Source organism: Silene latifolia, chromosome 10 (assembly GCF_048544455.1).
Source record: "Silene latifolia isolate original U9 population chromosome 10, ASM4854445v1, whole genome shotgun sequence".
Classification (NCBI taxonomy): Eukaryota; Viridiplantae; Streptophyta; class Magnoliopsida; order Caryophyllales; family Caryophyllaceae; genus Silene; species Silene latifolia.
This window is the reverse complement of record NC_133535.1, coordinates 51,740,650-51,812,738: the sequence shown is the minus strand read 5'-3', so window position 1 is coordinate 51,812,738 and position 72,089 is coordinate 51,740,650. Positions and strand designations below refer to the sequence as shown.

Sequence of the window (72,089 nt, the reverse complement as noted above, 5' to 3'; positions counted from 1 at the left end):
CGATCGAGTAAATCCATTTTCTTTAATCACTTGGTCGAAGCGATGATTCCAACTCCGAGATGCTTGCTTAAGTCCATAAATGGAACGCTTAAGCTTGCACACTTTCTTAGGATGTCCTGGATCGATGAAACCTTCGGGTTGTACCATGTACAACTCTTCCTCCAAAAAGCCGTTTAAGAAGGCGGTTTTCACATCCATCTGCCAAATTTCATAGTCATGAAAAGCGGCAATCGCTAAGATAATCCGAATGGAACGCAGCATGACTACGGGTGCAAAAATTTCATCGTAGTGCAAACCTGGCACTTGGGTGAAACCTTTAGCAACTAGTCGTGCTTCATAGATATCTTGTTGACCTTCCAAAGAATGCTTTATCTTGTAAAGCCATTTGCACTGAAGGGGACGAACCTTAGCAGGTAAGTCAACAAGATCCCATACGTTGTTCTCATACATAGAGTCCATCTCGGATTGCATGGCCTCAAGCCATAGCTTTGAGTTAGAAATAGTCATGGCACCTTTATAGGTTGCGGGTTCACTACTCGTTAAGAGTAGAATGTCATCTATGTCATGTTCCTCGACCATACCAATGTATCTGTCTGGAGGAATAGAGACTCTTCCCGACCTCCTAGGTTCCTCAGGAATATTTACCGCAGCCGGGATTGAAGGAATTGGTTCCTCCAATGGTTGCTCGGTATTTGGTTCTGGAATCTCCGACAGGTCGAAGGTTCTTTCACTCTTTGCATTCTCGAGAAATTCCTTCTCTAAGAATGTCGCACTAGCCGCAACAAAAACACGTTGTTCGGTTGGCGAATAGAAGTAATGACCAAGTGTTCCTTTAGGATAACCTATAAAGTATGTCTTGACAGATCGCGGGCCGAGCTTATCCTCGTGTCTCCACTTGACATAAGCCTCGCAACCCCAAACCCGTATAAAGGACAAGTTAGGGACCGTTCCTTTCCATAGTTCATATGGAGTCTTGTCACATGACTTTAGACGGACTTTGTTAAGTATTAGAGCGGTGACGGAGAAGAGCATAACCCCACAATGAGTCGAGGCAACACGGTGTGACTCATCATGGATCGAACCATATCAAGTAGTGTTCGATTTCTCCGTTCGGACACACCATTCAACCGAGGTGTTCCGGTGGAGTTAAGCGTAGGGCAATCCCACAGTCCTTAAGGTGTTGATCAAACTCGTGAGAAAGATATTCGCCACCACGATCTGAACGTAATGTTTTAATCTTTCTACCCGGTGAGGTTTGTACCCTATTTCGGTATTCTTTGAATTTCTCAAAGGATTCACTTTTATGCTTCATTAAGTAGACATAGCCATATCTACTTAAATCGTCCGTGAAAGTGATGAAATACCTATAGCCTTCTCGTGAGGTGATTGACATAGGTCCACATACATCCGTGTGTATGAGTCCTAATAGGTCGACAGCGCGCATTCCAACACCTTTGAAGGAAATCCGAGTCATCTTACCGATGAGACATGATTCACACGTGCCAAATGATTGAAAATCAAAGGCCGAGATAGCTCCATTCTTTATGAGTGTTTTCGCGTTTCTCATTAATGTGTCCCATACGGCAGTGCCATAGATACGTTTGATCTTTGTCACCAACCTTTAACCTTTTATTCATTACGTGCAATATTTCAGTGGTCTGATCTAAAACATAAATTCCGTTCATGGAGACTGCCTTGCCATAAATCATATCGTGTAATGAGAAAATGCAAGAATTATTCTCTATTACAAATGAAAAACCAAGTTTGTCAAGTGCAGAAACTGAAATAATGTTTTTCGAAAGACTGGGTACATAATAGCAGTTATATAAAAATAACTCAAATCCGCTAGGAAGCTGGATCACGTATGTTCCCCTCGAGACGGCAGCCACTCGTGCTCCATTCCCGACACGCAGGTCCACCTCACCCTTTACGAGGGGTTCGATGTTTCGGAGCCCCTGCACATGATTACACAGATGAGAACCACAACCAGTATCTAGTACCCAAGTTCGGTAACTTGCGTGGTTAATCGCAATCATATGAATAAAAGTAGAAGAGGAAGAAAACATACCAACAGGTTTAACAAGACCTGCTTTTATGTCCTCATGGTAGACAGGACATGTACGCCTCCAATGCCCAGTCTTGTGCCAATGATGGCATTCCATGTTTTCGGTCTTGCTCTTTGTCGCGCCTGATGAGTTACTTGCCTCACCAGGCCCACTCTTACCTGACCCTGACTTCTTGAACTTCGGTTTGCCTACTGCTAGGTCTGCTTGAGCTTTGCCCTTGCCCTTGCCCTTGTTTGTCACAACGAGAACATCTTGTTTCATGCTCCCACTGAACTTCATGTCCTTCTCGGTCTGTACGAGAAGGGAGTGCAGTTCATGGGGACTTTTCTTCAAATCATTCATATAGTAATTGGCTCTAAAGAGCGCAAAACCATCGTGGAGTGAATGAAGCATGCGGTCAATCACAATGTTCTCGCTGATTTTACAATCAAGCGCCTCCAGTCTCTCGACATTCTCAATCATGCTGAGAATGTGTGGGCTAACCGGTCGGCCCTTCTGGAGTCTCGCATCAAAGAAGCGAGTGGTATGCTCATAGGTCACGATTCTCGGTTCTTTCGAGAATTCCTTAGTGAGCGTGGTGAAAATCTTGTTTGCACCTTGGGCTATGAAGCGTTTCTGCAAATTGGATTCCATTGCAAAAATGAGTACGTTTTTAATCGCACCCGCTTCCATGACGAAGTCGCTATACGTGGAGACCTCGTTAACTCGAGCCGTGGGACCTGGGGCTGGCGGGATGGTCTCAGTCAAATACTTGAGCTTCCCGTCAGCAGTGGCAGCATTCCGTAATGCCGCCTCCCATTCCGCGAAGTTTGATCCATCATTCTTCAGTCTAGTAGACTGATTCATCTGATTCATAAAGATCCGAAGCCAGGACTCATGGTCCAATGTGGCACTTGGCATTGGGTCATCGAGGATGCCATCCATTAAGTTATTAGCAGTTTAAAAAACGTGATCTACGCTGAAAAAGAAATAAAAACAAAAACGAAATAAGCAACTCATCGAGGTGATTTAAGTCTATTTAAAATTCATTTTAATCGTGTAGACTCATTGCACTTGCATAATTGATCTCCCTCAAGAATAATACAAGTCATCCCAAGACTCAATTTCTGTAAATTGATAAGCCAACTGTTTAGCTAGTTCTTCCGTAAGAACTCTTGATCGATAGATTTCCGTAAATCCTATCTATAGTCCACCATAATCACAGGATCGTACGAGTGACCATAGTGTTGAGATAAAATAAGTCAATCAGTTCCAACTTACCCGACGTAGAAGGGGTCATATTATGCCTACCGACGAAGAAGGGATTCATTGGAGTTTGACCTATAAAGACTATTCTCAATTTTTGGTTATACGAGGAAGATCCCATCAACTTAGCTTTAATTCATTTTAAGTGAACGAATAGCTAGCATTACGTGAATGAATTAACTTAGGTGATGGCTTAAAAATGATCGTGTGACATAAGAATGTCAAAGAAAACTAATGCGTGACCTCTATATGAGTCAGTTTTCATGCAATTATTAGGTGGTTTGGTTTTTAGGCGGAATATGATGCATACTATCGTTACAAGAAAATAAATAAAAGAATGCAATACGTAAATAAAATTCCTAGTGTGGCCTATCCTAGTAAAAAAGAACATAATACAACTTTGGAATCCACCGTTGGACCCGAGAAGCTTGTCTTGATGTTCCATTTTTGTCCATGCAGCGGGAGTGAGCATCCGATCTCCATCTTTAGTCTTCTCAAAAATACAATTAAACTTTACAAAATATAAACCTATTTACATTCTAAATAAAAACTGTAATTACAAAAAAAAATAAAAAATGGAGATACGAGATCTCAAAATACAACCAAGACCGTGTTCCATCATTACGGTTGAAGGAAATGTATATTCATATACATGTTAACATATTCTTATATGTCTAAATAATTTGTCATAAAATAAATTACGGTTCTTATGCATGCAAACAATAATATAAATAGAGGAGAAATCATGTCCATACATTGAAAATTTCGGCTATTAGGGCACAAGAGAGATCTCCTTTCTCTTCTTATTCTTGAGCTTTTCCAATGGAAGAACAAAGATCTAAGTGTAAGATCTCTCCCTATGTATAATACCCAAGGCTCCTCTTAATAAAAATTAATATTACAAGTACTAGTTATAATATTAATCAAGGTAGAAAATGGAACCAAAATATTTATAAACTTCTTATGTATTTCGGTTTTTAGAGAGATAATTAGGAGGATTTTTCTTCTCTCTAAAACAATATTTTTGGATGATAGAATGAGAATGAAAATAATACACTACCTTTAGTATATTATTAGGCAAAATAAAAGAAAAACAATGATCACATTTTTCTTCCCAAAACCGTGTAAGAGGAGAAGGAAAGGGAAGCCAATGCATGGACTTGTTGCTCTTAACAATGTTCATAGGCTTGCATGGCTAGACCTCTAGTTAATCATTATGTTTTCTTATTAAAATACAAACACAATATTAAGTCTATTCCTCCCCTTTATTTTCGGCACTTTACATAATATGGTGTCCATATTATTTTTGTCAATTGTCTATATGTTACATGTCACATGTCACATATATTTGTTATGTATTTTTAACTTATTAAAAATCAACGTATTAATAAAAACACGTCATATACAAAATCGACTTGGTAATATCATAATTACTTGTACCAAAAATATTTTACCATTTATAAATCACAACAGATTGTATTTATAACAATTCATTCAAATTTAATTGTTACATTAAACAATTTATTTCATCCGAGTAATTATACAATTTAATCACTCAGACCGTATCTTATTTAATCACATTTCAATATGATACGTAAATTTTACTTCCAAAATCGTCCGTCAATTTTCTAGTAATTTAATTAACTCGTAACATTATACGATTAATTAAATAATCAATTAAGAGTATTGCCCTTTAGGTATGACCTAGGGAGTCAACTGATCACCACCGTCACACGACAGTAATGTCAAACTCTAGTCAGCCAATCATTACCGATATATGTTGACCGAGTTGTGGTAACAATATTACTTCCCAATTGTATTCATTTTAATGAGACTTAAACATGTGATCATCATGATCAACAGTCGTGATCGCATTATTGTCGGAGGACACATATTCCAACAATCTCCCACTTGTCCTCGACAAGTGTGCGTCACCAATTCTCTTGTCCTATTACTATCTCCCACTCAATGCAAGGTGTCTTTCGGTCGTACTTGCAAGTGATCATATCGAGAGTGGTTTCCTCGATCCGGAGAATAAGCGATTGACCGGATTTATCCACTCTGGATACCTTCCGAGCATGGCCACGCATTTCCAGTTCATTACTCCTCGAGTGGCCCTGAGATATTGTTATAACCCTGACTAGGGGTGGACAATTCCTATCGCACTCATTCCCTTCGACTAGCCACAGCCATCATAACCCAAAATATGCCCATTTGACCCCATTTACGAAGGTCGTAGTAACACAAATCAAAGTTAATCTGAAACTGTGCCATCTTAGGAGAATAGTCTTTTGTCAAAAGAATCGACTCATTCGAATACTATAGTAGCTCTCGCCACGACCAGGCTATATAAATTTGCCAGAACTCTATAAGCGGTCATAAGGCCCGACAGAAAGTTCTAACAATCGCCTATGTGATCGACTAGTCATCTCACATGACTGTATGGCACTTGAACTTGCCATCAATCGCCTCACACTCTAGTCACTTCGAGACGTCACCTCATATAAGTAACTATGGGCAAAACAATGTTAATCCATGTTCACTTTAACGGGGTTCAATTGTCTCCACAACCCGTTTGGATGTAACAATGTACAAGGTGAGTTAATAATAACTCAAACGACAAATGTCGACATCACACTCGGGTAGTCAATATCATATTACAACCTTGTGATGTTTATCATAAGTGTAAACACTCATTGATTGCAATAGAAGTTTAACATCCCATGTGTCCATGTGTTCAAACTTCTTACACTTGCTTCTTCCTTTACATTCATGTTCTCTCTCATAACATGAATCTTACCAAGCACACATCAAGGTTCCCAACCTTGGTTTCGGTTCTTTAACTTGAAAGAACTTTCTTATCGATCATCTCATAACGAACGAATTTGCTATGAATAATACAACTTGCACCGATCAAGTATTTCATCCACACACAATGCACTAGGTATATGTTTTGTAGAATCTTGTAACAATTGACAAGATTATTTAGCATAGCACTTCTCATAAGTCCTAGCTTTTACTAGGAAAGATTGTTATTGAATAACCTCTTATTCAACCAAGCATCTTTCCAAAAAAAAAAAAAAAAAAAAAAAAAAAAAAAAACTTCTCATTTCTCTTTCTAGGCTTGAAAGAATTGGGATTCTCATAAATCCTCATATTGTTCTCGGATTTTCTATAATATGTGCAACTTCTTGAAACATAATAGAACATTCCGTCAAACACTGAAATCGCTCATCGGATTCTACTCGAGAATTCATGACGTTTCTTTTATGGCTCACCAACCAATCATCATGCTCTTATGCATATGATTCATAATTGGACACGTATATGATTATTCTAATGGCGGAAACATTAGTTACTAATAATCATGAGATCAACCGTTCTTAGGTTCAATGAACTACCATGACTGCTAATGGTAATCCCATTTTTATTCATATGAATAACCTATGTATATGTTGATATGATGTGTATCTCTTAATACTAATCCAACATCCCATGATGTAATTGGATTCATCATTGTCCATTTTCATCCAGAATTGAAAACTCAAAAGCTTCTTTATGAAAGAAGGTATTAGCTCGTCATTCTTTAATGAGTAATGAGTTTTATACATTCAAGGATGATAGCTCCCACTAAATTCCATGTCTTCACATGAGAATTTCCTAACTCCCACTCAATTCAACATATTTCGAAATTGACTTCTCAATTGAAATTTATTCAAAAATTGAAATATAAATTGCATTGCCAAGTTATTAGGATAAAACCATATATGTTCCCATCATATCCTTTCAAAATGCCTATTTTGAAGTGGTCTCATCTCAACCTTACAGAAAGAGATTTTAAATCTCTAACACACTTATGTCATAATGAAGTGTGGTAATGTCATTATTCAAATACAAATAATATTTAGAATACTTCCTTCGCAAATACCCTTTTGGAAGGAGATTTAACCATTTCATAGGGAGGTTAAGTAATGACATTTGTATGGTTAATACGTTGGCTATTGAAGATATCGGAATATCAATCTTTGCAACTTGATCATAACTAGTATGTTACTTTGATTCATTTAGGCTCTTAAGAAAAACTCATGATTGAAACTATTTGGTCAAAATTTATCATATAGAACTTAGTCAAAACTTGTTAAGACTTTACATTAGTCATTTTTATCCAAAACTTCTTTTGGTCTCCTCGTGTAGTTATTTTGAGAATTTACTCTTATGATTACTACACTTGGTCTCATTAGTTATATAGAACTAACTTGAGACTATAGATCTCATCTATTTGGTATACTATGTAAATAGATATACCTTCATTCAAATCATTCTCTCTTGCGTAGATCTTCATTTACACAAGTACACAATTATATCTTGCCTTGTGTGTTGTGTTGTGTCCTCATTTTTCTCCCACTCTATCTTTAGAATGAATACACTAAACATTCAAAGATAGCATATGAGACACAAATTAATGATGTTGAAGTATAAGGAGAACTATCTCATAGATAGACTAATAGTTATTGTTTTCATATGTATACTTGGTGATTGACATACCTTTAGGAGAGTTCATAGACTCAAAATCACTTTATAAGTGATCATACACACGCCTTAAGCATGTGGACATATAATGAAACCGGTCATTATATTTGTCTATTAGATCACTTTAAGTGAATAATCTTATGTTTCAAAACGCAAGCATTTTAAAGATGAAATTTAGAACATTAAAAGGATAAATGATAAAACGGGTGACTTGGGTTGCAAACCAAGTCACTATCATCCAAAATACAAATCATCATCCAAAATACCTTTCCATGTCGAACACGGAAACTAAAGTTCTAAAAATTCAAAGCATAACTTAAAATAAGACAATGAAAAACAAAGCTCCACAAGAGCTATCCTTAGCTTCTCCATGGTTTATCATGCTTGTTTTTCTTTTCCTTTGTCTTTGCTTGGTGGAGGCCCTATTTACAATAAAAAGGGAGATACATTATCACAACTTTGCATCATAATACCATAGTTGAATTTAGAAACATAAAAGAAGGTTAGTCATTTACCTCCTGGAGTGATCTTTCCAGCTTTGATATCACCAAGGTATTTGGAACAATTCCTCTTCCAATGTCCCATGCCATTACAATAATGGCATTTGTCAAGAGGACCCTTCTTGACTTTGGAGGTGCTAGCTTCACAAGACTTAGCTTTGGTGAATGTGGGAGCTTGCTTTTTACCCTTTCTCCCATTCTTCTTGAACTTCCCCTTACTCTTTGTGCTTATGTTAAGCACATCCTTGGGAGGGTTCACATTTAACCCCATGTCCCTTTCGGCTTGCACAAGTAACTTGTGCAACTCCTCAAGAGACACATCCTTGTCTTGCATATTGAAATTCACCCGGAATTGCACATATGCCTTGACCTTAGACAAGGAGTGTAGAATCCTATCTACGATGAGTTCTTTGGGGATTTCAACCTTTTGAATTTTCAAGGTCTCGACAAGCTCCATGAGTTTGAGCACATGAGGGCTAACCTTTTGGCCCTCTTTGAAGTCGAGATCAAAGAATGCCGCGGCCGCCTCATATTGGACGATCCGCGGAGTTTGTGAAAACATGGTCACAAGTTTGGAGTAAATCTCATTAGCATTGCCCATTTTGAAGGCTCTCCTTTGGAGTTCCGCCTCCATCGCAAATATTAAGACATTTTTCATTGCGGCGGACTCCTTTTGGTAAGCCTCATAGGCTTCCCTAGTGGCCGCGGTGGACCTAGTGGAGGGCTCGGGTGGAGAGGCCTCGGTAAGGTAACGAAGCTTGTCGTCACCCTCGGCGGCTAATTTTAGTTGGGCATCCCACTCGGAGAAATTTGACCCATTCTTTTCAAGTTTACATCGATCCATAAAGGATCGGAGCCAAGATGAAGTAGCGAGTGGTGTAGCATTAGGAGTTGGTGTTGCCATTTGTTATGAATAAGAAGTGGTCTACAAAACAAAATATAAGGAGTAAAACAATTGTCATTTTAATTATACTCGTAAAAATGAATGATTTAAACAAGTTTTATGCATTTTTCTAGTGACCTCTACCCAACTAGAATAAATGATTCCAAGACCCAAATTCATATCGACTTAGGCACGGGGTAGCCGATGAAACCCTCATCAATATAACTCGGTGGATTAACCTTTTAATCGATTCTACTTTTAGAACTCTTGGTCGATAAAATTACTCTAATATTTATCTATAGCCCAAAACACATCAATAAGGGCACGGGGTAGCCGATGAAACCCTTATCAATTACTTTTGTTGAGTTCAATCCAAATTTCGAATAAATGTGTCCATTATCCAAACCCACATTAACTTAGGCACGGGGTAGCCGATGAAACCCTCATCAACATGAATTCGGTGGATTAGACATTTATCACCCACTTCCCCTACGTAACAAGGTTTGTACCCCGGGGTAGCCGAGTGCACTCCCTCGCGAAATAGGTTTTCATGGTTTCTACTATTTGGTAAGGCTATGTCTCAATTGATAGTTTTAGCGTGAGGTCATGTCAATTTATTATCTATCACGTTATAAGTGAACTAAAGCGGTGAACTACGATAATTCTAATTGACACGGTCGATAAACTCGATAAAATAACAATGCATGTTTAGTTATGGCGATTTAGCGATGCATGCGACATAAAATAAAATGCAAGCATAAAAGTAAATAAATAAATCCTAGTATGGCCTTTCCTAAAATACAAAAACTATTAATCTATTACATATTCGGAAACCAACTCCATTGGTCCCTTGAACTTCGGTTGTGGCACGCATCTCGAGGTAACACCGTCTTTATGTATCGCCATTCTTGAAGAAATCCGTCTTTTGGAAACTCCGGAATGAATAAAATTACATAATAAATTACATAATTTCCTATTATACATTTGTAACTAAAATAAAATAAATCTATTAAATTACAAAACGGTGATACGAGATCACAATAAAAATTACAACCGAATCGATATTCCCATACATTTCGGGAAATACCAATTAAAATCTAAGGCCATACTAAGTAAAATTACATAATTCAAAATTACATAAATTAAAAATTATGACAATCATAAAGAAAATGCAGCATTATAATATGTATGAACATGCTCAATTTTTATGCTAAATCGCCTTTTAATTAGCCAATATCGTATATTACTCGGTTTTTACGGATTTGCGTGATTTCAACATTTTATAATCACAAAAATGCATAAACTCATATTTATGCATAAGTTAATTACCCTAACCTCTTAGGACTCAAAATATAGTCTCCACTAGTAATTTGACCATAATTAACTTTTATTTACAAAATTGTTCATAAAAGGACCAAAATTAAAAAAATAAGCTATTAAACTTCAAATAAATCACAAAATTTCAAATAAATTCAAAATTTGAAATTTAAATTCATGAACATTCTGGAAAAATTCCATGACACTCATAATGTTCAAAATCTTAGGTTAAAAAATTTCGAAAATTTTCCGGAAAAACAATGTTGCGGTTTATCGATATTTAATAAAATAATCATAAAAACATGGAAAAATTATTTTCATTAACTTTTCAATTTTAGATCTGAAAAATACAATAAAATGCAACATTAGACGTTTTTCCTAAGTCATAGAATATATTTTATTAATTTTCACTAATAATGTCACTCTTTATGTCATTTTTCTTCAAAAATTCATAAATCATGCTAAAAGACTTCTTTATAGCCAATTATTTTACACACATCTTGTAAAATTGCATGTGACAACATATAAATTTTCTATGACCAGATTCGAAATTTAACTCATATTAACCTATTTTTCTCTTAAATCCATATTTAATAATGAAAAATTCATTTTTCGAGCATAACAAGTGCAAAAATTATGAAAAATTACAGGTTATCTCAAAATAATATATGTGACAACATATCCAAAAACCAACTTAAAATTCGAAGTATAGCTAATTTTCGACCAAAAATGACATTTTTACTCATAAAATCACATTTAAATGCCATTATAGTAAATTATGAACAATAAAAATCCGAAAAATTAACCAAAATACCCTAAAACACTTTAGGACCAGAAATATTAACATGCATGTAATTATTTCGTGATATATCATAATAACACAAATTTTACAAGTTTTATTTTGTTATTCATATAACTCGGAAAAACTTTTAACCAATTTGCATGCAAACAACCGTGGCTCTTGATACCGATTGAAGGAAATGTATATTCATATACATGTTAACATATTCTTATATGTCTAAATAATTTGTCATAAAATAAATTACGGATCTTATGCATGCAAACAATAATATAAATAGAGGAGAAATCATGTCCATACATTGAAAATTTCGGCTATTAGGGCACAAGAGAGATCTCCTTTCTCTTCTTGTTCTTGAGCTTTTCCAATGGAAGAACAAAGATCTAAGTGTAAGATCTCTCCCTATGTATAATACCCAAGGCTCCTCTTAATAAAAATTAATATTACAAGTACTAGTTATAATATTAATCAAGGTAGAAAATGGAACCAAAATATTTATAAACTTCTTATGTATTTCGGTTTTTAGAGAGATAATTAGGAGGATTTTTATTCTCTCTAAAACAATATTTTTGGATGATAGAATGAGAATGAAAATAATACACTACCTTTAGTATATTATTAGGCAAAATAAAAGAAAAACAATGATCACATTTTTCTTCCCAAAACCGTGTAAGAGGAGAAGGAAAGGGAAGCCAATGCATGGACTTGTTGCTCTTAACAATGTTCATAGGCTTGCATGGCTAGACCTCTAGTTAATCATTATGTTTTCTTATTAAAATACAAACACAATATTAAGTCTATTCCTCCCCTTTATTTTCGGCACTTTACATAATATGGTGTCCATATTATTTTTGTCAATTGTCTATATGTTACATGTCACATGTCACATATATTTGTTATGTATTTTTAACTTATTAAAAATCAACGTATTAATAAAAACACGTCATATACAAAATCGACTTGGTAATATCATAATTACTTGTACCAAAAATATTTTACCATTTATAAATCACAACAGATTGTATTTATAACAATTCATTCAAATTTAATTGTTACATTAAACAATTTATTTCATCCGAGTAATTATACAATTTAATCACTCGGATAGTATCTTATTTAATCACATTTCAATATGATACGTAAATTTTACTTCCAAAATCGTCAGTCAATTTTCTAGTAATTTAATTAACTCGTAACATTATACGATTAATTAAATAATCAATTAAGAGTATTGCCCTTTAGGTATGACCTAGGGGTCAACTGATCACCACCGTCACGACAAGTAATGTCAAACTCTAGTCACCAATCATTACCGATATATGTTGACCGGTTGACAAGAATAACAATATTACTTCCCAATTGTATTCATTTTAATGAGACTTAAACATGTGATCATCATGATCAACAGTCGTGATCGCATTATTGTCGGAGGACACATATTCCAACAACGGTAACACGTTCTACTAAGGCCACACTAAGTTACAACCGTTTGTAAAATAAATAAATACGTAATGTAAGCATTCAAAACATTCAAAATAACGATAAATGAAATGCATCAACTAAAAAAAAATTCATTCGTGACATAATTCCGTAATTATGTTAAATTTATCCAAACCACCTTTTAACAATTAAAATCATGTGACAAAACCGCTTCATCAACTTAATTTTAATTCATGATAATCCGTTATTTTAAATCGTTTTAAAATAACTAAATGGTACGTGAGTGAACCGTTTCACTATCAAGCGAATGCACAAAATTCGTATTGTGCACATGTTTTGGCCGAAAAAAAATAAAAACTGAAAATTTTTTTTTTTTCTTCACGGTCTGACCGTGAACAGTACACAAAAAAAAAATTTTTTTTTTTTCTTCAGCTATTGCCGAGAGCAAGAAAAAGGCCAAAAAAAAAAATCAAGCGGCTCAATAACCGAGAGCCGCAACAAAACAAACAAAATCGATTTGTTAAAAACCAATTGTAAATTGAACATAATCCGTATTAAAACAAAATTACAATTGACATGATCTTCACATATTGTTATAATTATCGTTTAAAACAACAATACGCAAAGAACAAATCGAAAACAAAACAGAAGATCGTCACAAGGCACGATTTCCAATGCACAAAAAAATCAGCCGTGTAAAAAAATACAAACCAGCCGTGACAAAAAAAAGATGCCTCACGTTTTTTTTATGCAAAAAAAAAAAAATATCGATTCAATTTCGTTTGATGAAAAACGCATAGAAAAATTTACGTGGCCTCGCTCTGATACCACTTGTGAGGTAATATCCGTATAATACCCTTAAAATATAAGGACTATAAAGCAAATTTTATATGTGATTATTGTCATAAACAAAATTACAAGAGAAAAACGATAAAGCACAAGAATTAACCTTCGGTCCTAGTGCAATTCGGCAATGATAGAGATCAAAGTAGATCTCCTCCTAATTGTTGCACCCAAGATCGTCTGAGAATATGCCCTTGTGCTAGAATGTATTCTCTAATTGCCTTGCAATATTGAGAGAATTGATGTGTGAAGTTTTCAGATGTGAGATCTAAGTTTTGAGAGGAAATGTTCTCAAAACCCTAATTATTTTTGCAAAATGAAAATTAGGTTAGAAAGGAGGAGAAGCTCTCCTTTTGTTCTACCCTTGCTCGGTCCGTGGGTTTCATTAGGGTTGGAGTGGGCTTTCCACTTCCTCCTTATTAAACTCGTGATCCGACTTGAATTGCTATAACGTATACGACGGGTTTTTTAAATATAAATTGTCATCGGTTATCGGTAATTAAAATATCAACTAGTAACATGACTTAGTCGAAATATTAATACATGTCCGACAAAGACAATATTGTATAATTAATTTATTCAATATACATTAATCAAATATAATCGCTTATATTTAATTTACGAATTAACCGCTTAATTCGTCTTAGCCATTTTTATTTAATCCGTATTAAATAATTATCTCAACATCGCTTTTGACTAATTATTAGTCAATAACTCCGACTAACTGGTTAGTCAAAATTGGCATCAACATGACTGTATTTTCATACCGTCACATCTCTCAAACGTATCCTATAGGTGTGACTTTTAGGGACCAGTTGATCACCGCCATCTGTATGACAATAACGTCAAACTTATCTAGCAAGCCAACCGTTATTGATAAACGTGGACCAACTGATAATAATACAAAAGTATACCCTTTGATCCTTTTAGAGATTTAAATGTTATTGCACTAACTGTAGAGGACACCAGCCCCAACAAGTTCCTGGACAGAGACTTCTTCGTCAGGAGTCTCAGTCGATCGACTAGCAATGTTGGTCGATCGACTACTTATGCGTGGTGTGAACAGTTTCTGATCAGAAACTTTTTCATCTGACAACCCGGTCGATCGACTGGTTGTGTTGGTCGATCGACCACTGGTACTAGCAATTGAGCTCGTTTTTGCACCAGAAATTAAACTAGCCTCCTTATCATTTCCCGAGTCTCCTCTTGGCCTATCGGGACCTTCATAGGAGAGGCCACTTCTGAGATTAATGGCATTAATCGTCTCGATTGGCCCCTCACATTTGCTTGAAGAATTGGCGACTTGCTTAGCCTCTATATTCTCCAACTGCTGCACAAAACTCTTTGTAGATTCGATCCCGGCTGCTTCTATTTTTGCCACTTAAACCAAAAGAGTTTGGACCATTTCTCTCAATTTCGCGGTCTCATATGAATTATGGACGGGAATTTCAACTCGTTCTTTGGAAGCTTCAGAGGTCTCGAGCTTCTCGAGACGGGCAGTAATAGAAGTAATGAGTGTCACAACGGCACTCATTTAATCATTTTGCTTCCGTGATTTTCCACGTGAACTCCCAAACTCAGCTCTATGGACTGCCATCTCCTCAATAGTGTTCCAACCTTTATTCTGACCGATATTGTTTTGGAACCTACCATTCGCAGCTGCGTCCAGGATGACCTTGTAATCATCATATAAAGCATTGTAGAATAAGTTGCAAAGGTACCACTGCTGGAAACCGTGGTGAGGGACAGACTGATCCAAATTCTTGAAACGTCCCCATGCTTCACAAAATTCCTCATCAGGTCCTTGCTGGAAATTTGTGATTTTACTTCTCAAAGCATCAGTCTTTGCAAGTGGGAAGTATTTTTTGTAGAAGGTCAATGCGAGAGATGTCCAATCTGTGACTCCAGCTGCTACCCTATCAAGGTAGTGGTACCAATCTCGCGCAGAATCCTTCAAGGAGTATAAGAACATCACCCCCTTTACTTCATCCGAGTCACCCCCCCGGTATAGGTATGGGAGCAATGATGAGTCGTGAAAATTTCCATATGCTTCAAAGGATCCTCATCGGTAGACCCGACAAACCGATTTCGCTCCACTAAATCAATATAGGAGGAACGAAATTCGAACTGACCAGTAGTAGGGGTAGGTAACACGTGCCCCTTTGGAAGGTGCTGCTCTTTTGGCTGAAGATTGTCATATATCGTAGTCATGTTCGCCAAACTGAGAGTACTCAAGTCTTCCTCTCAAAAACCTGTCTTCTAACTGTGCAAAAGCAAAACTAGAAGCAAAGGTAAGCAACGGCCTCAAGGAACCAAAGTTCTTGAGACAAGAAAAATAAACTAAAAATAAAGCAAACAGAATTACACCGTCTCCCCGGCAACGGCGCCAAAATTTGATACCGTCGTTTTATATCAAAATTAAATTTATAATTCCAAACTAAAACTATAGCTAGTGATAGTAAGGGTCGAACCACAGAGAGACAAGATAAATTTTGTTTGCTATTTTCAGTCTATAAAAGTAACAATTAAATGGGGGGGGGGGGGGGTTTGAAATTGGTTTATTCTAATGACTAATTGCTAAATATGAAATTCTCAACAAGATAAAAGGAAGATCGGGAATTTCGGTTCACCATGGCTAAGGTCAGGTCAATAAGGTAGCAGAGGTCTTATAATACGGTCTCAGGGAATATGAGCAAGCCTTTCGATCTATGCTCAAAATAACCTTACGGTCTTCTAATTCCCAAGAATTTCTCAAAGCTTTCGCTCAAAAGAAATTCCAATCTAATGATAATTTAAATTACTAATCTTTCAATCTAGTTAAAAGGCTTATCAAAAGACAACAAGATCGATACGGAAGAATTCATACTAACAAAACAACCCTAATTTATGCCATGGCTCACCTCGTTCCCAATCAAGATAATTAGCTACGCATGATTACAACTACGACAATTGCAAAATTAAAGACAAAGAACGAGATTGACATAATTGAAATTGAATTAAAGACAAAAGATCAAAAGATGAATTGCTGAAAGTAAATTAATGACAACAAGTATTGAATTCACAAGAAATTAAAGAAGAAGTAAATTGAATTCAAGCTTACTAAGGATCGATGAACAAAGTATTGAAATTCGGGATTCGTCGTCCCCCTTTCTTGCCTCTAGACTAGATCTCAACTGAGTTCTTGAGTAATGAAAAACATAACCTAAAATTGTAGTTGCGTTCTACTGATAAACGATCCCAAAAGTTAATTACAAATTGGGCTTTTAAAAGTCTAACACGAAGAATTAATCTCAGCTCGTAGACTGGTCGATCGACTGGTGTGCATGGTCGATCGACTGGTCATAGCAGAACAGTAGCGTCTGAAGAAGTTCCACGGTCGATCGACTGGTGAGCATGGTCGATCGACTAGCTGAGCTGTGCAGTAGCCTCCTGTCCTCTTCCAAATAGCCTCTAAGCTCCATGCACGCATCCCGAGGTGAGTGAGTACGAATTTCCTTCTTCCAAGCTTCCCTGAAGTTGCCTCCGGAGAACGATTTAGGCTTGATTTAGCCCACTTTCACTCATTCCTACAATAAATCATAGAAATTGCAAAGTAAACCATTTCGGGAGAAATAGTAGCCTTAAGCTAACAATTATGCATGGAAATACGTGCCAAAATTGCAAATAAAGTCTATAGAATATGCACGTATCATGGGCTCAGGGGAACATGTGGTTCATACTCTCTCCTATTGGCTCCTTATGGGTATCTGATTCGTACTTGCAGTGGAGGAAGGTTGTGTGGGAAATATCGGTATACTTCCATTAACATTATAAGGATTATAACGAAATTTTAAATATGAAAACTAGTCATAAATGAAATTTGCATAAACAAAAGAGAAGAGAATTAATAATCAACCTTTGGTCCTTGCGAATTCGGCCTAAGAACAATATCAAAACGATATTCGCCTAATCGTTGCAACCAAGATGATATGAGAAATGCCATTTTGTTCTTGCTAGAATCGATCCCCAAATTCACCAATATTAATTTAGAGTTTTTGTGTTTTTGTTTTGATGAGAGAATTAGGTCAAAATTAGGTTAAAAAAAATGATCTCCCACTGATTAGGTTGCACTTCTGTTATATTTTATTGTGCCAAGTTTGGTTCGTATTCTGTTGATTCGGAGTTGGTAATCTAAGAAGAAAAGGAGGATGATGAAAAAAGAATTGATGATGAAAAAATGACATGAAAAAGAAAAAGAAAAAGTTGAAAAAAAAAATGTGAAGAAAGAAACCGTGAAAAAAAAAAGAAAGAAAAAAAAAGAAAGAAGAAAAAAAAAGAAGTTGTTAGTTGACGGTTTCTGCTCCTATGTTCTATTCTATATCATATGAGGAGTGTTTCTAGTTTGGTTTGGTGAGATTTTATGCCAAATGAAGGGCATGTGCTTAATCCCATAATTGCTTAAGAATCGGATGTTGATATATGGTTTTGTTTAGGTACTAGCTTGATCACCTATACCTCCACATTCCCATAATTGTTTTGCCTTTTCTTACCCATTGCCTCACTTTACCATATTTTTGTAAGCCCTCGGCTGTGACAGGACCTTGTTGGTTGGAATGTATGTACGGTAGCTAGAATTGTCTATCATATTAGTTGCATGCATGTTTATGTGGGTCGTAGTTTAGGTGAGCGACTATCTTCCTTTCTCTCTTACATTTATATTTTCACCCTTTGCTTCATGAGAGAAAGAGTGGCCCGTGAGAGTCCATTATTAAAGGTCTTGCAAGGTCGACGGTTCAGCTTTATTTATAAACATCTTATAACTCGTTTGCATTTGACTGTCTTGCTTTAAGTGTTAGTTTGCTTGTATTAAATTGGCTTAAGTGGGCATTTGTAGCTAGCTCTGAGTTATCTTTTCCGTTCCATTAGTTGCATTTTAGTTTACTCGGGGACGAGTAAAGGTTTGGTTTGGGGAGATTTGATACGTGCATTTTATATAGTCTTTTTAGGCCTCTTTATGCACGTATTTCTATGTTATTATCGTAGTTTATTGCTACGAAATGCCCCGAATATGCTACTTTGGTGTATTTTGTCTTAATTGCAGGAATGGACCAATAAGTAGTAGATTCAAGCCTAAAACATGTCCCTACGCATGCATTTAGGAGATGAGCTGAGTCGGAGCTTGGAAAGTGCTATTTTGAGATGCGCATTGGAGTAAGGAAGTTAGGCGAGCCAAGAGAGTGCTTCAATTTGCAAGTTCCTGCTTGTAAGAGCCATATCTCGAGTTCTACAACAGTTATTAAGGTGATTCCAGTTGGAGGTGAAAGCTTATCCTATTAGCTTTCCAACGCCACCAACCACGCCTTATTTGTCCAAGTAACGAAGAAATGGCAGCCGTTTGAAGTTCAGTGCGCGAAGCAGGAATTACATATTTGAGAAGTGCTCGATCGAGTACTACTTCTATTCGATCGAGAGCCAATTTGCTCGATCGAGAGCTACCTATTCTTGATCGAGTGATTAAAGGGAAAGAAGTTCTCGATCGAGAGGAATTGTTCTCGATCGAGAGGAATGCCAAGGAATATCACTCGATCGAGTGCTTCAGTTAGTCGATCGAGTGGATTTTTGCTCCTTTGGGCTTTTTAGGTTTAATTCCGTCATTAGGTTTAATAAGCCCTATTTTCTTATAAATAGGGAGTCATTATGTCGATGTACACACACTTCACTACTCTCTTTTCTCCTCTCTTATTTGTTTCAATACACTGTTACCTTGTTCTCTTAATTCCGGATCATTAAATCAGTAACTTATTTCTTCCCTTTTATTCTTCCATTTTCTTTTATTGCTTTTATTGTTTCTCCTTTTAGTTGCCATGTCTTATGTTATTAGATTAGCAATTGCTAGTGTAGTACCCCGAGCCATGTGTAGCTAATTTCCCCTAGTATGTTAGGATTAGGGAAGCCGTGGTAGCATGCTTTAATTGTATTAAATAGATTAGCCCTGCGATAAGAATTGTATTAGGCAATTTAATTGTTATCCGGTCGAATGAATGCATGCAGGAGACCATAATTCTAGTTAACCCCGACCTAGATCGAAAGATTGGAAGGGAAGGCTTGCTTAATTACAATAGGGTATTGCAGTGAGGGCGAAAGTTAAGCTGTTTACGCTCTAGGGCGGTTTAAGGACCGAAAGGTGACGACCATAGCTCTTCTTATCAATAGTCTAATCGCCTTAGTATTCCCGATAGTATAAGATCTGATAGCTGCCACGGTGGACCGACTCTAGCATACTCCCTTTTTTCTTCGTTAATTTCTCTTTTTTATTTCTCTTGCTTTAGTCTTTAGTTTAGTTAACACAAACCTTTCAACCCCCCATTAGTGACATTAGACAGATAAATAGACAAATAGATAGTACACCGCCTCCCTGTGGAGATCGACCCTACTTACCGCTGACTTCTGTTAGTAGTACTTAGGTATTTTATTTTTGGTACGAAACGACAGTATCACCCACTCTCTTATTATAACCGAAATAAGAGAAGTAAAGGGGAGATATTTTCTCTCCTTAATTTCGGCCAAAACCAACCGAAATAATAAGGAGGATTATCTCCTTATTTTCGGTTTTTCACCTACCAAAATAAGGTGATTAAATCTTCTTATTTTTGGTAGTTTACAAAATGTAAAATAAAGTGTATAATTTATAAATTGTCATTTAATTTATTCCATATTAATAAGTCTACACACAAGCTCCAACAAACTTCCACTTGTCCTCACAAGTGTATGTGCGATAACCGATTCTCATATCCTAAAATTTCTCCCACTCAATGTAAAACAATTTGCAAAATCCGTATTCACAAAGGTCGTATTTTACAAGTGATCAATATCAAGAGTGGTTTCCCCGACTAGAGAGTAACTTAACTGATAAACGAATCATCATTCGAGCATGGCCATGCATTTCAGTTACAACTCCTCGAGTGGCCCTGAGAAATAACTAAACCTGATAAAGGTTGGATATTTTCTTCAACTCGAATCCTGCAGATGTAAGCACAGTATGAAATGACCCAGAAAAAATCTTCTTAGTCTTCTGTTACGGCAGACCATGAGAAAGAAACCAAAGTCACCCAAAAACTGCCTTAATCTCAAGAGACAGTCGATAGTCAAAAGAATCGACTCTACGAACACAATGGACATCCAATCCACGACCTGGCACTGATTGTTTTTAAACATTTGTGATCGATCAGCCAACTGATTGACTTATGGCTCGTTGAACCCACCATCAATCGACTGCACAATATAATAGCCAGAGTTATCAGCTCATATGGGCGATTACGGGCCAAAACAAATATAATGTAATTCAGTTCACTTTGTGGCGTTCAATGTTGTCAGTACAATCCACATGAAAAACAAAATATGAAATAAAACGATGAAGTTATAAATAGTATATGAAAAAGATAATGTATCAAATCCATAATCAACTACTGCAACTCAGGAACACGTTTAATTCCCATTGAAATATCGTGCCCTTCATGCTTATCATAATTCAACGGTTTAGTGAGAGGGTCCGCGATGTTATCATCCGAAGCTATCTTGTCAATCACTATCTCCTCTTGCTCCACGTAATCACGGATCAGGTGAGCCTTCCGATGTACATGTCTAGACTTGTTTCTAGACTTAGGCTCCTTAGCCTGGAAGATGGCACCTCTATTGTCACAATAGATGGTGATCGGGTCATTCGAACTAGGAACTATCGTAAGTCCTTGTAAGAATTGACGCATCCATATGGCTCCCTTTGCTGCTTCCGAAGCGGCATAGTACTCGGATTCAGTAGTAGAATCTGCTACAAAACTCTGTTTGGAACTCTTCCAGCTGACCGCAGCACCATTAAGAGTAAAGACGAACCCGGACTGTGATTTTGAGTCATCTCGATCCGTTTGGAAGCTAGCATCTGCGTAACCGATTGCGCATAGCTTAGTATCTCCTCCATAAGTCAATACCCTATCCTTAGTCCTCCGTAGGTACTTAAGGATGTTTTTAACAGCTATCTAGTGTGTTTCACCTGGATTCTTTTGGTACCGACTCGTCACACTCAATGCATATGCCACGTCTGGACGTGTGCATATCATGACATACATGATTGATCCTATTGCAGATGCATAATGAACACGACTCATGCGCTCAATCCCTTCAGGCGTCGTGGGTGACTGAGACTTGCTCAACTGCATCCCAGACGTCATTGGAAGGTTCCCCTTCTTGGAGTTGGTCATGCTGAACCTTTCAAGAATCTTATCCAAATAAGACTCATGACTCAATGATAACGTCCGTCGTGATCTATCTCGGTAGATACGGATTCCCAATATGCGTTGTGCCTCACCCAGATCTTTCATCTGGAAATGGTTCTTCAACCATCCTTTAACCGAAGATAAGAGACGAATGTCATTCCCAATCAAGAGTATGTCATCGACATACAATATCAACAAAATAATCTTGCTCCCACTCGACTTGATATATAAGCATGGTTCCTCGACCGATCGAGTAAAACCATACTCTTTTATCACCTGGTCGAAACGATGATTCCAACTCCGAGAAGCTTGATTAAGTCCATAAATGGAACGCTTAAGCTTGCACACTTTCTTAGGATTTTCAGGATCTATGAAACCTTCGGGCTGTACCATGTACAACTCTTTCTCCAAATAACCGTTTAAGAAGGCGGTTTTCACATCCATTTGCCAAATTTCATAGTCATGAAAAGCGGCAATCGCTAAGATAATCCGAATGGAACGCAACATAACTACGGGTGCAAAAATTTCATCATAATGCAATCCGTGCACTTGAGTGAAACCTTTTGCCACTAGTCGTGCCTTATAGGTATCTGGTTGCCCGTCTACAGAACGCTTTATTTTGTAAAGCCATTTGCACTGTAGTGGTTTTACCTTATTAGGTAAATCAACTAGATCCCATACGTCATTCTCATACATGGAGTCCATCTCGGATTGCATGGCTTCAAGCCATAGCTTTGAGTCGGAACAGGTCATGGCACCTTTATAGGTAGCGGGTTCATTACTCTCTAGGAGCAAAACGTCATTCTCCTCGACCATACCAATGTATCTGTCTGGTGGATTAGAGACTCTACCCGAGCTCCTAGGTTCCTGAGGAATATTAACCGTATCATCAGTTGGAGGAATAACTTCCTCCATCTGTTCCTCGGTTATTGGTTCTGGAATCTCCGACAACTCGAAGGTTCTATTACTTGTCTTTTTCTAGAGAAATTCTTTCTCTAAGAACGTCGCACTAGCCGCAACAAAAACTCGATGTTCGGTAGGCGAATAGAAGTAATGACCAAACATTCCTTTTGGATAACCAATAAAGTATGTCTTGATCGATCGCGGGCCGAGCTTATCCTCGTGTCTCTACTTGACATAAGCCTCGCAGCCCCAAACCCGAATAAAGGACAAGTTAGGGACCGTTCCCCTCCACATTTCATATGGAGTCTTGTCAACAGCTTTAGTCGGACTTCGGTGAAGTATAAGAGCAGCTGACAAAAGAGCAAACCCCCATAATGAATCAGGTACTATCGTGTGACTCATCATGGATCGAACCATATCAAGTAAAGTTCGATTTCTCCGTTCGAACACACCATTTAATTGAGGTGTTCCAGGTGGAGTTAACTGTAAAACGATTCCACAGTCTTTAAGGTGTTGATCAAACTCATTTGAAAGATTTTCGCCACCCCGATCTAAACAGAGTGCTTTAACCTTTCTACCCAGTTGGTTCTCAACCTTGTTCTGGTATTCCTTGAATTTCTCAAAGGACTCACTTTTATGCTTTATTAAGTAGACATATCCGTATCTACTCAAATCATCCGTGAAAGTGATAAAATATCTATAGCCATCTCTAGCGGTAATTGACATACGTCCACAAACATCAGTATGTATGAGTCCTAATAGGTCACTAGCGTGCATTCCAACACTTTTGAAGGAAATTCGAGTCATTTTGCCGATAAGACATGATTCACACATGCCAAATGTAGAAAAATCGAATGCGGGAATAGTCCCATTCTCGACGAGTTTCTTTACACGTTTTTCATTTATGTGTCCCATTCGACAATGCCATAGATAGGTTTGATCTTTGTCACCAACCTTTAATTTCTTATTATTCACGTGTAATATATCTGTAGTTTGATCTAAGATGTAAATTCCATTCATGGAAACTGCTTTGCCATAAATCATTTCATTAAAAGAGAAAATACAGCTATTATCCTTTATTGAAAATGCAAAACCGTCTTTATCGAGTACGGAAACAGAAATAATGTTCTTAGATAAACTGGGTACATAGTAACAGTTATATAAAAATAACTCAAAACCTCTAGGGAGTTGGATTACGTATGTTCCCTTCGAGACTGCAGCAACTCTAGCTCCATTCCCGACTCGCAGGTCCACATCACCCTTTCCGTGAGGTGTGATGCTTTTTAGGCCCTGCAAATGATTACACAGATGAGAACCACAACCAGTATCAAGTACCCAAGTTCCGAAACTTGCATGGTTAATCTCAATCATATGAATATAAGATGACATACCAACAGGAGTGACGCGGCCTGCTTTATGTCCTCATGGTACACGGGACAGTTCCTCCTCCAATGTCCAGTCTTGTGACAATGGTGGCACTTAATGTCACCGCCCTTGCTCTTTGCCTTGCCTTATGAGCCACTAGTCTCACCAGGCCCACTCTTACCGTTTCCTGGCTTCTTAAACTTTGGCTTACCTACAGTTAGGTCGCCGGGAGCTTTGCCCTTACCCTTATTCTTGTTGGAAATCATGAGAACATCTTGCTTCATGCTCCCACTCAATTTCATATCCTTCTCGGTTTGTACGAGAAGTGAGTGTAGCTCATGAGGACTTTTCTTCATGTCATTCATATAGTAATTTGCCCTGAAGAGGGCAAAACCATCATGAAGTGAATGAAGCATACGGTCAATGACTATGCTCTCACTGATTTTTCAATCAAGTGCCTCCAATTTCTCGACATTCTCAATCATGTTAAGAATGTATGGGCTAACCGGTTGGACCTTTTGGAGTTTCGCATCAAAGAAGCGACATGTATGCTCATAAGTAACGATTCTTGGTGCTTTTGAGAACTCGTTAGTGAGCGTGGTGAATATCTTGTTTGCACCTTGGGCATTGAAGCATCTCTTCAAATTGGTTTCCATTGCAAAGATGAGTACGTTCTTTATCGCACCCGCTTCCATGACAAAATCACTATAAGCAAGTGACTCGTTAACTCCTGCATTGGGGTCTGGGTTTACCGGTATTGGCTCAGTTAAGTACTTGAGCTTACCGTCAGCAATGGCAGCATTCCGCAATGATGCCTCCCAGTCCGCAAAGTTGGACCCGTCATTTTTTAGACGTGTGAACTGATTCATGTGGTTCATGAAAGCTTTCAGCCAGGACTCGCGTCCAAGTGCGGCACTTGGCATTGGGATTTCGTTATTTCCAGCCATTTGTTGTAACAGTATTATCAAAATAAACGTATTCTACACTGCGAAAAGAAGAATAAATATAATAAGCATACTCATCGTTATGATTTAAGTCTAATGCAATACTGTTATTGTGGGAAATTATCTGTATACTTCCCTTTAACATGAAGGATTATAACGATATAATAAAGATGATCTATGGTCATAAAATAAAATACATAAGCATAAGTAAAAGATTTAGAATTAACCTCGGGTCCTTGCAAAATTGGCCTAAGAACAATATCAAAATTGATATTCGCCTATTAGTTGCACCCAAGACGATCTAAGATATACCCTTTGATTATGCTAGAAATCAATCTAAAATTTTCTGTAAAATTTTATTGTCTTTGTGTTTTTTTGTGATGAGAAAGAGGAGGCTAGGTCAGAAAAAGAATTAGGTTAGAAATAATTCTCCACCTTTCTTTTTATATAGACCGAAATCCGAAATCAATTAGGAAAGATTTACATCTCCTAATTTCGGCCAATGTGATCCGAAAATAGGGAATTAAATTTCCTTATTTTTGGTCTTTCCAAAAATATATAAAGTGTGTTAAATTGTCATCTAGTGAGGATCGAACCCATGACCTCTTGGCTTGTGTACCCTCACTATTACCACTATGACACATTCAACTTGTTGATATTAAATACAACTGATTATATTTAATTACGAATTAACAGATTAATTCTTTCAAACCAACCTTATATATATTTAATTAAATATAACTTATTATATTTAATTTACGAATTGACAGTTAATTCGTCTCAACTTAATATTATTTATTTTTCATTAAATAATTATCTCATCAACACATTGACTAACTTTTTAGTCATTTTGGGCATCAATGTAATTATATTTCTATAACCACATTTCTTAAATACGTCCTATAGGTGTGACCTTTAGGGACCAGTTGATCACCGCCATCTGTATGATAATAACGTCAAACTTTCTAGCAAGCCAACCGTTATTAGGTACACGTTAATCAACTGATTAAATATACGAAGTATACCCTTGTGAACCTGTAAGAGATTTACAAAAGTTATCACACTAATTTGTGGAGGACACCAGCTCCAACAAACTCTCATTTGTCCTCACAAGTGTATGTGCGATAACCGATTCTCATATCCTCTAAAATTTCTCCCACTCAATGTAAAACAATTTGCAAATCCGAATTCACAAAGGTCGTATGTTACAAGCGATCAGTATCAAGAGTGGTTTTCCCGACTAGAGAGTAACTTAACTAATAAACGAATCAACATTCGAGCATGGCCATGCATTTCAGTTACAACTCCTCGAGTGGCCCTGAGAAATAACTATACCTGATAAGGGATGGATATTTTCCTCAACTCAAATCTTGCAGCTGTAAGCACGTATGAAATGACCCAGAAAAAATCTACTTAGCCCCGATTACGGTGAGACCGTGAGAAAGAAACCAAAGTCACCCAAAAGCGCCTTAATCTCAAGAGACAGTTGATAGTCAAAAGAATCGACTCTAGGTACACAATAGATGTCCTATCCACGACCTGGCACCGAATGTTATAGAACATTTAGGACTCCATTACGTTGTCACAAATAAAAATTGTCCTACGAGGTATCGTCATAATCTCGTATCTGTGATCGATTAGTCAACCGTTTAACTTACGGCTCGTTGAACCCACCATCAATCGACTGCACAATATAATAGCCGGAGTTATCAGCTAACATTGGCGATTACGGACAAAAACAAATATAATGTAATTCAGTTCACTTTGTGGCGTTCAATGTTGTCAGTACAATCCACATGAAAAACAAAATATTATATATATAAAACGATGAAGTTATAAATAATATATGAAAAAGATAATGTATCAAATCCATAATCAAGTACTACAACTTAGGAACATGTTTAATTCCCATGGAATTAACATGCCTTACATGCTTATCATAATTCAACGGTTTGGTGAGAGGATCTACGATGTTATCATCCGTCGCAATCTTGTCAATCACTATCTCTTCTTGCTCCACGTAATCACGGATCAGGTGAGCCTTCCGTAGTACATGTCTAGATTTGTTGCTAGACTTTGGCTCCTTAGCCTGAAAGATGGCACCTCTATTGTCACAATAGATGGTGATCGGGTCATTCGAACTAGGAACTACCGAAAGCCCTTGTAAGAATTGACGCATCCATATCGCTTCCTTTGCTGCCTCCGAAGCGGCATAGTACTCGGATTCAGTAGTAGAATCTGCTACAACACTCTGTTTGGAACTCTTCCAGCTGACCGCAGCACCATTAAGAGTGAAGACGAAGCCAGATTGAGATTTTGAATCGTCTCGATCCGTTTGGAAGCTAGCATCTGCGTAACCGGTTTCGCATAACTTAGTATCGCCTCCATAAGTCAATACCCAATCCTTAGTCCTCCATAGGTACTTGAGGATATTTTTGACTGCTATCCAGTGTGTTTCACCTGGAGTCTTTTGGTACCGACTCGTCATACTCAATGCATATGCCACGTCTGGACGTGTGCGTATCATGGCATACATGATCGATCCTATTGCAGAAGCATAAGGAACACGACTCATGCGCTCAATACCTTCAGGCGTCGTGGGTGACTGAGACTTGCTCAACTGCATCCCAGTCGTCATAGGAAGGTTCCCCTTCTTGGAGTTGGTCATGCTGAACCTCTCAAGAACCTTATCTAGATAAGACTCCTGACTAAGTGATAATGTCCGTCGTGATCTATCTCGGTAGATACGGATTCCCAAAATACGCTGTGCCTCACCCAGATCTTTCATCCTGAAATGGTTCTTCAACCATTCTGTAACCGAAGAAAGGAGAGGAATGTCATTCCCAATCAAGAGTATGTCATCGACATACAATATCAAGAATACAATCTTGCTCCCACTCGACTTGATATATAAGCATGGTTCTTCGACCGATCGAGTGAAACCATACTCTTTTATCACTTGGTCGAAACGATGATTCCAACTCCGAGAAGCTTGCTTAAGTCCATAAATGGAACGCTTAAGCTTGCATATTTTCTTAGGATGTTTAGGATCTATGAAACCTTCAGGTTGTACCATGTACAACTCTTCCTCCAAATAACCGTTTTAGAAGGCGGTTTTAACATCCATTTGCCAAATCTCATAATCATGAAATGCGGCAATCACTAAGATTATCCGAATGGAACGTAGCATGACTACAGGTGCAAAAATCTCATCATAATGCAATCCTTGCACTTGAGTGAAACCTTTTGCCACAAGTCGTGCCTTATAGATATCTGGTTGCGCGTCTACAGAACGCTTTATTTTGTAAAGCCATTTGCACTGTAGAGGTTTTACCTTATTAGGTAAATCAACTAGATCCCATACGTTATTCTCATACATGGAGTCCATCTCGGATTGCATGGCTTCGAGCCATAGCTTTGAGTCGGAACAGGCCATAGCACCTTTATAGGTTGCGGGTTCATTACTTTCTAGAAGTAAAACATCATTCTCCTCGACCATACCAATGTATCTGTCCGGAGGATGAGAGTCTCTACCCGACCTCCTAGGTTCCTCAGGAATATTAACCGTATCATCGGTTGGAGGTACGACTTCCTCCATCTGTTCCTCGGTTGTTGGTTGGAATCTCCGACGGCTCGAAGGTTCTATTACTCGTCTTGTTCTCGAGAAATTCTTTCTCTAAGAACGTCGCACTAGCCGCAACAAATACTCGATGTTCGGTTGGCGAATAGAAGTAATGACCAAATGTTCCTTTTGGATAACCTATAAAGTATGTCTTGAGCGATCGCGGGCCGAGCTTATCCTCGTGTCTCCACTTGACATAAGCCTCGCAGCCCCAAACCCGAATAAAGGACAAGTTAGGTACCGTTCCCTTCCACATTTCATATGGAGTCTTATCGACAGCTTTAGACGGACTTCGGTTAAGTATAAGAGCGGTGAATGACAAAAGAGCATAACCCATAATGAATCGGGCACTACGGTGTGACTCATCATGGATCGAACCATATCAAGTAAGGTTCGATTTCTCCGTTCGGACACACCATTTAATTGAGGTGTTCGGTGGAGTTAAGCGTAGAGCGATTCCACGATCTTTCGGTGTTGATCAAACTCATTTGAAAGATATTCGCCACCCCGATCTGAACGGAGTGCTTTAATCTTTCTACCCAGTTGGTTCTGTACCCTATTCTGGTATTCCCTAAATTTCTCAAAGGACTCACATTTATGCTTCATTAAGTAGACATATCCGTATCTACTCAAATCGTCCGTGAAAGTGATAAAATATCTATAGCCATCTCTAGCGGTAATTGACATAGGTCCACATACGTCCGTATGTATGAGTCCTAATAGGTCACTAGCGCGCATTCCAACACCTTTGAAGGAAATTCGAGTCATCTTGCCAATGAGACATGATTCACACGTGCCATATGCAGAAAATCCGAATGAGGGAATAGTCCCATTATCGACGAGTTTCTTTACGCGTTTCTCATTTATGTGTCCCATTCGACAATGCCATAGATAGGTTTGATCTTTGTCACCAACCTTTAATTTCTTATTATTCATGTGTAATACTTCCGTGGTTTGATCTAAGATATAAATTCCATTCATGGAAACTGCTTTGCCATAAATCATTTCATTAAAAGATAAAATACAACTATTATCCTTTATTGAAAATGTAAAACCGTCTTTAGCAAGTACGGAAACAGAAATAATGTTCTTAGATAAACTGGGTACATAGTAACAGTTATTTAAAGATAACTCAAAACCCTTGGGGAGTTAGATTACATATGTTCCCTTCGAGGCAGCAGCTACTCGTGCTCCATTCCCGACTCGCAGGTCCACATCACCTTTTTCGAGAGGTATGATGTTCTTTAGGCCCTGCAAATGATTACATAGATGAGAACCACAACCAATATCTAGTACCCAAGTTCCGAAACTTGCATGGTTAATCTCAATCATATGAATATAAGATGACATACCAACAGGAGCGACACGGCCTGCTTTGATGTCCTCACGGTAGACGGGACAGTTCCTCCTCCAATGTCCAGTCTTGTGACAATGGTGGCACTCTATGTCACCACCCTTGCTCTTTGTCTTGCCCTGTGAGCCACTAGTCTCACCAGGCGCACTCTTACCGTTTCCTGGCTTCTAAAACTTTGGCTTACATACAGCTAGGTCGCCATGAGCCTTGCCCTTACCTTTACTCTTGTTGTGAATTGTGAGAACATCCTGCTTCATGCTCCCACTCAATTTCATATCCTTCTCGGTCTGTACGAGAAGGGAGTGTAGCTCATGAGGACTCTTTTTCAAGTCATTCATGTAGTAGTTCGCCTGAAAAGGGCAAAACCATCGTGAAGAGAATGAAGCATTCGGTCAATTACAATGCTCTCACTGATTCTACAATTCAGTGACTCCAGTTTCTCGACATTCTCAATCATGTGAAGAATGTGTGGGCTAACCGGTTGGCCCTTCTGGAGTTTCGCATCAAAGAAGCGACAGGTATGCTCATATGTGATGATTCTCGGTGCTTTTGAGAACTCATTAGTGAGCGTGGTGAAAATCTTGTTTGCACCTTGGGCAATGAAGCGTCTCTGCAAATTGGTTTCCATTGCAAAGATGAGTACGTTCTTTATCGCACCCGCTTCCATAACGAAATCACTATAAGCGAGTGACTCGTTTGCTCCTGCATTTGGGCCTGGGTTGACCGGTATTGGCTCAGTTAAATACCTGAGCTTACCGTCAGCAGTGGCAGCATTCCGTAGTGCCGCCTCCCAATCCACAAAATTGGACCCATCATTCTTCAGTCGAGTGGACTGATTCATTTGGTCCATGAACATTTTAAGCCAGGACGAACGATCTAGTGTGGCACTAGGCATTGGGATTGCGTTATTTCCAGCCATTTGTTGTAACAGTATTATTGATAATAAGCGTGTTCTACACTGCGAAAGAAGAATAAAATGATAAGCATGCATCGTTTTTATTTTAAGTCTAATGAACTAATGTCATAACGCGAAGACTCAAAAACATTTATACAGTTGACCTCCCTCAAGAATTATATAAATGACCCCAAGACTCAATTCTCTGTAAATTAATAAGCTAACCTGTTAGCTAATTCTACCGTTAGAATTCCTGGTCGATAAATTTCTGTAAATTCTATCTTTAGTCCATCATAATCACGAGAAATTCTTCGGACTATGATGTTGAGGTAAACTAAGTCAACACAACTACTTACCCAACGTAGAAGGGGTCATATTAGGCCTACCGACGAAGAAGGGACTCATAGATGTTTGCCCTTATAAAGACTTATCTCAATTTCCGTTTTAGAGGAAGATCCCATCAACTTTTTAATTCATTTTAAGTGAACTATAATCTAGCATGCGAGAATGATTTAAACTAAGGTGATGGCTTAAAGACTGTGACATCTTCATGTCCATGAAAACTAACATACAACCTATATGAGTCAATTTTCATGCATTTTAGTAGTAGGTGGTTTGGTTTTAGGCGGAATATGATGCAATTACTAGCATGTGAATGAAAAGCAATAAAATGAAAAACGTAAAAAAAAAAAAACAGTAAAAGTCCTAGTGTGGCCTATCCTATCAAAATGAACAATAAATACAAGTTTGGAATCCATCCTTGGACCCGAGAAGCTTGTCTTGATGTTCCATCTTGATCCATGTAGCGGGAGTGAGCTTGAATCTTCATCTTTAGTCTTCTTTGAAATTACAATAAATAAAATTACATAATTAACCTATTAATTACATTCTAATTTCAAAAACCCAAAACTAAAATAAAGGATATTCGAGATCTCATAATTAAATAAAAATTATGTTTCCTTCATTACGAAAACATAATTGACTAAGGCCACACTAAGTATTACAAATTACAACCGATTGCAAAATTAAATACGTAAATAAAATTCATTCATTCGATTCATTCAACATAATTAAAAGCATCAACTAAAAATAAATTAAACATACATAATACGATAAATAAATTATGTTGATTAATTTATCCAAACCACCTATTTAAATTGAATTAAGTGACAATTCCGCAATTTAATCACATTAATTTCATACTTAATCCATATTATACTTGTAATATGAATTCTATCCGTCAAAAATTTTATACTTCTTTAAAATAACTCGTTATCATTAAATTGTGAACCAATTCACAATAACTAATTGGCCAAAATAAAAAAAAATAAAATCCAATTCTCTAAATTTTACTCGGCCAAAAAAAACGAAAAGTCCCTTTTTTTTTTATTTGACACGGCTGAAAAAAATAAAAAAAAAACAACTCCTTTCCTATTCTAACTAGGTAAATAGGAAAAACAAGGGAAAAAAAAACTTTCCAAAAAAAATTTCTCTATTTTTTTTTCGGCAAAAGGCAAAAAAAACTTTCCTAATGTTTTTTTTTTTCACGGTTTACCATAAATAAAATTAATTTTTTTTTTTTTTTTTTCATAAACCCTAAAAAAAAACAGCCTATTTTTTTTTCTTTTCTTTTTGCGGCAATTATGCCCTAAAACAAGATTTGATGATCAATTGTTTACCTTTGCTATTAGAACATGATTAGCATATGAAATAATAAACATGATTAAGTTATATGCCAAAAACTATATAGCAAAAACAATCTTTTAATCATAAACATGATGATTTCATTTGATTTTAACTTAATCTGCATTAAATCAAAAACTACCAATTCTTCATATGATAATTTTAACTGATTATAAACTATAATATGAAAAATAGAATGGAAAAACTATCATCAAACAGAAAAAAAAAAACAGCACAACAAAACGGCATAAAAAAATTTCGATCCAAAAAAAACGAAACCCTAATTTTTTCTTCTCGAAAGTCTTATCGTTTACATACAAATTTTATGAAAATCATCAAAATTAAAATCGTATCCTTAAGCTCTGATACCACTTGTGGGAAATTATCTGTATACTTCCCTTTAACATGAAGGATTATAACGATATAATAAAGATGATCTATGGTCATAAAATAAAATACATAAGCATAAGTAAAAGATTTAGAATTAACCTCGGGTCCTTGCAAAATTGGCCTAAGAACAATATCAAAATTGATATTCGCCTATTAGTTGCACCCAAGACGATCTAAGATATACCCTTTGATTATGCTAGAAATCAATCTAAAATTTTCTGTAAAATTTTATTGTCTTTGTGTTTTTTTGTGATGAGAAAGAGGAGGCTAGGTCAGATTCTTTTTATATAGACCGAAATCCGAAATCAATTAGGAAAGATTTACATCTCCTAATTTCGGCCAATGTGATCCGAAAATAAGGAATTAAATTTCCTTATTTTTGGTCTTTCCAAAAATATATAAAGTGTGTTAAATTGTCATCTAGTGAGGATCGAACCCATGACCTTTTGGCTTGTGTACCCTCACTATTACCACTATGACACATTCAACTTGTTGATATTAAATACAACTGATTATATTTAATTACGAATTAACAGATTAATTCTTTCAAACCAACCTTATATATATTTAATTAAATATAACTTATTATATTTAATTTATGAATTGACAGTTAATTCGTCTCAACTTAATATTATTTATTTTTCATTAAATAATTATCTCATCAACACATTGACTAACTTTTTAGTCATTTTGGGCATCAATGTAATTATATTTCTATAACCACATTTCTCAAATACGTCATATAGGTGTGACCTTTAGGGACCAGTTGATCACCGCCATCTGTATGATAATAACGTCAAACTTTCTAGCAAGCCAACCGTTATTAGGTAAACGTTAATCAACTGATTAAATATACGAAGTATACCCTTGTGAACCTGTAAGAGATTTACAAAAGTTATCACACTAATTTGTGGAGGACACCAGCTCCAACAGTTATAACGCGAAGACTCAAGAATTTATACAATTGACCTCCCTCAAGAATTATATAAATGATCCCATGACTCAATTATCTGTAAATTGATAAGCCAACCTTTTGGCTAATTCTACTGTTAGAATTCTTGGTCGATAAATTTCTGTAAATTCTATCTTTAGACCATCATAATCACGAGAAACTCTTCGGACTATAATGTTGAGGTAAACTAAGTCAACACAAACTACTTACCCAACGTAGAAGGGGTCATATGGAGAGTAAGGTCCTATATGCCTACCGACGAAGAAGGGATTCATAGTTGTTTGCCTTTATAAAGACTAGTCTCAATTTCAGTTTTAGAGGAAGATCCCATCAACTTTATTTTAATTCATTTTAAGTGAACTAATATCTAGCATGCGAGAATGAATAAACTAAGGTGATGGCTTAAAATGTGTGACATCTGTATGTCTATGAAAACTAACCTTCAATCTATATGAGTCAATCTTCATGTATTTTAGTAGGTGGTTTGGTTTAGGCGGAATATGATGCACTAACTATCATGTGAATGAAAAGCAATAAGAAAGGTAAAACGTAAAACAAAAATAAAGTCCTAGTGTGGCCTATCTAACAAAATGAACATTAAATACAATTTTGGAATCCATCCTTGGACCCGAGAAGCTTGTCTTGATGTTCCATCTTGACCCATGTAGCGGGAGTGAGCAATCAAATCTCCATCTTTAGTCTTCTTTAAAATTACAATTAAAATTACAAAATAAACCTATTTACATTCTAATTTCAAAACATAATACTTAAAGAAAATAAAAGGAGATTCGAGATCTCAAATTACATTAAAAATTATGTTTCCATCATTACGAAAATATAATTTAACTAAGGCCAAACTAGGTATTACAAATTACAACCGATTGCAAAAATACGTAAATAAAACCATTCAACGATTCATTCAACTAAATAAAAAAAATGCATCAACTAATAAATTAAACATGCAAGACATAATTCCTTAATTATGTAGATTAATTTACCCAAACCACCTATTTAAATGATCAAATTAAGTGACAATTCCTCAATTACTCACATTAATTTCAATCTTAATTCACATTGACCTATAATATGAATTAATCTCACATTATTTTAAACTTCTTTAAAATAATTAGGTATCTATTAAATTGTGAACTTCTTCACAACAATCAATCATACATTATTAATTTAATGTATAATCAATATTGGCCAAAATAAAACAAACAAAACCAAAAGAAAATTCCTTTTATTTCTTTCTTTGGTCTCGGCAAAAACAGGAAAAACAATTTTTTTTTCTTTTTCCAGCTCTCGGCATAATGCCAAAATTAAAACCAAAAACTGTTTTTTTTTTCTTTAGCTCTCGGCAAATTGCAAAAAAAAAAAAAAAAAACAGAAACCCTTTTTGTCTCGGCATTTCTTCAAAAACCGAATCAAAAACAATTTTTTTTTTTTTTTTTTATTTCACTCGGCAAAACAATAAAAAAAAACAAAACATTTTCCTTTTTTTTCTTGCGGCATTAAGCCCTAAACAAAATAAAATTTAGATGAACAAATTCGTTTATAGTTGCTATTAGAACAAGATTGGCATAATCATAAACATGTAAATTAATGAAACATGATTCTAAACAAGATGATTTCCATTTACATTTTAATTTAATGCTAATTAAATCTAAACATCTACAAAATTATCATATTGTCATTTTAACCTATTAAAACAATAATATGAATAAATCAAAATGGAACAAATCACCAAAAAAAACAAAGAAAAAACAGAAAAAAAACAATCGGCAAAAATTTTTTTTTTCTCTCGGCAAAATTTTTTTTACAGCCGAATCCTCCTTTTTTTTTCCTTTTCGAAATTCCATTGTTTAAATCATTCATGAAAATCATATAAAAATAATTTCGTGGCCTTGGCTCTGATACCACTTGTGGGAAATATCGATATACTTCCATTAACATTATAAGGATTGTAACGAAATTATAAATATGAAAACTAGTCATAAATGAAATTTGCATAAACAACAGAGAAGAGAATTAATAATCAACCTTTGGTCCTTGCAAATTCGGCCTAAGAACAATATCAAAACGATATTCGCCTAATCGTTGTACCCAAGATGATATGAGAAATGCCCTTTTGTTTTTGCTCGAATCGATCCCCAAATTCACCAATATTAATTTAGGGTTTTTGTGTTTTTGTTTTGATGAGAGAATTAGGTCAAAATTAGGTTAAGAAAAATGATCTCCCACTCTCTTATTATAACCGAAATAAGAGAAGTAAAGGGGAGATATTTTCTCTCCTTAATTTCGGCCAAAACCAACCGAAATAATAAGGAGGATTATCTCCTTATTTTCGGTTTTTCACCTACCAAAATAAGGTGATTAAATCTTCTTATTTTTGGTAGTTTACAAAATGTAAAATAAAGTGTATAATTTATAAATTGTCATTTAATTTATTCCATATTAATAAGTCTACACACAACAGCTTGCAATCGATTTAATAATGCCGGTCTGTAATAATTTATTATAACAATATCGTATAATATATACTTTAACTATAAATATCGCATATTTATAATTAGCTAATTAAATATAACTGGTTACGTTTAATTACGAATTGACATCTTAATCCGTTCAAGCTAACGCTATATATATTAATTAAATATAACATATTATATTCAATTTACGAATTGACAGTTAATTCGTCTCAGCTAATATTATTTAATTAAATTAAATAATTGTCTCATCAACACATTGACTAACTGTTTAATCAAATACATGGACTAACCTTTTAGTCAGGCATCAATGTGATTATATTTTCATACAATCACATCTCTCAAACACATCCTTTAGGTGTGACTTTTAGGGACCAGTTGATCACCGCCATCAGTATGATAATAACGTCAAACTTTCTAGCAAGCCACTCGTTATTAAGTAATCGTTAATCAACTGATAAAATACGAAGTATACCCCTGTGAACCTATAAGAGATTTATAAATGTTATCACACTAATTGTGGAGGACACAAGCTCCAACAGGCTGGCACTCCTGAAGAGCGTGAGAAATTGAGGAAGCATGAGCATGTTGACTACAAGATTCGCGAAGTAGCAAAGGAGAACGAGAAGTACTTGACTGAAGAGGAGGAAGAGGCAGGATTCCGAGTCGTTCATCCGTCGAAGAAATCGAAGACCGCTTCTGCCGCAGAGATGGTGGTGGATCGAAATGGTAAGACTAGACCGCGAGAGAGGCCATTGGTGATTAGGTCGGAGATAGCACAAGAGCACCCGACTCGTGGTTGAGACAAGAAGTATGATAGAAATGACAAAGGCAAAGGGAAGATGGAAGAGTAGCCTTAGTCGTAGTACTATTTATTATTATTATTATTTGTAATAAACGGCGGGGTTTTTAGAATCCTAGCCTAGCATTTACTTCGGCATTTATATTATTTGGCATACTATTATTATTTATGGAAAAAATGAATAAAAGATTAATTACTTAACAAACTATTGTGATTTTCTTTTATTATTCTTGTCGAATTTCAAATGTCAATGCAATGTCCTTCTATTTACAGTTTTAAAAATAACTGGGTTGCATCCTGTAAAGGATTACCTACGTATTCATTTAAAAAATGAAATCAAACCCTTGCGCGTAGTTCGAATAAATGTAAAAGAATAATTGTTCTAAGCAAGAGCTTGTGCGAACTAGAAAATAAGCAGGAGCTTTACTTACTCCTAAAATACAATTCAATTTATTTGATGATGTGAGGATGTCGAAATGTCAAAATGCAAGAGTAACGTGACATAAGCTTTCTTTCAGCGGGCCAGGGGCCATTTTTATTTCGTGTCGCATGAGCGGCACGTAGGTGTTACGCGAGGCACGTTTTTTTGTCCTATACTAGGCATAATATCGTTTCAGTTGGTCAAGGTTAGTTGGGTTAGCAAACGCATTCCCATCTAGGTCTGTAATCCTAACCGCACCCCCCGAGAGTATGGACTTGACAAAGAAAGGTCTGGCCCAGTTGGGTTTAAACTTTCCACGTGGATCGACAGGTAGGAGAGCTCTGACCGATTTGAGCACAAATCTCCTTCTTTGATGTTCCTGGGCTTAACCCGTTTATTGAAGGCTCGTTTGATACGTGCCTGATATGTTTGCACATTATGCAATGCGCGCAACCTTCTTTCATCCAAGAGGATGAGTTCTTCATTTCTATCTCTCTTCCAATCAGCTTATGGAATTTGACTTTCAAGAAGAATGCGTAAAGACGGGATTTTTAGTTCAACTGGTTGTACAACTTCCATGTCGTAAGTCAAGTAGAAAGGAGTAGCCCAGTGGGCATCCTGACTGATGTGCGATAACCCCATAATGCGAATGGTATCTTGCTGGGCCAATCGCGATAATTGTCAATCATTTTCATGAGGATAGTGACGATATTCTTGATAGCTGCCTATACCGCGCCATTAGTTTGAGGTCTGTAAGGCGAGGAATGGTGGTGCTTGATTTTGTATTTGGCTAGCAATTGCTCAGTCTCAGCCTAGAAATGTGATCCATTGTCACTGATGATCTCATGTGGGCAACCAAATCGACAGATGATATTGGTTTGTATGAACTTTGCCACGTTCTTGGCGGTGAGACTAGTGTAAGATGCCACTTCGACCCATTTGGTAAAATAGTCGACTGCTACCAAAATGAAACAGTGACCTCCTATTCTGGCTGGAGTGATTTTCCCAATGATGTCAATTCCCCAAGCAGAAAACGGCCAAGGAGATGTCATGGTGTAAAGCAGTGAAGGAGGGACGTGTTGCACATTCCCGAAAATTTGGCAGTTATGGCAATGTCTGACGTATTTGATACAATCCGACTCCATCGTGGTCCAGTAATATCCCAGACACGTGATTTTCTTTGCCATCATTGGTCCACTCATGTGAGGACCACATTCTCCATCATGAACTTCTTCCATCACTTTTTGTGCTTGTGAATGATCAAGGCAACGCAGGACTACACAAGGGGTGTTCTTTTGTACAATTCTCCCTGCATGAGGAGGTATTGAGAGCCTAGTAGGCATATAGCACGTTGTCCCCTCTTATCCATATCTGGTGGATATACTGTTGGAGTTAGTGTCCTCCACAATAGTGCGTTTACATAATAAATCTCATTAAAGGAATATTATCAGATATTTAATTATTTGATCCTCGTCAGTTGATTAACGTAAATCGATAACGCTTGGCTGACTAGAGTTTGATGTTATTGTCGTGAGACGGCGGTGATCAACTGACCCCTTTCGGTCACACCTAAAGGAACGAACCCCAATTGACAACTAATTAATTGTATGAGATACAATTTATTTAGTCCCTTGATTTGTAGACTAAAAGGTTAGTCGATTATTTTAGAGAGATTTCGAGTTGCGAACTCGAGGCACGACAGTTATTATTTAATTATGCGATAATTGAATAATAAATTGTGGGAGACGGGTTTTAGTTAATTAATTGTTAATTCAATAAAATCGTACTAATTGATTAATGTGATTAATATTAGTACGTAAAATAATATGTGTAGCGGTACACGTATGTTTACGGAGAGATTTGGACGAAATTAATTGGAAGCATTTAAACATGAAGCGATGTTTAAATAAAATTTACACGTATTTGTGCGACAAATATAAGAACCAAAATGGACCCGTAAATGGGACATTGGACCGTGTAAATGAAGTTAGTGGATGAACATAATCATTTCACTTTTACTTGTTTTTCTTCCATAAGTGTCATATGATCATTATGCATGTCATAATGTTTTTAGACAAAAATGGAAACAAGTCCACTCCTACACACTACCCCTCCCACCTGGTTTTCCTCCTCTATTAAGACCAATTTTTGTTCATTTTTGAAACCAACTCATTCATGTGTTTTGCATGTGTTCAAAAACTACTTATCTCTGTAAAATAATTATCATCCTTTACTAAGTTGTTAGTAAACTAAAATGAATAATTACTAAGAGTGTTAGTAATATTTACATATTATCAAGGGAATAATTCTAACTAGTTACTAGTAAATACTTGTTAGATTAATTGGGTTGAGTTCTTGGGTGCACATTGTTAGGAGATCTTCTCTTTGAAGATTTGTTAGGAGGATAATCCTTTTGTTATAAGATCAAGAACTATCAAGGTAGGAGATCTTGATTGTGCCCACATTACCATAAAAATCAATGTAAGGAAATTGTTTTTCCTTAACTTTTCTTTTTATGCTTTTATATTTGCATGCATGTTACATAGATCACTAAAATGATAAATTATGAGATAATTTAATTTTTAGTCTAATATGGATCTATGATCTTTCATATGTACCATTGAGCTTGAAGTTTAGAATAGCTTGAAACCAAGGTTCCCCTGGATTTTATTCCTCATCTGTAATTTGGTGTACATAGGCTGGTTCTGATCGTCGTTCGATGCATAAAGGCATTTCTACCCAATTGTCTGGCATATTAATCAAAGATGCAAGTTTTGCAAGAGCGTCTACAAATTGAATATCTTCACGAGGCAAGTGTAGATAAGTGACCTGATCGAATAATTGGGCAATCTGATCTACCCTAGCCTGATAGGGTGCTAAACTTTCATTTCGAATTTTCCAAGATCCCGTAATTTGGTTGATGATCAATGATGAGTCTTCGTGAACTCGAAGATTCTTGATGCCTAAACGTACTTCTGTTTGTAGCCCAATGAGACAAGCTTCATATTCTGCTGCGTTATTTGTCACCTCTAAGTCGAGTTTGACAGAGAGTGGTGTATGCTCACCTTCAGGAGAAATGAGCAACACTCCTATTCCAAATCCTCTTAAATTTGATGCTCCATCAATATAAATGTCCCAGGAGTCTACATTGGTTTGTAGTATATCCTTGTCTGGAAATGACCACGTGTCTATTGCTTGGGTGTCGTTGATAGGATTATCTGCGAAGAATTCGGCAACGGCGCGCCCCTTTATAACCTTCAGAGATACATATTTGAGGTCGAACTCTGAGAGCATTAAGGTCCATCTTGCCAATCGACCATTAAGGACTGGTTTCTCGAAGAGGTACTTGACGGGATCCATTTTGGAATACACCTTGACAGAGTAGCTAACCATGTAATGGCGTAGCTTCTTTGTTGCCCACACAAGAGCGAGGCATGTCTTTTCGTGAGGTGTGTACTTACACTCATACTCTAAGAACTTCTTACTAAGGTAGTCGATAGCCCTTTCTTCTTTCCCAACAGTTTGTGCGAGCATAGCCCTCATGGCTGTTTCGGTCACTGTGAGATAAGAACCAAGAGTTTGATCTCGTTGAGGAGGCATGAGCACTAGTGGCTTGGCTAGTATCTCCTTAATTATGTCAAACGCCTTTTGGCAGTCATCGTCCCATATGGTATGATCCGTTTTCTTGAGCTTTTTGAATATGGGTTCGCATATCATAGTAAACTTTGATATGAATCGGCTTATATATTGTACCTTGCCTAGAAATCCTCTAACCTCCTTCTCTGTTTGGGGTTGTGATTTCGATTAGAGCCTTGATCTTGGATGGAACAATTTCTATTCCTCTTTGACTGATGACGTATCCCAGAAGTTTGCCTGATGTTACTCCGAATGCACACTTCTGAGGATTGAGCCTCATGTTGTATTTTCGCAGTCTTAGGAAGAATTTGCGAAGGTTATCAATGTGCCCGTTCCTATCTTTAGACTTGACGATCATATCATCGACGTATACTTCTACTTCTTTATGCATCATGTCATGTAGCAATGTTGTCGCAGTTCGTTGATATGTAGCTCCCGTATTGATTAGCCCGAATGGCATAACAATATAGCTATAGGTGCCCCATTGAGTGACGAAGGTTGTCTTATACATGTCTTCTATGGCCATTTTGATCTAATTATACCCTGCATACCCGTCCATGAAGGATAACAACGCATGATCTTCTGTATTATCTACCAATATGTCGATGTGCGGTAGAGGGAAGTCGTCCTTGGGACTTGCTTTGTTTAAGTCTCTGAAATCAACACAAACTTGGATTCGCCCATCCTTTTTGGGTACGGGGACTATTTTAGCCACCCAGTCTGAATACTCGGAAATTTTGATGAACCCGGCTTTGAATTGTTTATCGACTTCTTCTTTGATTTTAAGAGCCCATTCGGTCCTCATTTGGCGAAGCTTCTGCTTTACACGTTTGATTCCTGGCATGTCTTTGTAGGACCAAGCGAACACGTCCTTGAACTAGTGTAGAAGGTCTATGAAATTGGCCCTTTCAGTTGGGTTTAAGGTCGTCCCTATCCTAAGTTCTTGGGGTTCTAGTTCGGTTCCTACATTCATGGGTTCGGTATTCTCTATAACTGGTGCCCCTTCCCCCTCTTGTAATATTTCTTTAACTATGTAGGGAGGTAATTCGACTGAGTCTGGGTCAAGATCATCCTCATTATCATCGTAAATAGAATTGCATTCAGAATAACACAAAGAGTAAGCAGAATCTGGTTTATTCATATTAAATTTTGAAAAGAGTTGAAACAAAGAAGCCATATGTTCAGTAGTCAGTGGCGGTAAAGGGACAGCTGCTGGGGCATTTCCCGAGCTACTGTTACTACTCGATGCTATGCTAGGAGAAACAAGAGTTTTGGGAGTGACGACAGGAGGAGACTCTCTAGGGACTTGTCTAGACTCAGACTCTGATTCCGACTCCGACTCCGACTCTGAGTCGAATTTGTCGTCTTCTGGTTCTCCTTTGAACATCTCTCCTTCTCCAGTGGTGACTTTGAAGAGCTTTCCTTAGTTATTAGTTTATTTGATCGATTTTCTCCATCCTTTCTGCTGGTTCGAACTGGCTTCAGTGATCAATGCTGTGGGATTAAAATGGTCATCTTGAAGTATCATGTTAATGATCTCATCCTGTGCCGCCCTAACGAATCGGTCCTCTACAAACAGAAGGCTAACAGCCTGTTCGTCTAAACAAGGTGTTTGACGAGTTTTGCCCGTAGGAACCGTTTCTGAATGGATGAAGTAGCAATCGTGGAAGACCTCGATTCCAGCTAGTTGTATTCCCTTATAGTGCCAAGGTTCGGGAAACCCGTGAAAGTGTTCCTGATTCCCTTCTCTAACGAAGTATGCGTTTAGGGTAGGGAGATAGGGTCGCATTTGGATTCCTTTGTTTCTACGGTTTTGAAACTGAGTGAGCATCTCCAAAGCTTCTTCTTTTGTGGGTTTGTATCCCAATCCTAAAGGTATCCTCTGAGAATTCCCCTTTTTGTATGGTGCGAAGGTATTTTTAATGGCAGGATTCAATGACATTCCCGGGAAGTATCCCTGAGACTAGAGTATGTGGTTGACCACTAAATTGGAGTATGGATCGAAGTGTAGAGGTGCTAGTTCGCTCTCTACAAGGTTTATGCTATGAAAGTGTGGACGTAGCCACCTGCATGCCCCAGCCGATCTATGGGATATACAGCGGTCTTTTGAAAGCCACGATCGGCGGCGTAAAAAAATGCTTTCGACCGGATCGTTTTTGATACCCGTCGTTGTAAGTACCAAAAATAAAATTTATATTTCCTATTAAAACTAACCTAGGCTAGTGGTAACATGGTCGAACCACAAGGAGGCGAATGTAATTAATAATTGTCTAATTCTAGTCTAAGGTAACGAATGTGGGGGTTGAATTGATTTGATCTATAGCTAAAGGCAATAAAAGACAATAAACTAAATAAACGGATAAAACAGATAAAAGAAGGGTACTAGGATGGTCGGTTCACTATAGTTTTGGCGGCAGCATACTAAGTAGGTCTAAATCAACACATGAGGCGGGAAAACAAGATGTCCTCTCGGTCCACTCTTAACAAATAGCATCTTTCGATCTCGCTATAAGTCCCTAATATCACTAATACTGACTATCGTCCTGAAAAGTGACTTATAATCTAAACTTTACCTATCTTTCGATCTCAGCATAGTTTAGTCATTTTAATTGATGATCTAACAACTTTCCCTATCTTTCGATCTAAAGGGTCAGTCATAAATTAAGCATTCAACTAGTCGCATGCATTCGATTCGTCAAATACAACATTTAATCAATTAAAATGAAGGTAAACCTCACGTGGTTAGTCGATCGACCAGGTATAGCGGTCGATCGACTAACACGCGATTTCAGGCCATGTTAATACTAATGCCGCCTACACTATAATTCCCTTACATCCTAGCACGAATAAATTAGCTACTCATACTAAGAATGATAACAACAGTAAGATTGATTATTAAATCTACTGAATTCATGATAAAAACGATTAAACAAATAGACAACATAAAACAATAATATCGGCTTTGGGAAACTAGCTAGCAATTTCTATATTACGAATGATAATAAAACAATAAGACTGAAATTATGAAGCGAAAGAATACCAGTAGAAATTGCGGAGAAAGGATCCGAAACCGATTGCAAAAAAAAGTAAACTTTATTAAAGAACAACTAAATTATCAATGTTGAATTGTGTTTTGAACTGAATGATAAAACCTAATGTAACTGGATAAAAACTTGATAATTTTCTGAATGCTAAAGCTACGTTATAAAGGAAAAGTACACAGCTATTATTCCTAAACCTAATCTCTCATGGGCTTCAAGTTTCTCGATCTTTTAATTCTCGTCTGAAGTAGCGGCTTGGTCGATCGACTAAGCATGGCGGTCGATCGACTGCTCTGAGCTGAATAGTAGCTACTAGAACCCGCAGGTTGGTCGATCGATTGAAGTAGCTGATAGTTGACTTCTATAATCTCGTGGATTTGTCTTTTGGGCCTTGAAACGCGCACCAAGCTCGTTCCTTAAGTGAATTTTTCACGTCAAATGCAATGCAGGATACTCGAGGACGGATTTAGCTCAATTTCCGTTGAATTCTCCACATTTCTGCAATAATGTACAAAAACACGAAAGTAGACGGAAATAGGGGAAATGGTAGCTTAAACTACACAAATGAGCTCTGAAATGCGTGTAAAAATGAGGCATAAAACATCATATAAATGACACGCATCAAACTTCCCCAAACCAAACCCTTGCTTGTCCCCAAGCAAGAACTAAACTCGATCTAATGACCTAATGGAACGAGTTCAATCTTAGAGCGAATTATAACATGTAAAGCCTAAACCATTTTAATGCAATAACCAACAATCAATTAGCAATTATGAATCATGCAACCGAGTTATGAAGTCGTTAAAAACTGCTGAACCATCAACTATAGAGACTTATAAAATTGGACTCTCACGGGTCGCTCATATCACACATAAGCACAGGTGAATATATGTAAGAGGATAGAAGGAATTCATTTTGTAAAGACTCTCACCTAACTACGACCTATAAGAACATGCCTGCAATATAATATGAAAGTAATCTCTATGACCGTACATATGCATTCCAACCAACAAAAGACCATGACACATGCCGAGGTATATATGGATATGTGAGGTATGGGTAAGAAGAGGCAAAACATTTACGGGAAAGTGGAGTTACAGGTGATCAAGCTAGTACCAAAACGGAACCATATGACAACATCCTTCTTCTTGCTCAAAATTCAATCGATGCGGTGCTATAGCAAGCACAAAACTCACAATCTCCAGTATAACAGTAATCAACCAACTCCCCATAAGATACTAATGCAACATGGGAGCAAAAATCGCCAAAAGATAAGGATTTTGAATTATGCGAATTGATTTCCTTCGGAACCCAGTCGATCGACCAGAAATGGCAGTCGATCGACCGCTTTGAACAGTACATAACTCTTTTTTTCTTTTTCGAATCATTTTTTTCTTTTTTTCTTTTCTTTGAACTTCTTTCCTCCATTCTTTTTATCCAACAAAATCTCAATATGAGCATTAGCTACCAAAAACAAAGTAACAATCCCAAGAACATAGACTACTAGCTTGACGAGGGCAGGCTAAATGTAGGATGTAGTAATGAGACAAAAAGGCTATTTTTGGCAGTGTGGAGCTTATGGGTAAAATGAGAAAAGGGGACCTCTACCACATGTGTCAACAAACCATAAACCGAATGCATACAGGTATTAAGTAGATTAAGTTCATATTTATGCAAATTGATATGACATGTCTCATTAGGAGTACTACTCACATTCGTAATAAACCGGTCACAGATGACACCAGTTATAAGCTCTAAATCTCAGAAATATGATGTAGCTTGCCAAAAATCTAAGTCAAGTCTCAAGTCCAGCAAGAATATAACAAAAACTCGTAGACTATGCATATATGATTCTACTAATAACATGTCAATCTAGCAAGGCTTAGGCATAAACAGCTGCAAATGCAATGTCATCATTGAAATACTACCGTTCTGACTCGATCTACATGCTGAAATATACATGCAAATTTTTGAATTTTGATGAAATTTTTCAATTTTTTTGGAATTTTCTGTATATATAAGAGAAATTAAATAACAATGCAAAACAAAAATGTAAACGTGAATGCAAGCAAATGACATGCGACGCAAAACCCTTCCCCAAACCAAATCGCACAATGTCCCCATTGTGCAAAATCATGTAATGAAATAAACGAGAAACGGGAATTTGCGAGAAAACAAACGAATACGACATGAAGTAAAGACTTAGAAACTCACAAGACCTTAAGCGCAGCAAAGGAAACCTCCCCAAACCAGCGTGAGCTAGGAGGTTTCAGTAGCCAGCAGTGCTACTAATAAGTACCTGAAAGACAAACGAATACCACACATAAAATCGAGAAAGCAATAAAGAAGCGATATTATGTGCATAATTGAGAGAAATAGAAGAAATAAATAATACGACGGAAGATAAAGTGGAGTAGAAAACTCCCTCAATTCCGCAAATCAACCAAACACAGCAGGGGAGAGGTCGTGAACAAGCACAGCAGTGCAGGGTGGTCGATCGACCACATCACTCGGTCGATCGACCGATGCGAAAGGAACAGTAGCTCCTGGGAACTGCAGACCAGTCGATCGACTATACAGACCAGTCGATCGACTGAAAATACTGCTGTAACTTCTGATTTCTTCGTATTTGCTCAATTACTTGAGCTAATGAGGTCTAAAAACCTGCAAGTGCACAATAATACGCGCCCAAAATTGCGCAAAACCCAAACTAAAGTCTAAAGTGCTTAAAAATCCTAAACAAAATAATTAAATGCGAAGTCTCGCGCACACAAAAACAATAAAAAGAGTCTAAAAAGCAATAAAATGAAGATGTTTGAAGAAGTCTCAATCAACTAATAGTTGATCAAGAACGACCACGGAATGGCCCACTTGACTGGCTTCTGGCGACAAGAGGTAGCCTCAACGGTGCTCATCTTCTCAGCTACACCTTTCTCAACTTCAGCATCCGTAGAGCTTGATGAATCAATAGCTTCGTCATCTCCCCAATCAATGACCTCTTCCGGCTCATCAAAGTCCAAATCGGACTTTCTCACTCTGGATGGCTCATCTTCTCAGCTCCTCATCCGTGCCATAGCTAAGGCAACCTAGACCGCCTCTTGAAACGACTTGCTCCTTCACAGCTGGGGTAACAGGCATCTCTCCCTTCCCCAAACCAGCTCTTGCAATGTCTAAAACAGAAGAATCTTCCTCCACTTTGCTCCCAATCTGGGGCGGAGGTGTTACAACAGGAGTAGGAATAGAGACAGGCATATCAGGAAGTATAAAATATGATTTCTTTTCAGAAACCGTATTGCAAGTGACAGGCCACATGGGGTCCTTCTTCCTAGCTGTCTGAGCAAAGACAATGGAGTGTTTCCCTACTTTGAAGGTCAGGGTCCCAGAGCCAACATCAATAACTGCACCAACAGTGTGCAGAAATGGTCTACCTAGTATGATAGGTATGTGTGCATCTTCGGGCATATCAAGCACCACGAAGTCTACAGGGAAGAAAAACTTCCCTATTTGCATGGGGATGTCCTCTAAGACTCCTATTGGTTGGACCGCAGAGCGATCAGCCATCTGAACGGTCATGCTCGTAACTGCAAACCTATTCAATTTTAACTTTCTAGCAAGACTCAAGGGCATGACGCTAATACTAGCTCCTAGGTCACATAATGCCTTCTCAATAGAGAAGGTACCTATATTACAAGGAACGGAAAAGCTACCTGGGTCCTCTAGCTTATGGGGTGCAATGTGAGTCAAATAAGAACATGACTCTTTAGTGAGTGCGACAGTATGTACAGTTTCAATTGACCTCTTTTTAGACAGTAATTGCTTCATAAACTTCATGTAAGTGGGCACTTGATTCACTAATTCAAGGAAAGGTACGTGTACGTTTAAACTACGAACAACATTTTCAAATTTATTGAAAGATACCTGTTCCTTCGTCGGCACCAATCTCTCCGGATAGGGGGCTGTAAGAAGTAACTTAGCCCTCTCCTCTAAACCTCGCATGCCGGCATCCGTGGACTTAGGCTGGAAGTCCACTACCTTCTCCTTATTGAAGCTTGACCCCTCTTCAGACCGTCTTAAATATGAACCATTGATCGACATTGGGTCGTACTTTGGAACCGGGATTGACCCATCAGCACTCGGGTCTTGCCCCAATACTTTCGGAGTTGTCGTACCCCGAAACAAGTGATCCGTCAGATTATTGGGCATTGGAGGACGAAATTGTTCAATATCAGCAGCGCCCTCGGTCGATCGACCATGTTGCTCAGTCGATCGACCAAATTCGACAGTACCAGAAGCTCCTGTAACTCGCACTTCAGTCGATCGACCGGATGTATCAGTCGATCGACTGATATGCCTGACAGATGCCTTTTTCTTGCTATTACTTGTTACAGCTTTATTCTGACTCGGTTTCGCCCCATCTTTTGCAGCATCGTCCTCGACCATGACGGGCCCCTCAAGGGTAGACCCACTCCTCAAAGTGATGGCATTAAGGGTCTCTTTCTGGTCAGTTTGAGTCGGTAAGTGTCCTGGAGCTCGAGTTGTACTCTTGCTAGCTAATTGAGCAATTTGGATCTCTAGTAGTTTCATTCCGGCCTCTCTAGCTTGGGACTCCTTTTGCAATATATTCTTCAACTCAGCAAAGTCAGAATTTTGAGATTGTTGCTGCTGCGGCACATAAGGAGGTTTTTGATATTGTTGTTGCTTATGAAGAGGCACATAACTTTGCTGCTGCTACTGCTGCGGAGGTGGAGTTGGATTTAGGATATTCTGGCTACTCCACCTCAAGTTGGGATGAACATTAGGCTCATAGTAGGTGTATGTCTGCCTATAATATTGAAAGGCAGCACAAGACTCAAAGGGACTAGGACAATTTTCTGAAACATGTCCCTCAGCTCCACACCTTTTGCAGACGAATGGACTGTCTGACACAGCATTTATAAGGTAAATACCTCCTTTAGAAGCTCCTCCCAACTCGTATTTGTCAAACCTCGCTGTGAGAGCCTCTAATGCAGCTACAGAAGGGGATTCAGCACTCCTCCTCTGATTTCATCTAGAATTCCCATATTCAGCTTTATGGGTGGCTAAGTCATCAATGATCTTCCACCCCTTAGTCTCTTCTATATAATCAGCAAATCGGCCATTGGTCGCATGAGATCCAAAATAGCCCCTCGATCGTCATATGACCCGTTATAGAGAACCGATTGCAAAGGCTCCATTTTTCGAAACCATGGTGCGGAATGGTTCGCACCAGCTTCTTGAAACGGACCCATGCTTCATGAAAGTTCTCATCAGGTCCCTGTTTAAAGCTCGTGATCTGAGCTCTAATGGCATTTGTCTTCGAGGCAGAGAAGTATTTCTTGTAGAATGCCAGGGCCAAAGAATTCCAGTCGGTGATCCCATGAGCAGCTCGATCCAGATCTCTGTACCACTCCCTTGCAGAATCACAGAGTGAGAATATAAACATAGTCTCCTTTATCTGGTCCTGGGTCACACCGGTCGGTGGGGGTATAGAGAGCGATGAATCGATAAATATCTCCATATGCTTGGCCGCATCTTCATTTGCAAAGACACCCCGAATCGGTTTCTCTCAACCAAGTTGATATAGGAAGGCTTTGGTTCGAATTTCCTATCAGCTCCAGGTAATTCGAACCCCTTGTAATGATTTTCAGCTGTCGGCTCAGAATGACTTGCTATAGTTGCTTCTTCAGCCATGATTGGAATGTCTGGAGAAGTGACTGTCTCAGCTGAAGAAGTAGAAGCAGAAGATGTAGGTGGATCTTCTTCGAACAGCTTGTTCTCGTAGTAACTAGACAGAGTACTCATCTCTTCCTCTGTCGGTAATACCCTTGATGATCGTCTCAACTCACGCAAGGATTTCTCAATCTCAGGATTGAACGGTACTAGTTCACCACCCTGTGACCTGCGCATAAGAAGAAACTACAAAAAGGATATAAGAAAAGTCCCTTAAACTAAGAAAGACTAAATAAAAACAACTAAAAATTAGAACAATTGCCTCCCCGGCAACGGCGCCAAAATTTGATACCCGTCGTTGTGAGGACCAAAAATAAAATTTATATTTCCTATTAAAACTAACCTAGGCTAGTGGTAACAGGGTTGAACCACAAGGAGGCGAATGTAATTAATAATTGTCTAATTCTAGTCTAAGGTAACGAATGTGGGGGTTGAATTGATTTGATCTATAGCTAAAGGCAATAAAAGACAATAAACTAAATAAACGGATAAAACAGATAAAAGAAGGGTACTAGGATGGTCGGTTCACTATAGTTTCGGCGGCAGCATACTAAGTAGGTCTAAATCAACACATGAGGCGGGAAAACAAGAGGTCCTCTCGGTCCACTCTTAACAAATAGCATCTTTCGATCTCGCTATAAGTCCCTAATATCACTACTACTGACTCTCGTCCTGAAAAGTGACTTATAATCTAAACTTTACCTACCTTTCGATCTCAGCATAGTTTAGTCATTTTAATTGATGATCTAACAACTTTCCCTATCTTTCGATCTAAAGGGCCAGTCATAAATTAAGCATTCAACTAGTCGCATGCATTCGATTCGTCAAATACAACATTTAAATCAATTAAAACGAAGGTAAACCTCATGTGGTTAGTCGATCGACCAGGTATGGCGGTCGATCGACTGACACGCGATTTCAGGCCATGTTAATACTAATGCCGCCTACACTATAATTCCCTTACATCCTAGCACGAATAAATTAGCTACTCATACTAAGAATGATAACAACAGTAAGATTGATTATTAAATCTACTGAATTCATGATAAAAACGATTAAACAAATAGACAACATAAAACAATAATATCGGCTTTGGGAAACTAGCTAGCAATTTCTATATTACGAATGATAATAAAACAATAAGATTGAAATTATGAAGCGAAAGAATACCAGTAGAAATTGCGGAGAAAGGATCTGAAACCGATTGCAAAAAAGTAAACTTTATTAAAGAACAAGTAAACTATCAATGTTGAATTGTGTTTTGAACTGAATGATAAAACCTAATGTAACTGGATAAAAACTTGATAATTTTCTGAATGCTAAAGCTACGTTATAAAGGAAAAGTACACAGCTATTATTCCTAAACCTAATCTCTCATGGGCTTCAAGTTTCTCGATCTTTTAATTCTCGTCTAAAGTAGCGGCTTGGTCGATCGACTAAGCATGGCGGTCGATCGACTGCTCTGAGCTGAACAGTAGCTACTGGAACCCGCAGGTTGGTCGATCGACTGAAGTAGCTGATAGTTGACTTCTATAATCTCGTGGATTTGTCTTTTGGGCCTTGAAACGCGCACCAAGCTCGTTCCTTAAGTGAATTCTTCACGTGAAATGCAATGCAGGATACTCGAGGACGGATTTAGCTCAATTTCCGTTGAATTCTCCACATTTCTGCAATAATGTACAAAAACACGAAAGTAGACGGAAATAGGGGAAATGGTAGCTTAAACTACACAAATGAGCTCTGAAATGCGTGTAAAATGAGGCATAAAACATCATATAAATGACACACATCAGCTTTAGATCCGTCGGTTTTGTCTCGACAAGGGTCTCGAAACGATTAGAGATGTTCGGAGTCGCCACCAAGCATATGTGGGATGCTTGGAACCCGTTCGAATCCACTTTATACCTCGGTCAAATGAAGCACAAAGCAGTGTTTGACATAGGTACTAAAGATAAGGAATCGTCCCTCTTTAATATCCTATCTCTAGAATGACTCTCGTACGCCCTGGATAAGGTCGTCCACTATCCAAAGTTTCTGAGTAAGAGGTGAAGGTACGTATTGGGAAGCCCTTTAATCAGACACCCAATCCCGCCAGCGGAAGCGGCCTCTTCTGATCGATCTTATTGGTTGAATGCAAAAGTTGATAAAACGGTATTAATTCATGAATGCGCATCCAATAATTTAAACCTAACATTTGAGAGCTTTCTAGTCGGTTGATTTAATCCAAGTATCATGTATAAGATGTCTAGTTGGATTTATGATTGATTTTCATGCAAGACGGAAATTAAACATCCATTTACCAAATTAGGTTTATGGTGGTGCATAACGTGATCCATTTGTCTTAATAAGACGTTTTGCAAATATGGTTTTGAATGAGCAAGTTAATCGTCTGATCCGTCCTATATCCGGGTTAGCCGGAGTCGGGATCGTCCTAGACTAATACTGGAAAGGGAACAAACCCTGCACCAGGCAGCCAGATGAGGCGCGAGCCTATTGGCGATGTAAGGGGGTCTCCCCTGGTTTGAAAATAGGAAAAGAAATGGCCTGTTTAGACGCGGGTCAATCATCGGTATAAGACGCATTCTGACCATTGAAAAACGTATATAAAACGTATTGAAAATGGGTATTTGGACCCGTTTTGGTTTGAAAGGATCGTTTAGGTCGTATTTTTGTTGATTTGAGGAACGAGACTTGAATAATCATCATTGTTTTGATGATATTCGATGTCTGGTTCGACTTTATAAGCTTGACATGAATAGTTTTGAAAATAATTATGAACTAATTGTTTTAAGTTCATTTGAATATAATTAGTCAATACTCATCATCGTACTCGGGTTAAAATCCGACTTGGTATGTAGAACCAAGGATGACTTTGTGTTGGTGACTAATACATTTATTTTAAAAATGTAAAGAAATGATGAAAGGCTTTAAAATACCTTCCAAAATGTAAAGAAATGAAATAAAATGCTTTAAAATACCTCTTAAATGTAATTAACCAAATATTATCACCGAAACACGGATTAAACCGTCATGGTATTAAGAACCAAGGTTGAAAAATGCTTTATGGTTAAAACTTGTAAAAGAAAATAAAATGGGTTTAAAAATACTTGAAATGGTAAAAACCGATTACAAATATGAAAATGAAAAATAGAGGAAAAGAAGAGACCAAACACGGATTGGACTTAAGGCTGGGCAGGCTGCTTTAGGCGCGAGCCTATGTGCTAAGTAAGTAGCCTCTGCCTCAACCAAAAAGTCCGATTTTGGCTTATTCTTCCCATGTTTTGGACCATGTTATGCATGATTTAGCATGTTATAGTCATGAAACAAGTAAAGACATGATAAAAGAAGGATTTTTACACCCTCATACTTACATGCTTGGTTTATGGCGAGAAACCGACGTAAGTGTATCAACTCGTTTGGTCGGAAAAGATTCGGTTTAAAACCGTTTTAGTAAGTAAAAAGAGTGTTTTATTAAGTTTATTGATGGTGTAGTGGTCAAAATGGTTGGTCAAGTTATTTAATGCACGATGATGATACCAAACAATGTGTAAGGCTTGTATTTACGATCGGTAGGTCGTAAATACGTGTTGGATTGTGACTTATGAAGTCGAGTCGAGAATTTTAAGGGAGAAAGAGGGGGCAGACACTCGCGTAAGTTCTCAAATGGGGGCATTTGAGGGGTATTTATAGGAAAATGAGTGGTTGTGTGAGTTTTGAGCGACGTGGCCACCTGGGCTGCTCAAAGAGGCGCGAGCAATGTAGCACGTCTTCGAGGTGTCTTGTCGCTTTCACACAAATGCAATCATGATTTGTTCTATCCTAAGATTTGTAAGCACATGTTTGGTACTTGACCATACATGAATCCGGGAAATCTTAACATGGAAGGATTTGAATGGTTTGTTTTTTTTTGTTTGACGCGGTTTGACTCATTGTTGGAGTCGGGATTTGAATTTTTGAGTCGGTTTTTGGTCCGGTGTCGGTTTTGACTCTAGTTAGTGTCATTGCGACCATGTCGTCATGCATTAAATACTCTAGGTACTTTTGAAAAGTTTTGAAAAGTTTTATTTTCGAAATCGTTTTAAGTTTTCCGACGTAAAGTTGTACACGAAGTGTCGATCAAACGCCGCTATTCCAAGGCATGTTGTAGTCCGATAATCATCGAGTGTTTGTCGGAGTCTCAGCAGACACTCGGTATTTACACAGCCCCCACTTTGACTGAGGCTTGGACAGGGTGAAAGTCAAAGTAGTGCCCCCAGGTCAATCGAAGATTACAACCTGGAGACCCAAGCGACGTCCAGGCAGCTCGAAAGGATTCAGGCCAAGGACCTGCCGTCGGGAAGGGCGACGCCAAGGCGACTCGAGGGTACGAGCCAAGGACCTATCGTCGGGAACAGTTTAGAGTCTGTCGACTGTGCGTGCGGTCGTTTAAAGTCCGTTAGACTACGTACAAAGGCTCGCCAGCCATAAGAAGGAGTCATACCTAAGGCATCTTCGGATATGTCCTTGCGTGTTTGCGGACAAAGGCTCGCCAGCTGTGGTGCGTATATGAGGAGGGCTCACCAGCCGCGGCGCGTTGTAAGGCTCGCCAGCCATGGGGCGTATATGAAGAGGGCTCGCCAGCCGCAATGCGTTATAAGGCTCGCCAGCCATGGGGCGTATACGAGGAGGGCTCGCCAGCCACGATGCATTGTAAGGCTCGCCAGCCATGGGGCGTAAATGAGGAGGGCTCGCCAGCTGCGATGCGTTGTAAGGCTCGCCAGCCATGAGGCGTATATGAGGAGGGCTAGCCAGCCGCGATGCGTTGTAAGGCTCGCCAGCCATGGGGTGTATATGAGCAGGGCTCGCCTGCCGCGAAGCGTTATAAGGCTCGCCAGCCATGGGGCGTATATGAGGAGGGCTTGCCAGCCGCAATGCGTTGTAAGGCTCGCCAGCCATGGGGCGTATATGAGGAGGGCTCGCCAACCGCGATGCGTTTTAAGGCGCGCCAGCCATGGGGCGTATATGAGGAGGGCTCACCAGCCGCGATGCGTTGTATGGCTCGCCAGCCATGAGGCGTATATAAGGAGGGCTCGCCAGCCGCGATGCATTGTAAGGCTCGCCAGCCATGGGGCGTATATGAGGAGGGCTCGCCAGCTGCGGCGCGTTGTAAGGCTCGCCAGCCATGGGGCGTATAGAAGGCGGGCTCGCCAGCCGCGATGCATTGTAAGGCTCGCCAGCCATGGGGCGTATATGAGGAGGGCTCGCCAGCTGCGATACGTTGTAAGGCTCGCCAGCCATGAGGCGTATATGAGGAGGGCTCGCCAGTCGCGATGCGTTGTAAGGCTCGCCAACCATGGGGCGGTCGGTTGATCGACCGTGAGAATAACCGCGTTGGATGGGCTTGTTTTGGAAATAGCGGACTCTTGATGCCGCCGTGGAAATAGTGAATTTTGAATTTCACTATTATTGTTTTTGAAATAAGCGGGTTTCGCGAGGAAGCCCCCTATTTACATTTGAAGGAATAGTGAATTTTGAATCTTCACTACTCGTTTTTGAATTTGAAGTGGCGGTTTTAATCGCCGTTTGTTTGAGTTTTGAAGGAAATTGCGAATTTTGAATTTTCGCTATTACGTTTGGAGTGACGGTTTATATTGCCGCCGTTGACATGTGAAGGAAATAGTGAATTTTGAATCTTCACTATTGCTTTTGAAGTGACGGTTTATGTTGCCGCCGTTGACAGATGTGGTGAAAATAGTGAAATTTGATTTCCAACTATTATTTTGAAAATGACGGTTTTAATTTCCGTTGTTCGAAATTTGAAGAAATAGTGAATTTGAATTTTCACTATTATTTTTGAAAATGACGGTTTGAGTTGTTGTCGTTTGAAATTTGAAGAAATAGTGAATTTTGAATTATCACTATTATTTTTGAAAATGACGGTTTTAATTGCCGTTGTTTGAAATTTGAAGAAATAGTGAATTTTGAATTTTCATTATTATTTTTGTATTTGCAAAATGACGGTTCCTAATGTCGTCATTGAAAATTTGAGGTTTTATGGGAAATTGGGCCAAAGCCCAAAATTCCGCTACAATAGAGCAGGGAGTACTCCATTGAGGCGCGAGCAAATTGGCGAGGTAAAGGGCCTTCCCTAGTTTCCTGTAAAAGACGCGAGATTGGTTTGCATACCATTCTCATTTCATCTTCTTCAACCTCTCGACAAAACCGCACAAAACCGCCATTGTTGGTCTTTTAGCTTGCTCCCATTCGTGCCATTATCAACATGTCATCTCAAGATATGTATTTCCTCTTGAATCCATTTGAATTTGTTGGTCTTTTTGATAGATTGAATTAGGGCAAAATTTTTACCCTTGAAAATTGATTTGGGCGTTTTTGATTGAGCCCATTTCGAGTGAAATTGATGATTGCATTAGGTTAGAAACCTGTTTAGGAGTATAGGGGTGCTTTTAGTTTGCATTTTGGTCCCCGTTTGCGTCCTCTATGCTCGAAAAACGTGAGTGGGGCGAAGAAACCGTCTCATTTCAAAATGCCAAGTTTATTTGCTTGGGTAATGGATCCCACTAGGTTGCATTGTAGTCGGGAAAGACCTTATTTGCCATTGTGGACCTTTGTTGGGTATTGTGGGTAAAATTGGAATTTTTGCCTTTTAGGACGGTCTTATGTCTGACAGAATAAGCGCCTGTTTAGGGCTTGAATTGAGTCAGTTTGCCTTGAAATAGACCTTATTGGTAGTTTAGGTCGCTTTGAGACGTGGTAAAATCACATTGCCTCGTTGTGGTCGTATTTTGAAATTTTGACCGGTTTGCGCTCAAATTGGCGTAGAAATTGCCTCTTTGAGTTGTAGAAAATACCCCATTGCATCGGGTACGTATTTTGGGTTGTTGGCGGACCTTGTGCAGGTCTTGAGGTGCCATTTTTGCTTGTCGTTGTTTTGACGCGTCTTTTGCTTGAAAAGAAGGGCGGGTCGTTTTTTAGTGCGTTTTTGTGAATTGTCTTTGTTTGGTTGGGTTTGGGCGGGATTGCCCTTATTCTGCTTTGCAGGTTTTTTTGGATTTGTCCATTTTACGCCGTCGTAATGCCGAAATTTTGGCTGACGTTCTTTGTTTGCAGGAGAGTGTTCGGGACCTACTGCGTCTCATGCTGCGACTTTAGAGGACCTGTTTGGGACAGGGTCGGTTAGTGCACCTGCCGTGACAGTGGAGGACGCTTCTGAGGAGGAGGGGCCCTACGAGGAGGCTGTTAGGGCCGGGAGGGCCGCTGAGGTCCGTGAGGAGCCCGTTGTTGGGGCTGCTAGCGTTGAGAGAGCTCAAACTGGGTCTGAGGCTGGTCCTTCCGGGAGGAAGGTTACTAGGAGGAGACGAGCTCCTCGACCGACCAGACGGACGTTACAGAACGTCGCCAGGATCGTTGAGATGCCTCATATCCATCACGTCGAGTCTCGTGGGCCAAAGTGGCGAATAGTGGAGACGGTTGAGGATGACGCTCAGGTCGCGGGTTGGGACGTTAGACGGGTTACAGTGTAGGGTAATATCCGTATAAGACCCTTTAAATTTAAGGATTATAACGTAAATTTAACATGTGAAATATGGTCATAAACGAAATACAATAGAAAAACGATAAAGATTAAGAATCAACCTCGGGTCCTTTGATGCGCGGCGTAAAGAAAAGAAATCAACAGAGATTTCCTCCTAATCGTTGCACCCAAGACCGTCTGAGACTATGCCCTTGTGCTAGAAATGCTCTCTAATTGACTTGCAATATCGAGAGAGCTATTGTGAGGTTATTCGATGTGAGATCGAGGTTTTTCAGAGAAAAATGCTCTTCAAAACCCTAATTTTCATGTAAAATGAATGCTTAGGTCAAAAGGAGAGGGAGCCTCTCCTTTTGTTGCCTCGGTCCGCGGGTCTCATGGAGGAGGGAGTGGGCTTTCCACTTTCTGCTCATTATTAACTCGTGGTCCGATCAATTTCGCTAAAAATGTATATGACGGGTTTTATTATAAGCTGTCATCGGTTATCGGTTATTAATACATCGACTAATAACACGGATTAGTCTAAATATTAATACATGTCCGACAAAGACAATATTGTATAATTAATTCAATATACATTAATTAAATATAATCGTTTATATTTAATTTACGAATTAACTGTTTAATTCGCCTTAGCCCATATTATTTAATCCGTATTAAATAATTGTCTCAACATTGCGTTTGACTAATTACTAGTCAATAACTCCGACTAACTGGTTAGTCATAATTGGCATCAACATGACTGTATTTTCATACTATCATATCTCTCAAACGTATCCTATAGGTGTGACTTTTAGGGACCAGTTGATCACCGCCATCTGTATGACAATAACGTCAAACTTATCTAGCAAGCCAACCGTTATTGATAAACGTGGATCAACTGATTATGATACAAAAGTATACCCTTTGATCCTTTTAGAGATTTATAAGTCCTTGCACTAATCGTAAAGGACACGGCCCCTAACAAGCTCCCACTTGTCCGTACAAGTGTATGTGCAATGACGTTATCCGCACTAATTGGAGGACACAAGCTCCAACAAACTCCCACTTGTCCGTACAAGCGTATGTGCGATAACCGATTCTCATATTCATTTAAAATTTCTCCCACTCAATGTAAAACAATTTGCGGATCCGGATCCGCAAAGGTCGTATTTTACAATCGATCTGTATCTAGAGTGGTTTCCCGACTAGAGAGTAACTTAAGCGATAAAACGAACCGCATTCGAGCATGGCCATGCATTTCGATTCTGACTCCTCGAGTGGCCCCGAGAAATATCGAGTACCTGATAATGGTTGAATATTTCCTTCAACTCGAACTCCTTCCGATCTAAGCACGAATGAAATGACCCGAAACAATCTACTTGGCCCCCTGTTACGGATGACCGTGAGAAAGAAACCAAAGTCACCCAAAATCTGTCGTAGTCTCAAGAGACAGTCGATAGTCAAAAGAATCGACTCTTAGGATCACCATGGAGGTCCTATCCACGACCGGGCACCGAATGTTGTAAAACATTTAGGACTCCACGTTGATGTCACAATTGTGTCCTACGAGATATCCGTATAAATCGCCTCTGTGATTGGGCAGTCAACCTGTTGACTTATGGCTCGTTGAACCCACCATCAACCAACGTCACAAAATAATTACCTTGAGTTATCAGCTCACGTGGGTAATGAAGGACCATAAAATATAATGTTTGTTCAGTTCACTTTGTGGTGTTCAAAATTTGTCGTACAAATCCACATGAAAAACAAAATATATAAAATATCAAAACGATGATGTCGTATAGAGTACAAAGGAGAATGAATCTAATCCATAAAAGAGTACTACAACTTAGGAACACGTTTAATTCCCATGGAATTAACATGCCCTTCATGCTTATCTTGTCGTAATGGTTTAGTGAGAGGATCTGCTATGTTATCATCTGTAGCAATCTTTTCTATCACTACTTCCTTTTGCTCCACGTAATCTCGGATTAGATGAGCTTTCCGTTGTACATGTCTAGACTTGTTGCTAGACTTTGGCTCCTTAGCTTGGAAGATGGCACCTCTATTGTCGCAATAGATGGTGATCGGGTCATTCGAACTAGGCACTACAGATAGTCCATGTAAGAATTGACGCATCCATATCGCTTCCTTTGTAGCTTCGGATGCAAAGCATAGTACTCGGACTCGGTCGTAGAATCTCTTGTAACAGTTTGTTTGGAACTCTTCCAGATGATGCAGCGCCATTAAGAGTAAAAACGAATCCAGACTGAGATTTCGAGTCATCACGATCCGTTTGGAAGCTAGCATCTGCGTAACCGGTTGCGCATAGCTTTTGTTCGCCTCCATAAGTCAATGCCCAATCTTTAGTCCTCCGTAGGTACTTAAGAATGTTCTTGACACCATCCAATGTGATTCACCTGGATCTTTGTTGGAATCGACTTGTCATACTCAATGCATATGCCACGTCCGGACGTGTGCATATCATGGCATACATGATTGATCCTATAGCCGAGGCATAAGGAATCCGTGTCATGCGCTCTTTCTCTTCCGGTGTCTCTGGTGATTGAGACTTGCTCAAATGCACCCCTGGAGCCATAGGAAGAAACCCCTTCTTGGAGTTAGTCATGCTGAATCTCTCTAGGACTTTGTCTATGTAAGACTCCTGGCTGAGAGATAACATCCGTCGTGATCTATCTCGATAGATACGGATGCCTAGAATTCTTTGTGCCTCTCCCAGATCTTTCATCTGGAAATGGTTTTTCAACCATACTTTCACCGAAGTTAAGAGAGGTATGTCATTCCCAATCAGGAGTATGTCATCGACATACAATATTAGGAAGACAATCTTGCTCCCACTCGACTTGATATAAAGACATGGTTCCTCGACCGATCGAGTAAATCCATTTTCTTTAATCACTTGGTCGAAGCGATGATTCCAACTCCGAGATGGTTGCTTAAGTCCATAAATGGAACGCTTAAGCTTGCACACTTTCTTAGGATGTTCTGAATCGATGAAACCTTCGGGTTGTACCATGTACAACTCTTCCTCCAAAAAGCCGTTTAAGAAGGCGGTTTTCACATCTATTTGCCAAATTTCATAGTCATGAAAAGCGGCGATCGCTAAGATAATCCGAATGGAACGCAGCATGACTACAGGTGCAAAAATCTCATCGTAGTGCAAACCTGGCACTTGGGTGAAACCTTTAGCAACTAGTCGTGCTTTGTAGATATCTTGTTGACCTTCCACAGAATGCTTTATCTTGTAAAGCCATTTGCATTGAAGGGGACGAACCTTAGCAGGTAAGTCAACAAGATCCCACACGTTGTTCTCATACATGGAGTCCATCTCGGATTGCATGGCCTCAAGCCATAGCTTTGAGTCAGAACTAGTCATGGCACCTTTATAGGTTGCGGGTTCACTACTCGTTAAGAGTAGAATGTCATCTATGTCATGTTCCTCGACCATACCAATGTATCATGCGGAGGAATAGAGACTCTTCCCGACCTCCTAGGTTCCTCAGGAATATTAACCGTAGCCGGGATTGAAGGAATTGGTTCCTCCAATGGTTGCTCGGTATTTGGTTCTGGAATCTCCGACAGGTCGAAGGTTCTATCACTCTTTGCATTCTCGAGAAATTCCTTCTCTAAGAATGTCGCACTAGCCGCAACAAAAACACGTTGTTCGGTTGGCGAATAAAAGTAATGACCAAGTGTTCCTTTAGGATAACCTATAAAGTATGTCTTGACCGATCGCGGGCCGAGCTTGTCCTCGTGTCTCCACTTGACATAAGCTTCGCAGCCCCAAACCCGTATAAAGGACAAGTTAGGGACCGTTCCCTTCCATAGTTCATATGGAGTCTCTTGTCAACATGACTTTAGACGGACTTCGGTTAAGTATTAGAGCGGTGACAAAAGAGCATAACCCCACAATGAGTCGGGCAACACGGTGTGACTCATCATGGATCGAACCATATCAAGTAATGTTCGATTTCTCCGTTCGGACACACCATTGGTGAGGTGTTCCGGTGGAGTTAATCGTAGGGCAATCCCACAGGTTTTAAGGTGTTGATCAAACTCGTGAGAAAGATACTCGCCACAACGATCCGAACGCAGTGTTTTAATCTTTCTACCCAATAGGTTCTGTACCCTATTCTGGTATTCCTTGAATTTCTCAAAGGATTCACGTTTGTGCTTCATTAAGTAGACATAGCCATATCTACTTAAATCGTCCGTGAAAGTGATGAAATACCTATAGCCTTCTCGTGCGGTGATTGACGTAGGACCACATACATCCGTGTGTATGAGCCCTAATAGGTCAGCAGCGCGCATTCCAACACCTTTGAAGGAAATTCGAGTCATCTTACCGATGAGACATGATTCACACGTGCCAAATGATTGAAAATCAAAGGCCGAGATAGCTCCATCCTTTATGAGCTGTTTTACGCGTTTCTCATTAATGTGTCCCATACGGCAGTGCCATAGATACGTTTGATCTTTGTCACCAACCTTTAACTTTTTATTCATTACGTGTAATATTTCGGTGGTCTTATCTAAAACATAAATTCCGTTCATGGAGACTGCCTTGCCATAAATCATATCGTGTAAAGAGAAAATGCAAGTATTGTTCTCTATTACAAATGAAAAACCAAGTTTGTCAAGTGCGTAAACCGAAATAATGTTTTTCGAAAAGACTGGGTACATAATAGCGATTATATAAAAATAACTCAAATCCGCTAGGAAGCTGGATCACGTATGTTCCCCTTGAGACGGCAGCCACTCGTGCTCCATTCCCAACACGCAGGTCCACCTCACCCTTTACGAGGGGTTCGATGTTTCGGAGCCCCTGCACATGATTACACAGATGAGAACCACAACCAGTATCAAGTACCCAAGTTCCGTAACTTGCGTGGTTAATCTCAATCATATGAATAAAAGTAGAAGAAGAAGACATACCAACAGGTTTAACACGACCTGCCTTTAAGTCCTCATGATAAACAGGACATGTACGCCTCCAATGCCCAGTCTTGTGGCAATGATGGCATTCCATGTTTTCATTCTTGCTCTTTGTCGCGCCTGATGAGGTGCTCGACTCACCAGGCCCACTCTTACCTGAACCCGACTTCTTAAACTTCGGTTTGCCTACTGCTAGGCCTGGCTGAACTTTGCCCTTACCCTTGCCCTTGTTTGACACAACGAGAACATCCTGTTTCATGCTCCCACTGAACTTCATGTCCTTCTCGGTCTGTACGAGAAGGGAGTGCGATTCGGGGGGACTTTTCTTTAAATCATTCATATAGTAATTCGCTCTAAATTGCGAAAAACCATCGTGGAGTGAATGAAGCATGCGGTCAATCACGATGTTCTCGCTGATTTTACAATCAAGCGTCTCGGTTTCTCGACATTCTCAATCATCGAGAATGTGTGGGCTAACCGGTTGGCCCTTTCTCGGAGTCTCGCATCAAAGAAGCGAGTGGTATGCTCATAGGTCACGATTCTCGGTGCTTTCGAGAATTCCTTGGTGAGCGTGGTGAAAATCTTGTTTGCACCTTGGGCTATGAAGCGTTTCTGCAAATTGGGTTCCATTGCAAAAATGAGTACGTTTTTAATCGCACCCGCTTCCAAGGCGAAATCGTTATACTTGTCGATCTCGTTAATTCCAGCCGTGGGACCTGGGTTTGACGGCATGGGCTCAAGCAGAAATCGAGCTTCTTCCGTCGCAGCGGCGGCATTCCGTAATCGCCTCCCGTCCGAAGTTTGATCCATCATTCTTGATCGAGTTGATCGATTCATCGATTCATGAAGATCCGAAGCCATGACTCACGGTCCAATGTGGCACTTGGCATTGGGTCGTTCAAGTGACCAGCCATATTGTTATTTGCAGTTTAAGTGAACGTGATCTACACTGAAAAAGAAAGAAAACACAAAACGAAATAAGCAACTCATCAAAGTGATTTAAGTCTGTTAAAATTTATTTTAATCGTGTAGACTCATTGCACTTGTATAATTGCTCTCCCTCAAGAATAATACAAGTGATCCCAAGACTCAATTTCCGTAAATTGATAAGCCAACTGTTTAGCTAGTTCTTCCGTAAAAACTCTTGGTCGATAGATTTCCGTAAATCCTATCTATAGTCCACCATGATCACAGGATCGTACGAGTGACCATAGTGTTGAGATAAAATAAGTCAATCGGTTCCAACTTACCCGACGTAGAAGGGGTCATATTATGCCTACCGACGAAGAAGGGATTCATTGGAGTTTGACCTATAAAGACCGTTCTCAATTTTTGTTTATACGAGGAAGATCCCATCAACTAAGTTTCAATTCATTTTAAGTGAACGAATAACTAGCAACTGCGTGAATGAATTAATTTAGATGATGGCTTAAATCGTGTGACATGAGAATGTCAAAGAAAACTAACTCGTGACCTCTATATGTGTCAGTTTTCATGCAATTATTAGGTGGTTTGGTTTTAGGCGGAAAATGATGCATACTATCGTTATGATAAAATAATTAAATGAATGCAATACGTAAATAAAATTCCTAGTGTGGCCTATCCTAGTAAAAAGAACATAATACAACTTTGGAATCCACCGTTGGACCCGAAAAGCTTGTCTTGATGTTCCATCTTTGTCCATATAGCGGGAGTGAGCATCCGGTCTCCTTCTTTAGTCTTCTCAAAATTACAATTAAAATTTACAAAATATAAACCTATTTACATTCTAAATAAAAACTGTAATTAAAAGAAATAAAAGGAGATACGAGATCTCAAAATACAACCATGACCGTGTTCCATCATTACGGTAACACGTTCTACTAAGGCCACACTAAGTTACAACCGTTTGCAAAAATAAATAAATACGTAATTAAAAGCATTCAAATTAAACAAGAACGATAAATAAAATGCATCAACTAAAATAAATTTATTCGTCACATAATTCCGTAATTATGTTAAATTATCCAAACCACCTTTTAACAATTAAAATTTACATGATAAAACTGCTTCTATCAGTTTAATTTTAATCTATTACAATCCGTTACTTTAAATACGCTTTAAAATAACTTAATGGTACGTGTGTGAACTGTTTCACAATCATAGCGAGTGTACAATATCCGTATAAAGTACATATTAAGGCCAAAAGAAAATTTAAAACAAAAGAATAAATTTTCAAAGCTGCCAAAAGAAAGATCCCTCGATCCAGGGACAAAAGTGCTCGATCGAGGAACAAAAGGACTCGATCGACTGAACTGCTAGTCGATCGAGAGGTATGCTAATCAGAAAGTACTCGATCGACAGTACTGGAGGTCGATCGAGGGCTTTTATCAGCAAATCTGCTCAATCGAGTACGAGGACTTCTCGATCGAGCAGTGGGGTTTTAAACAGAGGTCGATCGAGTACAGCAAGGACTCGATCGAGCAAAAACAAGACAGAAAACCTCTCGATCGAGTAGAAACAAGCTCGATCGAGAACCAAAATTTCTGAAAAATCAAAACCCTCGTGAAAACAGTTTTGACGAAACAAAGCCAATTTCAAATTGATCAAAAACGCATAAAATCAAATCAAAAACTGCCAAGATTTAACATATTGCTATAATTTCCGTATAAAATAACAATATGCAAAAAAACAAAACGAAAACAAGATGAATCAACCGTGTAAAACATGTCACGGTTTCAACAAAAAAAACGCAACAGCCGTGTATACAAGGCACGGTATACGAGACAAAAACAATCGTTTCAAAATCGTTTTATGAAAAATCACAATGAAAATTTACGTGGCCTTGCTCTGATACCACTTGTAGGGTAATATCCGTATAAGACCCTTTAAATTTAAGGATTATAACGTAAATTTAACATGTGAAATATGGTCATAAACGAAATACAATAGAAAAACGATAAAGATTAAGAATCAACCTCGGGTCCTTTGATGCGCGGCGTAAAGAACAGAAATCAACAGAGATTTCCTCCTAATCGTTGCACCCAAGACCGTCTGAGACTATGCCCTTGTGCTAGAAATGCTCTCTAATTGACTTGCAATATCGAGAGAGCTATTGTGAGGTTATTCGATGTGAGATCGAGGTTTTTCAGAGAAAAATGCTCTTCAAAACCCTAATTTTCATGTAAAATGAATGCTTAGGTCAAAAGGAGAGGGAGCCTCTCCTTTTGTTGCCTCGGTCCGCGGGTCTCATGGAGGAGGGAGTGGGCTTTCCACTTTCTCCTCATTATTAACTCGTGGTCCGATCAATTTCGCTAAAAATGTATATGACGGGTTTTATTATAAGTCATTTTGTCATCGGTTATCGGTTATTAATACATCGACTAATAACACGGATTAGTCTAAATATTAATACATGTCCGACAAAGTCAATATTGTATAATTAATTCAATATACATTAATTAAATATAATCGTTTATATTTAATTTACGAATTAACTGTTTAATTCGCCTTAGCCCATATTATTTAATCCGTATTAAATAATTGTCTCAACATTGCGTTTGACTAATTACTAGTCAATAACTCCGACTAACTGGTTAGTCATAATTGGCATCAACATGACTGTATTTTCATACTGTCATATCTCTCAAACGTATCCTATAGGTGTGACTTTTAGGGACCAGTTGATCACCGCCATCTGTATGACAATAACGTCAAACTTATCTAGCAAGCCAACCGTTATTGATAAACGTGGATCAACTGATTATGATACAAAAGTATACCCTTTGATCCTTTTAGAGATTTATAAGTCCTTGCACTAATCGTAAAGGACACCCCCAACATACTGACCCCCGCATATTTGAACTGCGGCGGCGCTGTTTTTTGAGGGTTTCGACGGTAGCCAGATTCTTTGGTTCGGTTCGACCGACAGCACATCTCCTACCGTGCACATGATGAGGACTCAGCCCCCAGTTTTCCCGGCGGAGACCACCTTTCAGGGGCCGGGTGACGAGGAGCTACAGCTGCACTTGCCAGAGCCTACGGTTGCTGAGGTGACCGACGTTGGCATGGAGTGGAGGTTGGTCGTTCCGAGGGTGAGTTCTTGACATGAAAATTTTCCTCATTTACGCTTTACCTTGCATTGTACTAAAGGACCTTCTTGGTTGTAGGTGACGACCTCTAGTCACCAGGCTTTGTGGCGGATGGCTAACCGCTGGAGGGCGCTTGCTGGTGACCTGGCTGCGAGGGAGGCTCGGCTTTCTCAGATACTTTTTGTGTGTTGTTTTTGTGTATTTTGTGTTGCATTTCACGTTTTTAGATCTTGATGACCTGTATTATGTTTTGTAGGGTATTACGGATCTGGCGGAGCTTGCTCGGGTCCGTGCTGAGTTGGATATAGCCAGGTCGACGATCGAGGCCAAGGGGTTGAGGATCACCCATCGAGACCAGGAGCTGAGGCTTCACGAGGACGTGCTGCGGAGCCGAGATGCAGAGATTGTTGGAAATTAATATCTCATTACTAAACATATTCATATATGTTTTATTTTTAATTTAGTCATAAAATTAAAAGGTGATCTTATGCATGCAAACTATAATATAATTAAAGAAGAAATCATCATCTTACATTGATAATTTCGGATATATGGGCACAAGTGAGTTCTCCTACTCACTTGTTCTTGAGCTCTCCAAATGGAAGAACAAGGATTCAAGTATAGAATCCCTCCCAAAAGCATATACCCAAGGAAAAACTCATAATAACCAATATTATTTAGATCTAATAATAATATTAATTTTACTTAAAATATGACACAAAATAATATGTATTGGCTCTTCAAAAATTTTCGGCCAAAGGAAAGATTTGTGTGTATTTGTCTCTCTAAGTTTTCACAAGTTATGGAGAGATTTTTATTTTTCTTACTCTAGAAAAATATTAGGTAAAGTGATGAATGAAAAATTAGAGGAAAACATTTTAGTTTTCCATAAGGAAAACCGGTTGGAGGGTCTATGGGGAGCCAATGCATGGATCCAATTTTCTTCCCCATGAAGAGTAGGCTTGCATGGCTAGATATAGAGTGTAATAATTGTGTTTTTCCCTTATTAAAATAATCAACACAATTTATCCACTAACACCCTCTAATTTTCGGTACACATGAGATAAAATGGGTAGTCCATTTTATTTTGTCATTTGTCAATTTTGTCACATGTTACATGTTACATGACATGTTACAATGCAATGTATTTTTATCATATTAAAAATCAACATACTCATAAAAATATGTCATTTACAAAATCGACTAGTAATTCGTAATTACTCGTACCAAAAGTGTTTCCGAATTATAAACGACAACATTCTGTATTTATAATAATTTATTCATTCCGTTTCAATTGTTTCTGTAAACAATAATTTCATCTAAGTAATAAAACAATTCAATTACTTAGACCGTGTCTCATTTAATCACATTACAATAAGATACGTTAATTATACTCACAAAATCATCCGTCAATTTTAAGCAATTTAATTAACTCGTATCGGTATACGATTAATTAAATAATCAATTAAGAATATTTCCCTATAGGTATGACCTAAGGGGATTAACTGATCACCACCGTCGCACGACAGTAATGTCAAACTCTAGTCAGACAATCATTACCGATATGTGTGGACCAGTTGACTGTAAAATATTACATCCCACATGTATTCTTAAAATGAGATTTAAACATGTGATCATCATGATCAACAGTTGTGATCGCATTATTGTCGGAGGACACATATTCCAACAATCTCCCACTTGTCCTCGACAAGTGTGCGTCACCAATTCTCTTGTCCTATTCCTATCTCCCACTCAATGCAAGATGTCTTTCGGGTCGTACTTGCAAGTGATCATATTGAGAGTGGTTTCCTCGATCTGGAGAATAACTGATTGACCGGATTTATCTATCATAGATACCTTCCGAGCGTGGCCACGCATATCCAGTTCATTACTCCTCGAGTGGCCCTGAGATATTGTTTTAACCTTGACAAGGGGGTGGACAATTCCTATCGCACTTATTCCCTTCGACTAGCCACATCCATCATAACCCAAAATATGCCCATTTGACCCCATTTACGAAGGTCGTAGTAACACAAATCAAAGTTAATCTGAAACTGTCCCACCTTAGGTGAACAGTCTTTAGTCAAAAGAATCGACTCATTAGAATACTATAGTAGCTCTCGCCACGACCAGGCTATATAAATTTGCCAGAACTATATAAGCAGTCATAAGGCCCGACAAAGTGTTCCTAACAGTATGCCTATGTGATCGACTAGTCATTCTCATATGACTCCATGGCACTTGAACTTGCCATCAATCGCATCACACTCTAGTCACTTCGAGATGTCACCTCATACAAGTGACTATGGGCGAATACCATGTTAATCCGGGTTCACTTTAACGGGGTTCAACGTTGTCTCTACAACCCGTTTGGATGTAACAAAGTCTAAGAAAAGAGTTTTAAAGTAAAACTCGAACGACAAATGCGATTATCACATATGAATAGTCAATGCCTGATTACTATTTCATATTCTATAATCTAATTTGATCTTGAATGTAGTTGTTCATCTCAATTTAATTGAAATGACATGACTCATCATGTTAAGACTATGAGAAGGCTTTGGTTAGTAGGTTTTATCAACTTCTTGTACCTTACTCAACCTTATTACATACTCGTTTTCCTTTGTAATGTATACATTTGCATTACAAAACTTTCTGAGTACTTGTCGAGATCCAATCAAGACATAGGCCCTCTAGCCTTAGAATAGCTCCCACTGTTTTCACAGTGTGCGGGACCCATCCCTCTTGCACATCCCATGATTGCAAGTGTACTCAATTTCCGTTATAAATATCTCTCATTGTTCTTTATTGCCTAGAACGATTCTAGAAAATCTACTTCTTAATTAACATAGCCACAATGGTATCTTAACCATCCTAATGTGTTTTGATTATGGTTTTGTCGGAAACCATGCGCAATCTCAATTGTCAATTGTCACTTGTGTAACACCCTTACACAAAATTGCATCAAAAACACTATGCTTTACTTCCTTAATGCTTCTGCAAGCACTTAAGGGTAATCTTTATGGCTTACTTGGTAAAGATTACTTAAATTCGATTTTGAAAACAATTCATCATACTCAAAGTATAAGAAGTGTTATACATCATTGCTCATTTAATTGATCCGGCAGCGGAAGCAAATAGAATCAATCAAATATGTTCAATTTAATTGAAATAGTCATGAATCTTATCAACATAAGACTTCTTATTGACGCTAATATCATGAGGATTTATCTACATAAATCTAGATATTAAAGATGTATTATAATACTCCAAAAGTCTTAAATCATTCGCAATGATCAATATGTCATCCACATATAAGACTAATTAAAATTACCGTAACTCCCACTAAACTTCATGTATAAAAACAACTTCTTGACTTATCGAGAAAAGTTTTATAACATGATCAAATCATTGATTCCAACTCATTTATGTACTACTTAAGATCATCTCTTAAGTTTCACATTATCTTAGGATTGTAAGAATCTATAAAACTCATGACATGTATTGAATACATTCCTTCTTTTGAAGAAGTGGGTTTTAGATTCACTTGCTGTATGCATATCCTCATAATGAAACACAATCCCTAAGAAGATCCAAATAGACTTAAGCATTTCAATTAGTGCAAAAACCCTTTGCAACCAATCTTGTTTTGAAATCTCTCTTTATTAGTGCAAAACCCTTTGTCACTAATCAAGCCTTTTTTATTTCGGATTTTCATGGCTCTAAGCCCTGTAGTGAGTTGTGACTTAAACTCTCTTATGTAAGTCATTTATTCATTACTTTCCAGAAGTAACTTGAATCAAACAATTTCTTTGTAAGTTGTAATTCATGTTACTTTCTTAAAAGTAACATGAATTCATCATCTTTAACAAGTGATGACTTTAACCTCCTAGGTTTTGAAGAAACAATGTCTTACACAAAACGTCTCATGTAGCCAAGAAAGACCAGTTTCTTGCGACATAACATTCTCTGTGGCATTCTTTGTGGCTCTTGTATAATTTCTCCCACTCTGTCTTCTAAAAATAAACTTGTATTTTAGAAAGACAGCTTCACGAGCCGCAAAACCCGTTGTACTCGTGATAATTGAAAAGGGAATAAAAATGAGCATTTGTTTCTTGTGAAAACTTACAAGCATGGTACTCTACCATTTCATATCTTATATGTATCGTTTAGGTTTAGTGGAAAAACAACTTAGACAAAATGATAAAATCCCCAAAAGGATCAAGTAACTCAAAGTGACTTGATTGAAGTTCAAACCATATCGAATAGCGTTTGAATTCTTATCCAAACACACATTATTCCATAATGCGTGCTTAGAGAGATTAACTTGTGATACTATATCACATTTCCTTTGGCTTATATCAAAGTCTTCACTTTGATAATCCCATCACGACAAAATCGTGCATCTTTGAACTTTTGAACTTCTTCAAAGATTTCTCTATTAACCTTATTGAGTGAACACATTAGTGTCAGCCTAAATCGTTGGTAAAAGAAAATGATCAACCTATTTTGGATCAATGATTTACAACCTCGATCTCCTTTTCAACCAAAAGGCACGAGACATCTTGCTTTGAATAGAAGATACGCATATACCATAAGATCTAATGGTTTCAAGAGTACTCGATAACTCTTTGCGTTAATCATTCCAGTATTTAAGGTTTAATCTTGGGTTACCAATTTGAGTCTTGCATCATCTTCATGATATATCATTCTAGTTTGGTTTATAATATAATCACCTTGATAATGGGCTAGCCATACATCAAATCGTGGTGTATAGGGTCACAAAAGTGAAACCTCTTTTCTATCTTAACAAGTTTGTATTCTTATTTAGAGTTTATGTACTTAATAGTCACAATTAAGTACAACTCCAAACCCGAAAACTAGATTTAGTACACAATGACTCTATCTCTCGACTTCATTATTGCTAGTCGTCATATTCTAATCATCCTATGTATCAAACATAATGATGAAAACCACCACCGGTTTCTAATATTGACGAAGTAGTACTAGCAAAATATATGTTAATCAAATAAACATTTAAAAAAGAAGATCCCATTAGATGTCCCACAACTAACTTGTTGATTCTTCAATTATTTGGGGTAGTTTCCTTTCTAGTGTCCAACATTTAAGACAATGAAAACTTTATCAGTAGGGATTGATAGGTTTAGTATCGTTATTTTCAATAACTTTACTTTTAACATTACCTTGTATCAATTCCATTATAATCTTTACTTCTTGAACCTCGTCCTCATCTTAACGGTTTAAGAGAATGCTCCCACTCATTTCAATGAGTCTTTGCTTTGAGAAGCAAAATTGAATTCATGAAGATTACTCTTCATTTGTTCGTTTTAGTCTTAAAACTTTCATTGAAGTGGTTGCGTTATTTTGGTTAATTACGAATTCTGACAAATCTAATTACCAAAACAATTTATCGCTTCAAGG

At 38.3% G+C, this 72,089-nt stretch overlaps 2 non-coding genes across 2 annotated transcripts; both read left to right on the top strand.

Annotated features, from left to right (window-relative positions):
• The first annotated feature begins 15,353 nt into the window (after positions 1 to 15,353).
• Positions 15,354 to 15,462, top strand: LOC141609652 (small nucleolar RNA R71). The gene has a single exon (XR_012527574.1). It is a non-coding gene; the product is annotated as a small nucleolar RNA R71 (small nucleolar RNA).
• A 34,120-nt stretch (positions 15,463 to 49,582) lies between these two features.
• Positions 49,583 to 49,689, top strand: LOC141609880 (small nucleolar RNA R71). The gene has a single exon (XR_012527786.1). It is a non-coding gene; the product is annotated as a small nucleolar RNA R71 (small nucleolar RNA).
• The last annotated feature ends 22,400 nt before the right edge of the window (positions 49,690 to 72,089 follow it).